At 41.1% G+C, this 69,768-nt stretch overlaps 7 protein-coding genes across 31 annotated transcripts in view; 2 read left to right on the top strand and 5 right to left on the bottom strand.

Moving 5' to 3' along the window:
- Window positions 1–17,197: 17,197 nt before the first annotated feature.
- On the bottom strand, window positions 17,198–19,465 carry LOC144085766 (C-X-C chemokine receptor type 4-like). Its single transcript, XM_077615380.1, has 4 exons — window positions 18,790–19,465; window positions 18,500–18,708; window positions 18,154–18,437; window positions 17,198–18,060 (listed from the first exon to the last, which is right to left on the bottom strand). The coding sequence occupies exons 1-4, from the start codon at window positions 18,802–18,804 to the stop codon at window positions 17,465–17,467; spliced, it is 1,104 nt and encodes a 367-aa protein (XP_077471506.1). The 5' UTR covers window positions 18,805–19,465; the 3' UTR covers window positions 17,198–17,464.
- Window positions 19,466–22,184: 2,719 nt separating this feature from the next.
- On the bottom strand, window positions 22,185–43,299 carry LOC144085767 (uncharacterized). 19 transcript variants are annotated; one of them, XM_077615388.1, is made up of 10 exons: window positions 37,354–37,649; window positions 36,869–36,941; window positions 33,247–33,316; window positions 32,956–33,034; window positions 32,436–32,878; window positions 27,823–27,898; window positions 26,146–26,268; window positions 25,723–26,066; window positions 22,695–22,824; window positions 22,189–22,625 (listed from the first exon to the last, which is right to left on the bottom strand). In XM_077615388.1, exons 4-10 carry the CDS (start codon window positions 33,012–33,014, stop codon window positions 22,367–22,369), a joined length of 1,434 nt encoding a protein of 477 aa, XP_077471514.1. In that variant the 5' UTR covers window positions 33,015–33,034; window positions 33,247–33,316; window positions 36,869–36,941; window positions 37,354–37,649; the 3' UTR covers window positions 22,189–22,366. The 19 variants fall into 19 exon arrangements, with proteins under 19 accessions (XP_077471519.1, XP_077471522.1, XP_077471523.1 ...); XM_077615387.1 differs by lacking the exon at window positions 33,247–33,316 and having other exon boundaries at window positions 36,864–36,941; XM_077615389.1 differs by lacking the exon at window positions 33,247–33,316 and having other exon boundaries at window positions 36,883–36,941.
- A 4,659-nt stretch (window positions 43,300–47,958) lies between these two features.
- On the top strand, window positions 47,959–56,007 carry LOC144085272 (UDP-glucuronosyltransferase 1A1-like). 3 transcript variants are annotated; one of them, XM_077614345.1, is made up of 9 exons: window positions 47,959–48,522; window positions 48,846–48,909; window positions 49,721–49,869; window positions 50,726–50,853; window positions 51,535–51,628; window positions 51,712–51,837; window positions 53,604–53,691; window positions 53,775–53,994; window positions 54,078–56,007. In XM_077614345.1, exons 1-9 carry the CDS (start codon window positions 48,040–48,042, stop codon window positions 54,346–54,348), a joined length of 1,623 nt encoding a protein of 540 aa, XP_077470471.1. In that variant the 5' UTR covers window positions 47,959–48,039; the 3' UTR covers window positions 54,349–56,007. The 3 variants fall into 3 exon arrangements, with proteins under 3 accessions (XP_077470471.1, XP_077470472.1, XP_077470473.1); XM_077614346.1 differs by lacking the exons at window positions 49,721–49,869; window positions 50,726–50,853 and having other exon boundaries at window positions 48,846–48,979; XM_077614347.1 differs by lacking the exons at window positions 49,721–49,869; window positions 50,726–50,853 and having other exon boundaries at window positions 48,459–48,522.
- Window positions 54,401–56,427, bottom strand: ndufb3 (NADH:ubiquinone oxidoreductase subunit B3). Of its 5 annotated transcripts, none has more exons than XM_077614351.1 (4): window positions 56,355–56,427; window positions 55,599–55,651; window positions 54,721–54,849; window positions 54,401–54,642 (listed from the first exon to the last, which is right to left on the bottom strand). In XM_077614351.1, the coding sequence occupies exons 3-4, from the start codon at window positions 54,846–54,848 to the stop codon at window positions 54,492–54,494; spliced, it is 279 nt and encodes a 92-aa protein (XP_077470477.1). In that variant the 5' UTR covers window position 54,849; window positions 55,599–55,651; window positions 56,355–56,427; the 3' UTR covers window positions 54,401–54,491. The 5 variants fall into 5 exon arrangements, with proteins under 5 accessions (XP_077470477.1, XP_077470476.1, XP_077470475.1 ...); XM_077614350.1 differs by lacking the exon at window positions 56,355–56,427 and adding an exon at window positions 55,747–56,348; XM_077614349.1 differs by lacking the exon at window positions 56,355–56,427 and adding an exon at window positions 56,003–56,348.
- Window positions 56,428–56,559: 132 nt separating this feature from the next.
- On the bottom strand, window positions 56,560–64,661 carry pecr (peroxisomal trans-2-enoyl-CoA reductase). Its single transcript, XM_077614341.1, has 8 exons — window positions 64,501–64,661; window positions 62,642–62,775; window positions 62,388–62,553; window positions 62,231–62,312; window positions 60,325–60,421; window positions 60,130–60,240; window positions 57,070–57,181; window positions 56,560–56,997 (listed from the first exon to the last, which is right to left on the bottom strand). The coding sequence occupies exons 1-8, from the start codon at window positions 64,631–64,633 to the stop codon at window positions 56,915–56,917; spliced, it is 918 nt and encodes a 305-aa protein (XP_077470467.1). The 5' UTR covers window positions 64,634–64,661; the 3' UTR covers window positions 56,560–56,914.
- Window positions 64,662–65,622: 961 nt separating this feature from the next.
- On the bottom strand, window positions 65,623–69,515 carry rpl37a (ribosomal protein L37a). Its single transcript, XM_077614344.1, has 4 exons — window positions 69,452–69,515; window positions 69,007–69,135; window positions 68,804–68,886; window positions 65,623–65,783 (listed from the first exon to the last, which is right to left on the bottom strand). The coding sequence occupies exons 1-4, from the start codon at window positions 69,452–69,454 to the stop codon at window positions 65,720–65,722; spliced, it is 279 nt and encodes a 92-aa protein (XP_077470470.1). The 5' UTR covers window positions 69,455–69,515; the 3' UTR covers window positions 65,623–65,719.
- Window positions 69,516–69,553: 38 nt separating this feature from the next.
- cfap410 (cilia and flagella associated protein 410) overlaps window positions 69,554–69,768 on the top strand; it is a 1,807-nt gene continuing 1,592 nt past the window's right edge. The window contains exon 1 of the mRNA XM_077614343.1: window positions 69,554–69,768. This exon is cut by the window's right edge and continues 143 nt beyond it. The gene's annotated coding sequence lies outside the window, so the exon portion shown is untranslated.

Raw genomic sequence — 69,768 nt, 5'->3', positions numbered from 1 at the left:
GCCCATGCCGGTGCTGCGTACTCCGCAAGACTTCTCTGGGTGGCAATATACACCGTTCTAAGGTCGTTTGGTTGCCAACCCCAGGATGTGCCACTGAGTTTGCGGAGGAGGTTCGTTCTTTTGGACATGGTTTGGCGGACTTTTTTCGCTTGCTCTGCAAACGTGAGTTGTCGGTCAAAAGATACGCCAAGAAAAGTGGGGGTGGGGTTATGCTTGAGGGTGGCGCCATTTATTAAGATCTTTGGTTGCCATTTGGCCTCAGCTGAGTCCAGGCTAAAAAATGACGCCTCACACTTGGTGGTGTTAAGGTTTAGGTGTGCCTCGGAACTCCACCTCCAGACTTTTTCAACCTCCGCTTGAAGTCTGCTTTCCACCTCCTCTTTGTTCCTACCCCGACAAGCAAGAGCCAGATCGTCTGCATAGGCGCTGACCAGGGTGGAGTCGTTGAACTTGTCGAGGAGGTCATTAATGTAGATGATGAATAAGAGGGGTGACAGGACCGAGCCTTGGGGGAGCCCTTCTTTGAAGGTTCTGCTCCTGCCCATGGTATTGTTGATCCTGACCCTGGCTGTGCGATTTGTGAGCCAGTTGGCGATCCATCTGATGAAGCGGTAGGGGACCCCCAGGTCTGCCATTTTTTGTAAGAGACCTGTTCTCCATACCTGGTCGAATGCCTTGCTGAAGTCAAAGAATGTTGCAAGCGTGCGTTGCCGTTGAGTCGACTGGAAGCCATCAGAGATGAACTGCGACAGTCGCAGGGCCTGGTCCGTCGTGCTTCTTCCCTTTCGAAAACCGGCTTGCCAGTGGCTGAGAAGCTGTTTATCTTCCAACCACCAGGCGAGACGGTTCACGATGAGCCTTTCCATTGTTTTGCTAAGCGTAGAGGTGAGGGCATAGGGTCTGTAGTTCCCAACGTCCTTTGGTGACTTCCCTTTTTTGAGGAAAGGGATGATGGTGGCCACTCGCCAAGCTTGTGGACACCAGCCCTCTAGCCAGCTGGTGTTGACGATATGGAGTAGTTCGGGAAGGATGTTTGCCGGAAGATTTTTTAGAAGGTCCGGGGCTATGTCGTCGGGTCCAGCTGCCTTACCCGCTTTAAGTTGGGACAGCGCTGTCTGCAGTTCAGCATCGGTGAACGGGAGCTCGAGGACTTGTCGCGGTGAGCCGAGCAGTCTGCGGGTAGCTGTACGTAGAGAACGCACTGCTCGTCTGCTCCGCTTGTCACTCTTGCGTCCGCTGACCGAGGCATATTCCCTGATAAATGCTGTTGCCTTGGCTCGGTCACTCACGTACTCCTTGTTCTTGTAGACCAGGGACTCGCCAGATTGTTGTGTTTTGGTGCCTGAGAGGGATTTTACTAAGGACCAGGCTTGTCCCGTAGATCTTGTCTCGGCGATCTTGGCGAGGTGTAAGCGCCATGCATTCCTTTTCGCTTCAGTGGTTTTTTGTTTGATCTGTTGACAGAGTGCTATCCATTCTTTCCTATTTTGTTGGAGGTCTCGACGTAGTCGATTCCTTTCGCGGATGAGGTCCTTCAGGTCCTGTGTCAACCATGGGAGCTACTTCTGGCGGATAACTTTGACCGGTATTGTAAGTGCTGCTGCCTCTTTCATGTGTTGCACTAAGAGGGAGAGTTTTTCCGGGGCTGTGGCTGCTGCGGAGATTACGGGTAGGCGATCCATGAGGATGGTACGATACCTCTTCCAGTCAGCTTTCGAGAAGTTGGGTCGTACTCTTCTTTGTTGGCATTCGACACGGAGAGCACGGTTCCACCTAATCAGAATCGGTCTGTGGTCGGAGGTCATCTCGTCGATGGGTTCCCATTGCAGATGTTCGGCCGTGGTGGGGTCAGTGAACGTTAGGTCGGGGGCACTCATGCCTGCTCCTTGTTGGTATCTGGCAGTCCGTGTCCACACGCCGTCATTAAGGAGAGTTAGGTCATGGTCATCGACCCATTGATGGATTGCGTTACCCCTGGGATCTGTCTTGGCAAGTATATCCCAGGTCGGGTGGTGCGCGTTGAAATCCCCGCAGATCAGGCCATGCTCCGTGGGGAGCGAGTTTAACCAGGAGAAATCTTGGGGGGCAGGACAATAATCCGATGTCGCCGGGGGGATGTAGGCGTTGACCAGTGCGAGGTGCCGCCTGCGGGCGATGGGAATGTGGATATGCTGGAGTTCGAGGGGGCCTGATGGGGACGCTGGAAGGATGGAGTAGGGGATGCCGCATCTCAGGTAGACAAGGAGACCCCCGCCTCGTCGCTGTTTTGTGCCTGAGCCCTCACGGTCTTGGCGAATCACGTTATAACCGTCGAGCTGAGGCGTCGGGTCTTCGAGTCCCAGTTTTGTTTCCTGGAGGAGGAGGATGTCAATTTTTAGACGTGCCGTCACCTCTTTCAGTTCGGTAGTCTTGGTCGCCAGGTAGTCACAGTTCCATTGAAGGATGGTGAGACCGGCTTTCCGTGCCTCCGGTAGATCGGCAATCCTATCTGTGGGTTGTTGAGGGTGGGAGGGTTTCAGGTTCAGACAGCTCTGGCAGCACCAGTTATTGTTTCTGCGAAGTATGGTTAAAGCGTGTCTGGTTTCAGGGGCACATTTGAGGTGGAATCCACGTTTGCAGGATCTACATGTCAGGGGGGAGCGTGAAACGATTAATTTGTTATTACAGGTGGGGCAGTTTGCGTTTATAGGTTGGTGTGTTGTTATGGCTGTTTGGTGTGTGGAGGATTGTTGTGTCGGGGGTGGTGAGCAGGTCGGGCATAGCCAGTTTGCATTAGTTTGGGAGCGAGGTAGTCCAGAGCAAGAGCGGTGGGATTTGTTGGGGCAGTTCGAGCAGGGGATGGGGGAGATGGTAGGGGAGAAGGAGATTTTGCAGACACAGCATTTTTCTTTCGGTCCCACGTAGGCTGTGCGCGGAAGTGACGGCACGACGGCATTTCCGGAACAGGATCCGCAGAGAAAGCTTTGATGACTCTTTATCTGGGTTCGGGTCAGGCCGCTACAGGTCCTGTGGAAATTTCGTCGGCAAGCGTTGCAGACCAGTGGGGTGAAGTCACGACGGATCGTCTTAGAGCATCCCGGGCAGGAAGGTCCCGGGTTCTCCTCGACGTCGCCTGCCCTTAGGAGGAGTAACCGGAGGTGTGGGGCAGGGCGGACATCTCCGGCTGGATGAAAAACATAGGGCGCCATGTTCCTGGGTGGCAGCTCTGGGTGGTTGTGTTGGATTCGCAGGCCGCGGCGGGCGGCCTCTCGGGAGACACCTCGTGAAGGTTCCAACTGTTGTCTCCCACCGCTGTGACTGAACCTGAGGTGTCAACTTACGAGGGACCAAGAAGGGAGAGACACCCACCACAACGCATGACCTATGATTAGCTTGGTGTCCCCTCCTGTTACAGCATCCAGTCACCACATCAGCTGCTACCTGCGTACCCTGCACCAGGAGTGGTCCCTTGTTTAGTACGCCTGCAGCCATATTACATTCTACCACCCTTTATGTATGGACTCCAACAGACTTGAGCCTACAAGGGTGACATGTCCTTTGCTGGCATGGACTGTTATGGACTGTGATTACAGTTTCCATCCAGTAAACGTGTACCGTATGAGTTGTTGATTGTATTTGAACTGTGGCCCTTGCCGTCTGGAGTCTTCATGAGTATCAGCTCACAGAAGAGGATGTGAAGTGACAAGTTCAGAAGACTGTTCAGAATAACAACCAACAAGTGGAGAGATACTTGGAATGTACTGATGTCGAGACGACATTTGTTTTGTGGGGGAGAGTGTGACATGTTGAAGTGTTTAATTTACACCCCATTAACGATCGCATGTTGGGGATGTGCAACTAGTTTTGACTTGATGTATATCAATATTCGATTATTGATGCCGTGACGCGCGTATTTTGACCAGCACGGGAGATCTTCCTCAGATCAGTAAAGTTGGATTGAGGAAGCAACAACGAATCACTATTGTGATTATTTCTCCCTGTGTTTCAAACGTAAATACAGGGTGCAACAATGACACAAAAAAGAAAAATCATAACCATTTATGGCGGCGCGGTGGAGCGAGTGGTTAGCGCAACCGAAAATGAGATTATGGGAGATAATCATCCATTCATTTGCTGAACCGGTTTATCCTTACTGGGGTTGCAGGGAGTGGCGGAGCCTATCCCAGCTGACTTAAGGCACAAGATGGGGGACATCCTGAATTGGTGGCCAGCCGATCGCAGGTCACAAGGAGACCGACAACCATGCACACTCACACCCATACCTAGGGGCAATTTAGAATGTCCAATCAGCCTACCATGCATGTTTTTGGAATGTGAGAGGCAACCAGAGTACCCGGAGAAAACCCACACAGGCCCAGGGAGAACATGCAAACTCCACCCAGGTGGACCGACCTGGACTTGAACCCAGGACCCAAGAGCTGTGAGGCCGACGTGCTAACCACTCGCGCCACTTAGCATGTTAACATTCTTAATCTACGTTTGTCCAAACCGTGCATTGTAGAGAGTTAATTTTTTATGGTGGCCAGAAACGGCTATTGGATCCTAATAGATGAGTGATTGAATTTCTTCACCTTTTCTAAGTGTGTAAACTCAAGCTTTTATTTGTTAAAGCTGAAAGCAGAGTTGATGTATGAATCCTTGTTTTTACATGATGTCCCTAAACACACCGCGTTTCTGATTGGTCGGCGAGTTTCCAGGTTCTCCCTGAAACACTTTTTTTTCTGTCGTGACGGGAAGACTCGGCGAGACACGGTAGTAAGAGACACATGGTGCTTGCCGCGCGGTGCCCATCAGAGAAGGGAAAGGTTATGTGGCCCTCACAGGAAAAAGTTTGGGGACCCCTGGATTAGATGGTCATTTTCATCAAACAAATAAAAGTATTAGTATACTTATAGTTAGACAGTATTTAGATCGTTTCAACAGTATTTAGACTCTAAATACTGTTGAAACGATCTAAATACTGTTGAAACGATCTAAATATCTAATATCAAAATATCAATAAGAGCACTCATTTAACACATCGGCTGCTGCCATCGACTGTCATAGGCGTCCAATGAACCTTCATTCTCTCTGGGAGAAATAAGAGCACTCATTTAACACATCAGCTTCTGCCATCGACTGTCATTTTAGCTCCAGTACTTTTATTTCATCACTAAGTGCTGATTTTACCGCATTTTAGTGCATTTTTGGCACTTTTGCGAATGGTCGCATATCGTCGCATTTGGTCGCGCCGACGTTTATAGCTGTCTTTCCCCCGGGAAAATCACCCCCAATTAATGTCTGAAACGCTCCAGTATTTGTATTTAATCATTAAATGCTGTTTTAAAAACTATTACTCCGCTTTTGGAACACTTTTCTGGGCATTCTTAACCATTTTTCTACCTTAAGAGAGATTCTCCCATTCATTCTCCCAGAGAGAATGAAGGTTCATTGGACGCCTATGACAGTCAATGGCAGCAGCCGATGTGTTAAATGAGTGCTCTTATTGATGTGTTAAATGAGTGCTCTTATTGATATTTTGATATTAGATATTTAGATCGTTTCAACAGTATTTAGATCGTTTAAACAGTATTTAGATCGTTTCAACAGTATTTAGATCGTTTAAACAGTATATTTAGATCGTTTCAACAGTATTTAGATCGTTTCTACAGTATTTAGACTCTAAATACTGTTGAAACGATCTAAATACTGTCTAACTAAAAGTATAGTAATACTTTTATTTGTTTGATAAAACTGACCATCTAATCTAAAGTATTTCAACATTGCAAGTTCTCCCAGAGAGAATAGGTTCATTGGACTGCTTCAATAAAAACACCATCTGTGAATTTGCTTTTTATTAAATTGACAGTAGGTGGCAGCAGCCGATCAGGCGACCAAAAGGCCGGCGACAAAAAAGACCGGCGTCAAAAAAGACCGGCGACCCAAAGACCGACGACCAAACTTCCGGGCGACCAAAAGACCGGCGACCGGAAGACCGGCGACCAATCGACCGTGTACCTGTCGATGGTATGTCGATTTACCCGTATCTCAAATCAACATTTCCCATAGAAATGAACTAAAAACAAATTAATTCGTTCCAACCCTCTGAAAAAACACCAAAAACAGGATATTGGATTGAAAAAACATTTTTATTTGTTCTAATTCGCCATCTATTAACAGAGTAACAAATAACTAGTGGTTATGATGTTTAATGGTATTAAAATTAGATATATTTTGCGGAGGGTAGAGAGAGAGGGACAGAGAGAGAGAGAGACTTTGCACGGCAACATGTTCGTAACATAACGTAAACCAATTTAAATGAACTTGGATTACGATAAAAATAAATTTAATCCAACTTTACACTAAACTTAATTCTAATTTTGTTTTAAATTTTTATACCTTTCTTCTCCCTAGTTGGCTCCATTTGCCCCGCCTCCACCCTGACCTTCAGCGATAATTTTTTAAAGGAACCTATCGAGGGTTGTTGGCTTTTGTTTTCCCTTCAAAATATTCTGAAAATGATGCACACAAATGTCCTAAGAATAGGATATCGCACGACCCCTTTCCAACGGGAAGTAGTATAGTCCTCTTGTATTGGCGAGTAAGTTGCGCCACGCGTACACCATTCTGCATTGACTAACGGGGGAAAAAATACTGAAAAATGCAACACTCCACCCAGTGCTCGTTGAGACATTTACACGAGGGAGTTGCGGCGAGATGATGTTCTTATAAGCAGCCTCTCGGGGCTGTCTCAAATGCTCGTATATCAAAATAGGTAAATATTTGCTCGAAATTTTACTCGTATCTTAAATTGCTCGCATGTCGGGGCACTCGTATGTTAAGGTATTATTGTACACTTTTTTTTCTTTTTCCTTTTATTTATTTATTATTAATAGATTATATTTAGATATTAATACATCACAGTCTTTTCATATGCCTGCAACTGTTATATTTAATAAATTACATTGATAATTGTACTTGTGTTTATTCAGGACTCGGCTCTGTCACCAGTGATTTAATTACATATTTTACCTCAAAGAGCCACATGCACCCATCAAAAGAGCCACATATGGCTCCCAAGCCATAGGTTCCCTACCCCTGGATTTGTGTATACTTAAGCTCCGAGTGTGTGCCTGTGTTGCGTGTTTAATGACAACCTAAGGAAATCAATAGGACGGGGAAATTGCTGCCCTGATCCAATACAAAGTCGGTATAGATAGAACACATTGACTCCAAAATGGGTTGACCAACAGTAAAGCCGCTAATGATAATGACCCTGAACAAAGTGTCATGTGTAAGGATTGAAAATTTGTTGAGATCCAGTCCACGTCGAGAATTATCACACCTAAATTTATAGATGACTAAATATTACATCGCTGGCGATCTTAATAAAAAATAAAACAAGTGTACCTGCAGGTTAAAGTAAATTCAATGCGGAACAGATAAAAAAGAAAATAAATAAAGTTAGTTATTCAGAGACCAAATTTGGGGTGTTGATAGTGTTAGATGTTAAGTTTTAGCATCTGACTCCAACGCCAAAAACGTTGTCTTATCTTGTCTAACAATGGCGCATATTCAGCATCGGCGGAGACAGACCAGGGTTTAACGGGTTAATCCACAGATGATTTATTCTTGACAAATTGATCTATACAGAGCTCCGGGTCCCCCCCAAACATAAGCCAGCTGAGCGTCTCTGTACCCAGTGGAGGGTGAGAGAGACAACGCCCAAACCCGAGTTTGCCCAGTTATAATAATACAAATATGAATATTCATTAGCTGATTAACAATAAGATGATGACTGGTCCATGACTGTCTTGAAGGGTGTCTTTCTCCTTGGGATTTTTCCACTGTCCGTTGTCTCTGTATCTGCCTTGGAGCTCCACTCCGCTCGCCTCCTTATCAGTTTGGCCTTGTATGAAGCCTGTCTGTAATCAACCTCAAAAGAATATCTCATACAAAGAGCCTTTATTCATTGTACAAGCATTATTAAAAGGGAACATTCTGTTCGCGTAGTCATCGAGCTGAAAACAAGTGTTTAATCATACAGTAGTAATATATAAAAATAAAGCCTTGTGTAGTATTGTAATGATTCAGCTGTAATAAAATATATGATTAAAATATGTCATAGTCCTCAATAGCAAAAACGAAAAGAGTAAGACATAACTTAATTCAGTTGTCTTGGTTATAAGTGCACTCAAACAGTCTTAGTGTTTTTTTTCTGTCTCCAAGTGTTCTCACAGCTGTAATGTAATGTCTACGTGGTGTTTTTTTTGTTGCTATCACAACTGGGCTTTGAGTCTTTCCCCCTATTGTTATTGTTCTCTTTTTCTCATGCTCAAGTCTGTGTGTTATGGGAAGAATGCGGAATATTACTGAGGGAGCAAGTGAAATGTATGACGGAAAATCATTCTTTACAAATTTATCTGGTTGAGCAAACAATCTTTTTAGTTGTGATTATTATTTATATTGACATTACTGCAGACAAACCGACGCAATGTGTTGTTTCAGTTGGGTTAGACTTTTAAGACTATGGAGTTTGTCCAAGCATTGTTTGGCGTTTAGTGGAAGTGTGTTGTGAATTTTTTAATTTTAGATGTTGGTTCGGTGGTTGATTGTTTGATTTGAATTCGATTTGGAAAGATTTCGACACAGGTTTTAGTAAGGATGGTCTGTGGAGGTGCTCATGTGGGTGTAGGGTAGTAGGAAGCAATCTTTAACACTTCTCAAAGGAGAGCATTGGCGGATCCCTTCCCTAAAAACATTACAACAATTGACTCTAGATATTGCTGAAAAAAACTGTGTGCAGGAAAAATTGGATAATTTTGTTATGTGATAAATTTGTGCTTGCAGCATTTTAAAGATAATACAAAGTACTGTCATCCTTCGCCACTTTGCCGCTTCGGTACATTGCGGTTATTTATATAAGTATAAAAAACAAAAAAGTTCATAAAAATGTCTAAATTCACACTGAAACTTGCAAGCAAAAGACGGAATAAAAAATGACAGAAGTCAGGGCTCTTCCTCTTCTTCGGAGAGAGGGGGAGAGAGTCACTTGACGGATACACTTGTAACGTAACATAAACTTTAAATTTAACTTAAATGAACTTAGATTCCTATACACACACACACACTTTAAAATTTTTAATCTTACGTTACACTAAATTGAAACCTTCTTGTGCAATAACTAAGGCAAAGAGGTTCATGTATTCCACCGAAGCTTTCGTGGCGAACTTCCTGCTTCTCCGTATGTATTGATGAGCCAGCTCAGTCACGCATATACTACTCATGTTTTTCGATTATTATGTGCTTAATATCGATTGTCATCATACGCCTTTTATTCGCACTACCCTTCATTGCACCGGCTTGCTTTGGATCCATTGTGTTTCCCTTAATTCTGCAGTGACTAATGCAAAAAAACACGGAAAAATGCAACGCTCCGCTCAGTGCTCGTAGAGATCTTTGCACGAGGGTGATGCGGCGAGAGAGACAGTGCGGTGAAATCATAAAGCAGCCTTTCCGCGGCCTGGCCAACTGGCTGTCTCAAATGCTCCTTTCTGAAAATTTGTCTCGTATCTCAAGGTAAATATTTGCTCGGAATTTTACTCGTATCTCAAATTGCTCCTATGTCGAAACACTCGTATGTAAGGTATTACTGTAAAACAAAATTCTGCTTTGATTTTTTTTCTTTTTATTTCTTGTTCGAAAGTGACAACTAGTGCAGTAATATGAACCATCAAAAGAATTGAGATATTTCGACATTAGAAGCAATATGGCCACCACAATATCTTAAACTTCTGGTAGGAAAATTGTCGTTTCTGTCGTTAAAAAGCATCAGGTTCTCGTCAAGATAGACTGATTTTTTTTCTCCAAATTGAATAATTTGATATTTTGCATTTACAAAGACACGGTTATTAACTTCCTTATGATATTGACCCAAATCATGTGCATTCCAGCAGATGATCCTTTCGATTCATGCAGTTTCTTAGAAATACCATGTGCGACAATTTTTCTTAAGATTTTCCCCAACACATTTGCACTCCCTATTAAAACCATGAATATGGAAGTGAAAATTGTGAATCAAGGAGCTTATTCGAGAGAAATTGTAAAATCCACCAATTTTAACGCAATATTAAGGGTACAGCTTATACGCGGAGGCGGCTTATATGCGAGAAAATACGGTAAATCAAGCGGAGAGGAACTATTTTCACTGTAAGTACTGCACTTAAAGTATTTACATTGTTTTTATGACGCAGTGCTGGTTGACGGACATTTTGAAAAAATACTATCCAAAGAGGATTTTCTTTGATGACTTTTAATAATGTTCCTATAGTGAAACAAACAAACGTCGTCTAAATGGGCGATTGCACGACCCGGGAAGACTTTTTCGGGATGTTTTTTTTTATAAAGACAGAAAGTTCCTGAAATTTCTCCAGCATTTCTTTTATTTTCGCTGTTAGAATGCTTGCTGCTCCCTCCTCATCTGCCTTCTTGTTATATTGCTCCTGGATTGCTGAGTGTTGCATTAACTCTAGTTCCTTCAGATCCTCCTTTGGGAGTTAGATTTTATGCACCTCGATCAACACGTCATTGTCTCCTTACTGTCCACTTTTCATTCGCACAGGTAATTTTCTTAGGAGGCATGGTGATAGAAATAGAAGCAGCTGCTTTATCTACGCTTGGAAAAACGCAACAAAAAACACCGTCAGAACTCCGTGACGATGAACGGTAGTCAAAAGTACAGAAGAGAATCTTGAAACATGCATAGTGGTTGTTGTGAGACAGCCAATGAGAGAGCAGTAGAGTATAGCGAGGTTATAAAGTGAGAAACAATGCATCCGCCACAAAATCTAATAAAATAACAAATACAGCAAATGCATTTAATTTTGGGGGAATTTTGTAACATGGATCTTTTTCATATCTCGAGGCACTCATTTGCTTTCGCAACCTGAAACAGATGCAGCTGCTTTATCTACGCTTGGAAAAACTCAACAAAAAAACACAATCAGAACTCCGTGACGACGAACGTTAGTCAAAAGTACAGAAGAGAATCTTGAAACATGCATAGTGGTTGTTGTGAGACAGCCAATGAGAGAGCAGTAGAGTGTAGCGAGGTGGTAAAGTGAGAAACAATGCATCCGCCACAAAATCTAATAAAATAACGGATACAGGAAATGCATTTAATTTGGGGGGAATTTTGTAACATTGATTTTTTTCGTATCTCAAGGCACTCATTTGCTTTCATAACCTGAAAATGTCATACCTAGAGACATTCGTAAGTTGAGGTATGACTGGTAGTATGGTGCTAATAATAGGGGTGATCCTACTTCATGGTTTCTCGATTAGCGAAGCTATGGTCTACATTTTCTGCGATATTCAAGGGATAACTGTATGAAAATAATCTAAATAAGCAATAGACCCGTACGAAGGCATGAAGACTCGAAGGAAACGCCGGGCACTCATGGCGGCAAGCAAGGTTGTCTTTCAATACTGCACACTCCTGATATGTCACAGGTGCATTGTTGCATTCTCTAGGTTACAGTTCCTTGCTGGATTTTGTGTTTTGAACATCAAAAACACCCAATTTAAAATGTATTATAATATGTTTGTGTGTATGTATTATTATTTATCTTTGCACACAATTAATGTTATTACAATACTACATTAAAATAATATAATTATTAAAGAGCTTCTTTGTAATACTTATGAAGTAACCTTCCAAGCCAATTGTCAAACTAATTTGAAACAGAAATTGTCCTCAAATACCCTCAATAATGGTAATATACTTCCTATACAGTTGATTTCATCTCACTACACATTTCCACACAAAAACACTAAAACCACAGAGGAATAACGGAACCCTGCATAAGAAAGCTAATATGTATTGGCAGGGTTATTTCTCGGCACCATCTGCAAACTTAAACACTTTATTATGTCATTCACGTCTCCTCGTTCCCATATCTTTTGTTTCCATCCGTGCACGGTGGTCATTATAAACACTGTCAGGAGGCAATTGATTTCACCTGTCACATTGTATTAATCCACTAGGAACTTAGTAGGAAGTTGATGCACAGCTTTTGGGTCGAGCTTCGTCTCTTTCAACCTCTTTATTTCTCTTTTCGTCTTGACCCCTGGCTTTCCCACAATTGTTCAGTAACAGGAAACTCAAGACAAACTGTCTCTGACAATGAGGGAACCTGACCACCTGTCTGCAAACACTTTGAATCAAAACACACTCACAATTTACATGCCCACACAAGCATCCGGTATGGGCCTGAATGTCAACGTGAAGAGTTCTTTGGATCCTGAGATCAATACAATTGTTCAAAGCAACTAGTGCAATACGTGTTACATTAAAGCAGTATAGTTCAAGTCTTTAAGATAATTTAGGCACACAAATTGGTGTCAAAGTGTATTGAATCACAATAACATTTTTTTTACGATGCGGTGTGTAGTTTGGAGGACCTTGCAAAACATTCATGACAGACAGAATAAAAACAGGGCAGGAAAAGAGACCGTTCCATAACAACAACACAATACAGTAGAAAAACACATACAGTATATGATTTTTTAGGTGTTGGACCATGTGTAATAATTATTTAAGTAAAGCAAGTGAAAGAAGTGAAAGTTTCGTTTTTTTTTCCAGAAAAAAAGACCCTCTTTGCTTTTTCATTTTGCATGTCAACAAAACACAGGGAATATATCACGTTTTGTTTCCTAATTCATAGTTATTAATTGAAAAATTACCCTTCATCTGATGTTCCAATATGAATTTATCGAGCGCAAGTTGCGAAATAAAGTACAACCAATAATTGTTTGCCCCAATTATGCATTTACATACATACATGCTTTCTCAGCTGCAGAGAGGGGGAAAGTAAAAATTATGAAGGCCAAAAAAACTGTAGTTAATTTTACAAATGAGGATGTGTTTGGAAGTAATCAATCACATTCATACTTCAAAATTGGAGTCAGTACACCTTGAATTTATTCAAAATATAGTTCAGTTCAAGGTCTTTTTTTGCCTTCTAATTAATTTTTTTCTTGAAAAGATTCTTTTCTGTATGGAGTTAAACAGGTTTTAGGTCATATTAATATTGGAAGTTTAAAAAAATATTTTTCTCAGTTTAATTTTCACACACACACACACACACACACACACACACACGCAAACGCACGCACATTAAAAACAGTACATTAAAGTAATGTTAGTGTACCCTCACTCCCCTCACACCTGCTTCCCTTCATTTGGATCCTACCATGCTCGCCCCACTGCATATGTACCAGAATGATCCGACCCCTATAGATCCAGCGGGAAGCCTCCGCCTCACCTTTATGAAGTTTGTAAGAAGTACGCCCTGGTGTCAGGCCCTCTTGGACTATCTGCCCACAGAGCCTTCTTGGGACACTTTTTCCGTGGCCCCCTACGTGGGTTTCCGTTTGGCCATCTATCGTGGACCTCTGCGTGGTGGCCTGCGGGGGAGCCCAGGTAGGAGTTTTAACCAGAGCCTCACTATTACCCATAACCTCCGGCAGCCGTGGCGGAGTGGGGCTTCCCGATCAGTTTTTTTTTTATTCTTTGGTTGTTCAGTCGTTGTTATTTTGAGAACTTGCATGTTTGTGCAACCTCACTCCCTGTGTCCACCTGCACCCTGCATTTGGGTCCTACCACGCTCCCCCACTGCTTACGTAGCAATAATTGTAGCGTCAGAATAATTCTAATAGTTTTGTTTAACATTTAAAAATATACTACAATAGGTGATAAAAAAGGTGTCCAGGTTTAGTATAAAAAGCCAAACTTTGGACCAAAATTCCTGAGAAGAGAAACAAAAAGCCGCCTCATGACTTCGTTGTGGGCAGACACGGGCTCAATTCCCGCAGGTGGGGGTATGATTGGGAGTGCGTATGGTCGTTTGTATCACTGTGTGCCCTACGACTGACTGGCGACCAGTCTAGGGCGTCGTCTGCCTTTCGCTCGAAGTCAGCTAGATTAGGCTCCAGCAGCCCGAAACCCTTACGAGGATGAGCGGTATGGAAGATGAATGAATGATGAAAAAAAAAGAAAAACAATATACATGATAACTACAGATGGAGGTGGCCCAGCGGATGAGCTAGCATGTTGGCCTCACAGTTCTGAGGTCAAGGTTTCGATCCTCACTGTGTGGAGTTTGCATGTCCTCCCCGGGCTTGTGTGGTTTTTCTCTGAATACTCTGGTTTCCTCCCACATTGCAAAAACATCCATGTAGGCTGGTTGAACGCTCTAATTGCCCCCTATGTATGAGTGAGCGTGAATGGTTGTCCGTCTCCTTGTGCCCTGCGATTGGCTGGCCACCAATTCAGTGTCCCTTGCCTAGAGCCCAAAGTCAGCTGGGATAGACTTCAGCACCCCCGTGACCCTTGTGAGGAGAAACGGTAAAGAAAATGAATGAATGAACTACACATAGCTTGCTATTGGGATCACAGACTTCCTACACAAAGTTAAGTTTTGCAATTCATTAATATAATATATAATGATTTCGTAGACCATTATTATAAATACTACAAACAATCTCTGTTGCAACACAGTATGGCAGCCAGAGGTGGGGGAGACCATGAATGGGTGGCCAGCCGATCGCAGAAAATTTTTCTTTCATTCATCTTCCATAGCACACATCCTGGAAAGGGTTGCGGGAGTTGCTGGAGCGTAACCCATCTGACATCAGGTGAAAGGCAGACTAAACCCTAGTCTGGTCACCAGTCCACCATAGGGCACACAGAAAGACAAACGACCATACACACTCACAATCACACCGCCACCAGCGGGAATCGAGCCCCCACCTGCCCGCACTGAAGTCAAATTAGTGAACCTCTCCACCACGAGGCAGCTGATCCAATATTTATCTTGAAATTTACTTGTCCATTTATATTCATAATCACATATTTTTCTAACAAAAGGAAGGCAATATTGAGATATTCATAACCGGGACAGAGTTTATGCGTTTACTGTAGACTTGCACATTGCTGTGATGGAATCATTCTTTAACGGAGCTGCTTGCCTGTTTGACTCTTTCAGCTGCTTGTTTTTCCTAAAATGAGTTGCAGGAAGTCTTTCCTGTTTTGAATGCCCTATGAATAGAAAGAGCTGATGTGTGGTTGTGTATGAGAAAGAGACCCAGGTTTAAATGAGATTTTTCACAAAGTCTAGACCAAAGTTTAACACAGTGGTTACTGAAGAAAGGAGAGAAAATCCTTAATTTTATCAGTGTAGCCCTCACCCAAACTTCATCATCAGTTGCCATCTTCCTCCTTCTCTTTGATCCAGGAAATGGGGCCCAGTAAACTTCCAGCTTCTGTTTAGTTCACTTCCTAGTGGAAGCGATGCAATGGGGAGGACATAAGTGTGTGTCTGCATGCTCATGTGATAATATATTCCCACGGGCACTAAGTAGAATACCAGATGAAGCCAATATTTGCCAGCAATTGAGTTACACGTTTAAGTGGTAATCTTTACAGTCATGTGCAAATGCTAGAAAGTTGCATCTTCAAGGTCCAACACCATCCATTGCCAGATAACAAGCCAATATCAGATTTGGATGATTCGTGATCAGCACCTTCTCAATGTGTAACATTATGAACAATCAAACAAAAGTTTAAAAAATCGGGTGCCACAAAAGCAACAATTGAAAGGTACTATTTAAAGTCCCACTATCACAAGTTTTTACAAATTAATTAAATGATAGAATCGTGTCAAAGAGTATTAAAAAAATAAATGACTCCACATCCAAAACTGTTGAAATTGTGAGTAAAACTCATTTATATAACGGTTTGCCTCTGCATAGTTGAAATCGATGGTTTAATCACAGGTAAGGATTCCAGCAGGGGGAATAGGATTCAATTGAAAACAGTAGTTTTAGGGGCCAATCAGGTATTGATTGGGTCATATTCCTTATTAGTGTGATGTTTTGCTTGACTATCTCAAGTGACAAATTCAGCAGAAAAGTAATTTGAATAAGTGTGGACAGATGTGAAAAATAAGGTAAAATTTAATTCAGGTTTGTGCATATTCAAGTGACATTTATAAAGATGTTTTATTCATAGATTTGAATTCATTTTTTTGTCATTTCATTTTCTGCACCGCTTTATCCTCACTAGGGTTGCGGGGGATGCTGGAGCCCATCCCAGCTGACTTTGGGCCAGAGGCAGGGGACACCCTGAATGGTGGCCAGCCGATCGCCCGGCACGAGGAGACAGACAACCATTCACTCTGACATTCATAACTAGGGCCAATTTAGAGTATCCAATCAGCCTACCATCCATGTTTTTGGAATGTGGGAGGAAACCAAACTACCCGGAGAAAACCATCGCAGGCCTGGGGAGAACACACAAACTCCACACAGGTAGACCGACCTAGATATTTTCCACATTTATTTTATTCTATCCATTCTTGGGATCAGTTGGTTGATCATGAAGTAATACTATACAAGGGTTTTTAGATTAAGCACATGATACACTGCACCATCTTCCCATCAAATTCAGTGTAAAATCAAATATTTCCTAGTACAAACTGTTGAATGTTTTTATATTGTATTTTATCATATTAATCTGTCGTGCTATAGTAGGTGGTCACAGCTGTAACTTTGGGATTCCAAACATTAACTTAGCGTTTTCTAACTTTTAACGAGTCAGGACACTTATTTTACCATAGAAAATCCCATGACAGGCATACAAATAAATGTAATAAAAAAGTATGAATAGTTAAATAATGACAATCTCATTTCACGTTATTTACTTACTCAATTTGAAATGTAGGCCTGCAAAATTGAACATTATTCAATTAATGATGTACTTCCATGACTTCTATCGTTGGCAACATTGCTTCACAGTTTTACATTCTACCATTCAATTGTTGAGTATTGAATGGTTCTTCTTATCATTATATATTTCTGGTATGAATAGATTAATAAATACTGTATGTGTTCAAACAAATTAATGACTAGTTTTGAAACGCAAAAGTGGGACGATTGCAGTCCTTCAGCTTACCTAACGACCTCCCATTGTGTTCTGATTGAGAATATTTGCATGTATGTATAGATACTCAGAAAATTATCTTAAAATATTTCAAAGGTCAATTGTTTTGCTTCAGCTCCAATTAAGTTGTCACTCAGGAAGAATAAGACACAAGAGACTCACTTTTTTTTGGTCATATTTATTACGTACTATTATCATACAGTGAACTCACGGCAATACTGTAGAGTGTAGATGAATCCAAAAAGAGAGTATTTACAAAAGAAGTCAGAAAAGCCTGCCAGCAGACTGCCCAGGTGTAATTTTGTTAGATAATTCCGAAAAAAACAGAAGCGCACGCATACACATGCACACACACACACGCACACACACACACACACACACACACACACACACACAAACACACACACACACACACATACATGCACGCACACACACACACACACACACACACACACACACACACACACACACACACACACAACACTAACTAGAGTGCAAACTGGATGATTCTGACTCAGTGGTTGTTGAGGCCCCATTGCGTCTTCTGGGCAAAACCTTCAAACTAGATGCCCGGCTCAGAGTCAAGGCTCTGCGGGCGGAATTCTTGAAACCTGCACCCAGGAAGGCGTAGAGCAACGGGTTTAAGCAACAGTGAGCAAATGCCATGGGCTCAGCCACCGCCAGCCATACGCCGAGGACTGCCTCCAAGTTGCAGCTGCGGGGCAGAACCTCCAAACGCAGCATGGCGTCCACAGAAATGCCCGCTCCGTAGGGCAGCCAGCACACAAAAAAGCAGAGCACCAGTGCAATGGTGGTCCTCACAGCTCGTCGCTTCTGCCTTTGTCCCCCGAGAGAGCCTTGGGTCAGCCTGGAGACGATGATGCAGTAACACACCAAGAGCACCAGACCCGGAATCACAAGGCCCACTAGGACCAGCTGTAGATGAAAGACCGCCACCCAGAGAGGAGCATTTTCCGCCGGATAAAATCTTTGGCAGAGGGTGCTTCCCTCACCTCCTTCTTGTGTCCGGGCAAATATCAAGTCAGGAACGGCCAATAGACCAGCTGGCAACCAAGCACCTGCAACCAGAAATGACCAAAACACAAGTGGATACTGGTAAAAAACTGAGATAATATAGAGGACCTGGCGCACAAATGAATAGCGAGACTCACCAACATAGACCAATCTATGTGCCAACATCTGCCGCAAGCCTCCCGTGTTGGTGTCTGTTGCTCGGACCACTGCTAAATAGCGATCCAAACTGATGAAGGCCAAGATGAGCACACTGCCGTACAGGTTAACCGTGTAGATCACATGCACACCAACGCAGCTCGCCGCGCCAAAGTTCCAGTCTGCCAGTGCTGCATCCACAGCCCAGAAGGGAAGCGCCAGAACAAAGAGGAGATCGGCAGCGGAGAGGTGCAGTCGGTACCGGTCAGTGAGGCTCGATTTGGACCTAATAACAAGCAGTTAGCAAACTGTATTTGACATTAAACAAAAGATAATAAGTCATCTCACCTATGGTGACAGCCTAACACAAAGACAACTAGACCGTTTCCAGTGATGCCCAGGAGGAAAATAAGAGAATAGACTACAGGCAAAAAGACCTGTTGAAAATCAGACGTCATCACGTGCTCCACTTCACAAGGCTCCTCCAAATCCATGCCAATTTCGCCAGAACCACACCCAGAACTTGTGTCATTGTACTCATAATCAAATAGGATATGCTGCAGACGACAACAGTAATGATTAAATACACATTAAAATTAAGGAATGCCTTTTCCTGAATTTCTCTATCGAACACTTACCTCATAGTATGACATGATGAACTCTCCTTTCTCAGCAGAGTGCGGTTGGGACTCAAGACATTTTATATACCGTAGCTCTGGTGATGATCCTCCCTCAAAGACGCTGACCCATCTGTGTTCCTGCCGAAATGCGTTTCCTGTTTTTGAGGTGTCAGCTGCTGATACTGCTTCTATCACAGGATGCTGTCTGTTGTGTACACGCCGCTTGAATTGTTTTGGCCCGGAGACCCCGGGTTTGCAATGACCAAGCTCTATTGGCAATCGGAAAGAATGTTGAAGAAGTACAGACAATGTGTGTATACTGTGGGTAGTGCTCTCAGTGGAGCGAGGCCTTTCTGCGTCACAGATGGTCGTCCAAGAGATGATCGTTGATAAAATAAGACGTTACAAAGATTCCATATTTTGCAGTTTTTCTGAGAATAATTTTTAAAATACAAATTTAAAAGACATAACATCCTTACACATTTGTTGACTGATTGAAACCATTCCAACTCCATAAAAGGGTAGACAAACAATTTTAAAGCCTGTCTACAAAATAATGGCCTTAGACGAAAATACATTCTTGATATGCTCGACCTTTGCGAAGCATCACGACCCCCTAGGTCAGTGTTTCTCATTTATTTTCTGTTGCACGCCCACCCAGGAAGAATCAAACGTTTTGCACGTTTCTGCTGCCACTGAAATAGTATAATTTATAACAATTGCAAGTACCCGTCTGCACAAGATTGTCATCGTTAAAATGAAAGAAAAGAAAGAGTATTGAAAAACAATTAAGAATAAATTAATCATTTAACATTTTTTGTCTGTAACAAAATAGACCCAATGTGCATCAATTCTTTTTTTTGCTTATGTTTGTCAATGATGTTGATATTGTTTTTTTAGTAAGCGCGCCACTGCCATGCACTGAGTCAATGTGCTATTAGACTATATTCTAGTGAAAAAAGTATGTTTTTCCTAAGTCAGATGCTCCCAGGCATTGGTTTGCACCCCACTATTTGAGAAGCACTGCCCTAGGTCAAGGGTGTCAAACTAATTTTTGTTGTTCATGTTGTAGTTACGGATTTATTCAGAGGTCCGTTATGTCTGCTAATTAGGCTGCCGTAATTAGTCGACTAATGAATTGACAGCTATTGTGATAGTGGTGGGGATAGGGTTAGAGGGGAATGAGACGCCCTACAGAGGTCCTCAGACTCAACAAGTGGTGCACTCAACAACTTGGTGCTGAACGTTTCCAAAACCAGAGAACTCATCCTGGACTTCCGACGGAACAAGGCCGCTCCTGCCCCCCTGTAAATCAACGGTGAATGTGTGGAGCGAGTGGAAACATTAAAATTCCGGGAGGTCCATATCTCTGCTGATTTCACTTGGGCAGCAAACACCACAGCATTCATCAAGAAGGTGCAGCAGAGGCCACATTTTCTGAGTGCTTGGGAAGAAGCAACTAATAAACACCAACCTGCAGAGGGTGATCTACACAGCCCAAAAGATCATCAACTGCCCCTACCTTCTCTGTCCACCATCTACAAATCCCAGTGTCTAGGAAAGGCAAAGAGCATCATAAAAGAAAATAAACATCCACATTCAATGTCTTAAACCTGCTTCCCTCTGGCAGTCACTACAGGACCATAAGAGCCAAAACAGACAGTTTCTTTCCAAGAGCCATCACCATACTCAACTCAAATTCTGCACCTAGGAGGACCTAATCAAGACTAATATCCAAATCTTGTATACATGCACTAAAACTCCATAGGCTGCTAACCACTTTAGTCACTTTTTGTACCTAGTACGTACTTATTTATGTGACCACTTATCCAAATTATTTATATTACAACTAGTATTCCTTATTTTATTATCCACACATTGTTTTAGTATACATTTTTATAAACATATATATATTTTTTTTAAAGTCAGCGAGAGAGACCACACATCGTTCTACTATACATTTTTTTTCCAGCGAGAGAGAAGCCCGACCTGACCCGAACCAGAAGTACTGATTGGGGTCGGGCTAAAGATCTCACCTCTAGCTCAGCTGCCGAGCCGCTGAACACGAAATTGAAAGTGGAAAAAGTGGTTCACGATTGTGTTGACAGAAGATACTAAACGCATAAGGATCAACACTAGCAATTATGATTGACAGCCGGCTCAGACACACTTACAGAATCCTAGCACTGACAGGACAAAACCATTTTAACCCAGGGGATACTGTCCCATTAACAGGAATAAAATACCAGTCTAACACTGCACATAGGAGGACCTAGGGTGCACTTCTTCTGCATGAAGCTACAAAACTAACTTTGTAAAATGCTCACTCGCTGCAGATGGCTTTAGTCGATGGTAGTGTGGTGGTCCTCCTTTGTTATCAGAACTGTTTTGTTTCAACATCCCATCCTCATTGGAATTGGTTTGTAATATAGTGAATTTCATTTAAATCAAACATTAGATGGAACCAAAAAGCCCACAGCTTTCAGCATCCTGCATTCTATAGTAGTACATTAAAACGGTAAACATGGGCCTTAATATAAAATCATAGCCGATCATTACTATCTTTCATGCAGGAGGTTGACCTACAAGTAACTGCATTGGCTCAAAGACTATGTGAAATAGCTCTAATGATGTGGTTGATTAGTGTGCTATTGTAACAAAAAGTCAGATCTTTTCCCCCCAATGCAGTACACTGCATACCCTTTTGCGCAATGTGGAGTTGGTCTCCATCTCTTGTCTCGGCTATCAATGCTCATCCTCTCTTTATACACTAATCCCATAAACAAACAGTAAACACATTTCCACATTCAAATTCTTACACTTTCCAAGGTGTGCCAGCCCCTTATCTCGACTTCTTTTCCTTTCCTCTACGTGCACCGGTATCAGCTTTTGAAATCTCAGAAACAACAAAGCTCAGTAAACCACAGAGGCTGACGGACACCTTCCAATGATTTTTTACAGGGCAACATTGGGACTATTTGTTGTCCCTATTGGCAAAAAAAAATCATGAAAAATGCTGAAAATGTGCAATTTATCGTATTTTCAGGCATATTGACCGCCTCCGCGTGTAAACCATACCATTAAAATAGTTGAATTTTACGATTTTTCTCATATAAGAGGCCCAGATTCACAATTTTCACCTCAATATTCATGGTTTTAATAGGGAGTACTAACATGTTACTTTGAAGGGAAAATCTTAAGAAAAATCATCGCACGTGGTGTTTCTGAGATACTGTATGAATCAAAGAATCGTCTGCTGGATTTCGAAAGGGTGTTGCCTGCACGTGGACAAATTCAAAAAGGGAGTCACGTGAGTCAAAGTCAAAAGACTTTATTGTCATTATACAACAACTGCGTATAACAAAATTAGTGGTGCTACTCCACAAAGTGCATGTTTCCCAATAAAAACATAAATGAGTAATGTAAAAAAAGTCATAATAGAATTTTTTTTTGAATATTCTGAAATATTCCACATTCTAAAATATTGCACATTGTTATTGCACACCCCGAAGTTATTACACAGAAGGGATTGTGTGTCATGCCAATAATGTAAGTTCAGAGCCCTGATGGCTGTGGGAAAAAACTGTCCCTAAGTCTATGTGTCCGTGTTTTGTGAGACCTGTAGCATCTGCCAGAGGGCAGCAGGTGGAACAGGTTGTGACCAAGGGTCCCTGGCAATGTTCACGGCTCTGCTGAGGTAGCGATGGCTGGCAATGTCATCCAGTGATGGCAGAGAGCAGCCGATGATCTTCTGGGCGGTGTTGATCACTCTCTGCATGGCTTTTCTGTCTGCGTCCGTGCTTCCAGCGTAACACGCTGTAATGCGGTCTGCCAGGGTGCTCTCCACAGCAGCTCTGGAGAAGGTTACCAGAAGCTTAGTGTCCAAGTTGTTCCTCCTGAGTACTCTCAGGAAATGGAGTCACTTCTGGGCCTTCTTCACCACTGCCATGGTGTTGGTAGACCAGGAGAGCTTGTCCGTGACGTGGACCCCCAGGAATTTGAAGGACTGGACCCTCTCTACGCATACTCCATTTATGAAGAATGGGGCCAGATCTGTGCTGCGTTTGTGAAAGTCCACGATTAGTATTTCTTTTGTTTTCGTGGTGTTTAGTGTGAGGTTGTTCACCAAACACCACAAAGACAGTTTGTTGACCTCATCTCTGTAGGCAGAGATGAGGTCAATAGTACAACCAGGAAATGTGTCTGTAGCGGTCTAGTTTTCAACAACTCTCTCGGTGCAATAATAGCATGAGATACACATTACACAGGTATCAAGGCCTTAACAACTATTAAGATGTGCTGACATGGTTAACACTACAGCAGTGTTTCCCAACCTTTTTTGAGCTGCAGCACATTTATTGCATTGAAAAATTCTCAAGGGACACCACCATCTGAAAATCTTTTCATTTAAAACTATGTTGCCTATATTAACAATAGTTATTCTCATCAAAGTTTTATCAGCAGGAATCACATAAACCTCCAAAATTATTCCAAAATCAAATTTTTCACACTGAGCTAATGTCACCAAAAGTCAGCGGACCCTGAACAGCTTCCGGTCCGAGTGATGCAAACATAAGTAAGGAAAATAATGTTTTTAATCGCATAATCTTATGACTTTTCTCCAAATATTACTTAAATCTCCTAATATTACGCAAAAAAATGTTGTGCTCACACAGACTTTATGTCGCCAAAAGTTGATGCCCTAGAGACCAAACAGCTTCCGGTTCATGTTAGAGAAAAAGAGCAACAAAATGACTGTTTCACAATTTGAATCTTGTAATAGTATAATCTATAATTTAACATTCATTATATTTTGATTTTAACATTGTAATAGTTCAATTTTAATCTTGTTACATTCGTATTAATTTTTCTCTCTGAATATTACGTTCTATGACTTCTTGCAGTTTCCAGCGGCACACCTGACCATTGCTCACGGCACACCTGACCATTGCTCACGGCACACCAGTGTGCACTGCTCTAAATTGCCCCTGGGTATGAGTGTAACCCTGAATTGTTGATTTTTTCCTCGTGCCCTGCGATTGGCTGGCCACTGGTTCAGGGTGTCATCAACAAGCGGTACAGAAAATGAATATATTACAACACTTGGTATTTTTGAATTAGGATGTTCAAAGCTATTTTATTTCTGTCTGTCTGCCCATTTTGCTCTATATTAAAAGTAAGCAGGCAGCTCAGTGGTCCTCCGGTTTCCTCCCACATTCCAAAAACAGGCTGGCAGGTAGACTGACTGGACACTCTAAATTGGTCCTGGGTATGGGTGTGAGTGTGCAAGTATGTCCGTCTCCTTGTGCCCTGCGATCGGCTGGCCATCGATTCAGGCCCCGCTCCTGGGCCGGAAACAGCTGGGATTGGATCCAGCACCCCCCGCGACCCTAATGAGGATAAAACGGTTCAGAAAATGAGATGGAATTAAAAGTAAGCATATTTTTGCAATATTTAAGTTTGGCTTACTTTTGCAGTGTGATGCACTTGCTATGAGCTATAAATTCACCCAAAAAATTACAACAACAAAAAAACATTTACCGTATTTTCTAGCAGTATTTGTAACTCACAAAAACGCTGACTGAATCAAGGGTACGGCCTATATGCCCACAAATTAGACTTGACATGCACAAAACTGCAAGGTGGCAAAGACGAAACGCCATAACCCAAGACAATGCGGCCGATATGGTCATTTATTTGAAAATGGAGAAAATTTAAACAGATAAAACGCAAAACAAACTTTATTTTGACGTCTATGAATGAAATTCTAGAAAACAAAAAACAAATCTTGCATAAAACGTGAAAAAACTCACTTGTGCCTGCCATTGCTCCCTCAGGGCACCGCAATTTTATCGTAGTTAAATGTGCTCTTACTGGCCAGACGCGAGTAGCCTTGATACGTGTCCGTAGTGCAGTGTTTCCTAACCAGTGTGCCGCGGCATGCTGGTGTGCCGTGAGCGATACTCAAGTGTGCCGCGGGAAATTACAAGTCATACATCGTAAGAATCCAAGAGCGAAATCTCAATATTATGAGATTAAAATCGAACTATTACGAGGTTAAAATTGAAATATGAAATCATAGATTGTACTATAACAAGATTCAAATCATATTATTATATTAAAATTATTTTGTTGCTTATTTTTATGTAAAGTAAACCGGAGGCTCTTTGATTTTCCAGGCTTCAACTTATGTCGACGTTAAGTCTGTGAGCACAAAACGTCTCTTCTCGTAATGTTAGGAGAGAAAAAGTCGTAATATTACGAGATTTAAGTCAGTTTCCTTTTTTTACGGTACATGAATGGGAAGTTGTTTGGTTTCAGGGGCATCAACTTTTGGCGACGTAAAGTCTCCGTGAGCACATTACTTTTTTGCATAATATTGGGAGAAAAAGTAAAAAATTAATATAAGGTTAAAAAACGTTGCATTAATTATTTTAACATCAGTCGAACTGAAAGCTGTTCGCGGTCTGCAGACATCAACTTTGATGACGTAAAATCAGTGTGAAAAAAATAGATTTTGGAATAATTTTTGGGGATTTTTTTAATTCCTGTTAATAAAACTTTGATGAGAACGACTTTATAATGTAAATATGGTATTAAATCAGAAGATTTTCAGATAGTGGTGTGCCTTGAGATTTTTTCAATGCAAAAACTGTGCTACATCTAAAAAAAAAAAGGTAAACACTGCCTTAAGTCCATACACCGAAAAGAAATAAAAACATTGAAGTCTTTTTCCGAAAAACATTTATTCTGAAGTTGTGGGAAGTAAACGTTAAATACACTCAAAAAAACAACAACATAAATACACAAATCGCTGGATTAGAAACACTTCCTTTGAAAATTAAGCAGAACTTTAACAATGTGACAAATGAGCTCCATGTATCTAGTGTGTTTCTTTGACAATAATGCTGCTGTTGCCACGTAACTGGGTGATCATATTTTGAAATTTACCCTTTTCTGCTGGTGTTTTCTTCTTGGGTCCTTTGAGCTTGGGTGCCTTACCACCACACTCTGAATTCTGCGGGAACAACTTAGGTTTAATTTTTGTGGTGAAATTTTTGTCGTTTTCAGCTATGCTTTTTTCAACATTAAATCCTTCAACGGCCAGATCCCCGCAAGTAGAATGAAAACTGCTCTGAGATGACCAGTTTTCACTCTCGTCCTGAGGGGGGCTGCTGCCAAGGTGACGCTTCTTCCTGGTGATGCGAGAACCACGAGAATCCTTTCTTGGCCTCTTTTTCTGGTTTCTCTTGGTTTCCTTTTCCGCCAACACTTTGCCACACTGTCTGAGGTTCCTGAACAAACACATTTATCACAATTCACAGTTAACCTGTCACTTATGGAAAATTAGTCTCGCAAGATTTTGAGCATTACCTCTGAAGGAAAATACGGGGTCTTGAGCATAAGCCTTTATTGCTCTTTTTCAGAACTTTTTGCTTTGCTTTTTTGCTTCGCTTCACGTGTGTGTGAAGACGCTGCAAAGTGTGAGAAAGATTCCTAAAAGACAAAATCTGTATGAGTCTAGATTTAGAGACTATTCACAGGCCACATTGTTTTGGTCATTTCACAATAGCTTTTATGAACCTTGAGACGCTACCCAAATTGTGCATAAAATCTGACCCCTTTGATATGAAAGTGCCAAATTAAAATCAAAAGTTAAAACTCGAGCTGGACGATAAAACGATAACGATATTTATCCAAAACTAATTTTTGTCAACAATAATATTAAAAACCTTCGATAAATATACGATAATTATAAACTGTAATTACACCTGACAATCACAGAAAATGGGGGCACTGTTGCGAGATTCACGCTAGTTCCAGACGAACGCTCAGGAGAAGAGGAGGAAACGTGTTTTTAGCATGTTACCAGTAGAGGCTAACACAGAGCATGAATGCAAAAGGACAATAACACGGCCAAAATAAACGATTATAAGATGCAGGACAACACCGAGCCGACACACTAAAAGATCCAAGTGAACTCTCCCTGGCGTTTTCTTTCTTCTTTTTTTTCAGAATGCCTCATAAATACCTCTGCGCAAAGAGCAGGGTGGCTAGTTGACGGATGGACAACGCGGAAGAGCGAAGTGGAAGTTTAACTTCCTGGCCAGTCGGCCGGGGCTTCGGCGGCCCCTGCCCGCGGCGTCGCCCGGGGCTTCGGCGGCCCCTGCACGCGGCGCCCCCTGCCCGCGGCGTCGCCCGGGGCTTCGGCGCCCCCTGCCCGCGGCGTCGCCCGGGGCTTCGGCGCCCCCTGCCCGCGGCGTCGCCCGGGGCTTCGGCGCCCCCTGCCCGCGGCGTCGACCGGGGCTTCGGCGCCCCCTGCCCGCGGCGTCGACCGGGGCTTCGGCGCCCCCTGCCCGCGGCGTCGACCGGGGCTTCGGCGCCCCCTGCCCGCGGCGTCGACCGGGGCTTCGGCGCCCCCTGCCCGCGGCGTCGACCGGGGCTTTGGCGGCCCTGCCCGCGGCGTCGACCGGGGCTTTGGCGGCCCTGCCCGCGGCGTCGACCGGGGCTTCGGCGCCCCCTGGCCGCGGCGTCGACCGGGGCTTCGGCGCCCCCTGCCCGCGGCGTCGACCGGGGCTTCGGCGCCCCCTGCCCGCGGCGTCGATCAGGGCTTTTGCATTTTGTAACTTGTTCATATCTAAAGAAGAAATATTCCCGTTAGAACTTTTGTAACCGGAGTATGCCGAATGTAGAGATATTTGTACCACTGTATTTTGTCTCTTTTTCAAATTTTGCTCCAAATCTGTGTGTTGTCTATGCTCAGTCCCCTCTAATCAACCCAACTCAGGTTTGGGTCAGTACTCTGTGGCTGGGCAATTACCAATCCTTTATCCTACCCTTGTAAGCCAATGGTTTTTTTAAATCAGATGTTGCTTTTTGAGTCATTGACCTACTGAAAAATAAAGTTCCTCTTCATATGCTTATTGTTTCAATTCAATATTATAATTTAAAGATTGTATTGGAAATGGAATGTGTGGATGAATGTGTTACGGCAGAGAGAAAAAAATTGTGATTTTGTAAAATTGTTTTTGAAATCCAGTTTGGACTTACCCTCTCAAATAAGGTAGCCTCCTTGGCATCCACTTTTTAAGCAATACCCAATGATCGCAGGTTAATGAGGTGGGATCTGAAATAGAAATCACAAGAACCTTTTTAAGAAAGCGTTGTTTTTTGAACCTATTTTCTCGCATACAAGCCGAATTTGTAACTAAAAAAAAATGTCTGAATCAAGGGTATGGCTTATATCCGCACAACACTTACAGCATTGCTATACTCTTTCACCAGTAGATGTCAGCAAATTAACATTTACTATTTGTTGGTTATTTTCTTTCGCAGTAAGAAAACAACCATTACTGGATGAAATACCACATGCAATGATTTTTCTTAAGATTTTCCCTTCAAAGTAACATCTGTACTCCCTATTAGAACCATGAACATGGAGGTGAAAATTGCGAATCAGGGGCGGCTTATACGCGAGAAATTGTAAAATTCAACGATTGTAGGGCAATTTCAAGGGTGCAGCTTGTATGCGAGAAAATGCGGTATATGCATGGAGTTTGAATGTTTTCCCCGGGCCTGTATGGGTTTTCTCCAGAAACTCCGGTTTTATCCCAAAAACATGCTTGGTAGGCTGGTTGAACACTCTAAATTGCCTCTAGGTATGAGCGTAAGAGTGTCCATCTCCTTATGCCATGCAATTGGCTGCCCACCAATCCAGGTTGTCTCTCGCCTGGTGCCCATAGTTGGCTGGGATCTGCTAACCCTAACACAATACCCCCCGCGACCTTTGTGAGGATAAGCGGTCTGGAAAATGAATGTATGAATAATGTACACCAGTGGTCCCCAACCACCGGGTTTGCCACTAGCTACCTAGTATCGGTCCATCAGAGTAAAAAATATTAACGTTTTTAATCTCGCCCTCCTACTTGAGATGAGAAAAGTTGTTATAATAATAATAATAAATAATTGCTATTATGCTTAGGACTTTTCTTTTTGCCATCATGGGTGTCGTTCGTGCAAATAATTTTGCCGGTCCGCGAGAAAATAGAAAGAGCTTTACCGGTCCGCGGTACTAGGTAGAGGGCTCCACGACAAGCGTGTTGGATATCATCCAGGCACCAGAGGCTTTAAATTGCTAAAAATTGAAGGATGTATTGGGGATTGGCTGTCAACCTATTCAGGGAATCTAGCACCCCCCGTGAACCTTCTGTGGATAAGTGGTTCAGAAAAGGAATAAATGAAATAGATACCATTAGAGCTAGGCGATAAAATGATAACGATAAATACCGTGAAATAATTTTTGTCAACGATAATGCAGTTGTACCCCAACTTACGAAAATAATTGGTTCCAGAACTATTTTCGTAACTTGAAAATTTCGTAAGTAGAGGTGTACTTTATAGTCATAACTCTACTTACGAATGCCTCTAGGTACGAAAGTTTCAGGTTACGACTTTTTTATATGCAAATTGGGTTACGAAAAAGATCTAATTTACAAAATCCCCCAAAAAGTAAATGTATTTCCTTATCCATTATGTTATTTTGTATTTCCCTAATTAAGTGATTAAATTTTATACAAATGCAACATGGCACATATTTTCACACACACGCACGCATGCGCACACACAGGGCACATGTAAAAGTCTAAAATGTACTATAAAGTGGACGGCTTTCGGCCCTGGCAGAACGAGCTCTTGCCGCTATCTGGCGAACAAACATGGGTATTACATCTATAAAGGCCACGGAGGAAGATATTTCAGTGGCGCAGGGCACATTTTCATATGCTTTATTTATTTCAAGAAATTAATAAATCATTTCCTTAGAATTTTCTCTCATTTTTGTGTGTTCCCTCAAATCTTTCATAGAAAATTAGGACACTTTGACCAATTTTAAAGGGCTTAGGTGGTAGTTGTGTGAGGACCAAGGAACGAATTTGAGAATTTATATATAAAGTACACCTCAACATACGAAATTTTCAAGTCACGAAAAGTCTTGGAACCAATTAATTTCGTAAGTACCAACTAAACCCAAAATTGGAAGATGTGAGAAAACACAAAAATTGGAAAAAATTAGCCGAGGTGGACAGGTATGTAAGAGAATCTTGAAACATGGATAGTGGTTGTTGTGAGACAGCCAATTGAATTGAATTGAATGCTTTCATTTTCATTATATGAGATAGAATGAGACTGATGAAATGAGAGCCCAGTAGAGGTTAGCGATGTTCTACAGTGAGAATCAATGCATCTGCGACAATATTTTCAAAATAAAATAACGGATAAGGAAATGCATTTACTGTTTGGGGAATTTCATAACTTGGATCTTTCTCGTATTGAGTCATTCCTTGGCATATAAAAAATTGTAACCTAGAAGCATTTGTAAGTAGAGGTATGACTGTATTAAAAACTTTCAATAAAAATTTGAGAATTGTATACTGTAATTACACCACCCGACCACCACCAGAGATCGGGGGTGCTGTTGCAAGATGAACACTAGTTCCAGATCAACGCTCAGGAGAAGAGGATGACGAGGAAACGTGTTTTTAGCATGTTGGCAATAGAGGCTAACATGGTGCATGAACGCAAAAGGACAATAACACAGCTAAAATAAGCGATTATGAAATGCAAGCCGACCCACTAAAAGATCCAAATGAATTCTTCCCGGCGTTTGCTTTCTTTTTATTAAATGCCTTGTACCTGTGCAAAGAGCAGCATTATTGAAATTGTCCTCAACCCTGTAATTTTTTCATCTTCATTTCATCTTCCATACCGTGCATCCTTGAAAGGGTTGCAGGGGTTATTGGAGCCTAACCCAGCTGACTTGGGGCGAAAGACAGACTATAGTAATCCCTCGATTATCGCATGTTCACTTATCGCGAATTCACTACGATATTTTTTTCAGCTATTAATTACCGTATTTTCACACCTATAGGGCGCACTTAAGTCTAAAATTTTCTCTAAAATGGTCGATGCGCCCAATCGGTCGGTGCGCCTTGTTTGTGTACTAAATTCAATTTTTGCATGGCCCTGACCGCTTGAGTGACTGGTTTTATTTCTTGCCGACACGCTACTCAGCGGACGTTCACCCTAAAAATAGCCCCCTCCGTACATTCCAAGCATTACGATAAATCCATTCAAAACATCCCAGGCGAGTGGCAAGGCATTTGACTTCCGTGTGCTCGCATCGCAGCACTTTTAACCCTAAAAAACACTCTCAATACTCAAGGAAAAAGCACATTAGAGCTAAACAGAGGGAATGTGGGTGTGAGCGCTTGGAAAATGGACTGAAGCCATGGATTGAATACAATTTAACAGCAAGGAGAAACAGCTTCGCGAACGACTTGGGAGTGATGAATGCCGGATGGCCAACTGCCAGCGTCGCACGAGTTACGTGAAGATTTGGAATGGATTGTCGATGCCGATATAACAGCGAGGAGAATCAAAGGCTTGGGAGTGATGCGTGTGGCGAGTTACAATGGATTGTGGATGACTGGGCTCAAGTGTCGGCCAGCACAAATCTGGAATCAAGGTCCCGGAATTCACAACTCTGACTGACAGTGAGATGGAGCTTAGCATGTTGAACGTTGTGTTTAACTGCTTTAACTTCTATTAACTTGTGTACCTTTTACCTCAATAAAGCACTATCAAACTTAGTTTTGCTCGTGCTGTCTTAAAAAAACACACGCTAGCAGCTAGCTTAACATACGCTAGCCTAGTGTCAGGCTAGCGCCATATCCAACGAGACGCCGTATGTATTGACAAAAAACAGAAAATATACCTGTAATGAGACTGCACCCTTTCAGATGGTGGGTTTTATAGGTGTGAAAATACGGTATTAATTTTTTTTTAAGTTTATAAAAATGTGAAAATTCACGCCAAAACTCTTGCTACTAGGACTCGGCACTGAATGAAAAAAAAAGTTATAATAGGGGTGACCCTACTTCGCGATTTTTCGATTATCGCGGTCATGTCTGGTCTACATTAATTGTGATATTCGAGGGATTACTGTACACCCTAGACTGGTCGCCAGTCAGCCGAAGGGCACACAGAGAGACAAACGACCATACGCACTCGCAATCATACCGCCACCAGCGGGAATCGGACCTGCACCGAAGTCAGCCAAGTGAACCTCTACACTACGAGGCGGCCCTGTAATACTTTTTTTACTTGATATAAAGATGTTTTCCCATTTTATGTAAATGTTCTGAAAATGTTGTTCATCCAACTTTTTATTTTTTTTGTAAATGGCCATATGTGAGGTAAATTTACAGTTTCTTTTAGTGAGGCTGAAAATGGTGATGTTTTCAGTTGATTATTCTATTTATTCAATATTGCATAGCAACTTTTGGTTTGAAGGCAAATTTATAAAAATAAAGACGCCTGTCAAAATTTCTGCAGATTTTATTGTTTACTTTTCATAGTGTAAAAAAAACTTTTTAAAATCACCATATTTCATATTCTCTTTTCTTACAGAGTGAGTTAACATAGTTACTTTCATATTTGAATAAGGAGGAAAGTAATTTATTTACTTATTCAAAGAAGTTTGAAGTTTCATCATTTGAATAAAAAAATATAGTTATAATAAGATATAATAATAAGTTAGATAATTATCGACAGACATTTTTTTTATCGTGATAACAGTTTTTGCCATATCGCACACCTCTACTTACCATTATCCAAGAGTTTATCTTTGATGGGGGTTTTAAGCCTCTTTGCCTTCTGGTACAACCTACGGCATGAAAGGCATAGGCACTTTCTTCTTTGGTTTTTGTAGGGTGCTGTGACTTTTGAAGGGTTAGCAATAGTGCTCGAGCTACATGGCTCTACTGAAACATCTAATCTTCTATCAAGGAGCTGTACATCACTAGCCTCCTCCTCAGGCTGTTCAACCACATGGCTGTTGATGATGTCAATGAGGTCACAGACATTTCCATCTTTCTGATTTTTGTTGGTGTCAACAAATCTTCTCTGTCTCTTGGCCCGTATCTGCCGTGTAATTGTGCCTTCATTGGTACTGGGACTTTGGTCAATCTGCTTCTTTGACACTTTTTCCACTCTGGAACATTGTCTAGTTTTCATCTTGTATCTCAAATTCAGACTGTAAACAAATGAGCTGTAACCCAATAAACAGGCTGTTTAATGTAACTGAAGCCAGAATATGGATATTAAACGTTTAAGGTTACACTTCACCTTTGAGAGACAGACTTTATTTGTGTTGATTTGTTGTATGATTCAAAGCAAGGATTCATAATGAGTACCACCTGGAGTCCTGTTGAATCGACAACAACAAATATAACAAATTTGACACATTGAGGGTGAAATTATTACTTGTTCTGACAGTTAAGACATAATCCAATTGTACGGTAATTGAAAACGACGTCAGTAATTTTGCTATCTACCACCTCGTGAGTGTTTGCATGTTTAAAACTCTGGCTTCCTTGCGACGCAACACGCTGTGACACGAGGCACCTGAGTATTTACATTTGAGATTTGGGTTTCCAAAGAGTCTTCATGTCAATTAGTCATTGGGAAAAGGCTGGGCTGAGGCCACCTGCATAGATGTTACACAGCAATGATAGATCAGAGTCGAGTATTCTGGTTTCAAACCAAACAAAACGAACAAAACTACTTGCTCATCCATCCACGTCAAAGGTTATTAAGACTGGCTGCTTTCGCATACAACTGCAGAGTTGGCGCCCCATCAGATGTAAATTTATGTTAATCATTTGTGCTGCTTTTGTTTTTGAGATTTTGATTTTCATTTCTTTTTCTGAACCGCTTTATCCTCACTAGGGTCGGGGGGGGGGGGGGGGGCACGGTGTTTCAGGCCTATTCCAGCTGCCTCAGGCACGAGGCAGGAGACACCCTGAATTGGGGGCAATCCAATTGCAGGGCACAAGGACACAGACAAGCATTCACGCTCACACTCACACCTACGGGCAATTTAGAGTGTCCAATAAGCCTTCCATGCATGTCTTTGGAATATGGGAGGAAACCAGGGTACCAAGAGAAAACCCATGCAGGCCCGGGGAGAACATGCAAACTCTACACAGGTGGACCGACCTGGATTTGAACCCAGGACCCCCACTGTGAGGCCGACGCGCGAACCGCTCATCCGCCGGGCCGCCCTTTTGAGATATTACATTTCTTTTTTTTAGGTAAATCTCAGGTTACCTAGTCTCCCCCATTCTAATTGAAAATTGTCAAAACTGTCATTCACTTCCCTACTAAATAAAATATTGTAATATGGTTATTACAACTGGCTTTATTTGTATCTTCTGCATGATACAATTACCGTCTGTTACTGTGCCTGCTTTGAAATGAGACAGTTTATGAAAAATCTTTAAAACAACACTTCACGTTTCTCGGTGACAATCACTGTGGACCAATATCATCAATATTCATAGGCTCTAATTGTTCAAAATAAATACACATGACATTGGATCTCTCAACCTATTTCATACACTACAAGCTAGTGTTCAAATAAACCTTGTATGCATTGATTCTTTTAACAAATCTAGTTTGTGTGTTATATTTAAGAATATGCATTTATTGCGTTTGAATGAGAGGTGAGATCTTTAGCCCGAGGCCAAACCCGACCCGAAATTCGGAAATGGGTTTGGCGGAAATTATCAAGTTAATGCAACGCTCGGCAATACGCGAATAATTCAACGGGAAGGCGGCTGTGGAGGAAGCAGCCACCATTCCAACAGCACAAATCCGGAAAAAAATCACAGGAGAAGCAAACTTTCCAATTTTGTGGAAAAAAACATCCTGAAAAAGTGTTCACGAGACGTGCGATCGCCCACTTTAACGACGTTTGTCTTGTGCATTTTAGAAACATTATTAAAAGTAGTCAAAGGCAATTGTCTTTGGATCGATTTTTCTCAAAATATCTGTCAACACGCACCGCCGAAGGGGAACTTAAATCGAAACAGGTACGAAGCAGTGGCGATAATATAACGGGTGAAAAATTAGATGCCAAAGAAATCATAAAACGTTAATGAAAAGGATTAAAATTTCAAAGTATAATATTGTTTTGAATTCTTAATTTTATGTTTATTGGATGTGTGTTCGTTTGCTCTCTGCCTCTGTTGTTGTTGTTGTTAGGTCACCTCAGGCGCCTGAGGATTACCCTCAGCAGCACTAGAGCTGCCACTGGAACGCGGATTAGTTCATCCAGGGAGTAGCCGGAGGTGTGGGGCAGTGCAAATATCTCTGGCTGGATGAAAAACGTAGGGCGCCACGTTCCTGGGTGGCAGCTCTGGGTGGTTTTGTTGGATTCGCAGGCCTCGACGGGCGGCCTCACAGGAGACACCTCGTGAAGGTTCCAACTGTTGTCTCCCCTCTGCCTCTGTTGCCTAACGTTAGCTTCCTGACATGAATAGATTTTGCATGTTTATTCATTAATGGCTTATTAAATAACAGTATGATAATTTTCTCTCAATTTTGTGTCTTCGCACTTTTCCTACAAAACTGACATACTTTGATGAATTTTTAAGGGTTTAGTTAATAGCTTTGTCGGGACTGTGGAGCAAATTAGAGTATTTACATATAAAATACTGCTCTACTTACGAAATGTTCAACTTATGAAAAAAGTTCTGGAACCAATTAATTTTGTAAGTAGAGGTACGACTGTACTTGATTTATTAGGCTATACATAGATATACAAATACAAATATTACGATATATTGCCAGTTTTGTTTATGTAAATTATTGACAATAACAGGACAATTACATTGTTACATTTACTTGAGTCTCTTTGAGGAAAATGTAGTTCTAAGAGTAGTTATTTGACACAATACTTTATACTTCAACTTGAGTAGATGTGTGAAGAAACGCTACTCTTACTCCATTCTGTTACGACAAGGAATGAGTATCGGATTGGGACATTACTAGTTACTACCCACCTCTGGAAAAACAATATCAAGCAAGATCCCCCGGGCATGGTAAACATCTTTACATGGTATTAACCAGAGGTAGGGAACCTATAGCTCAAGAGCCATATGTGGCTCTTTCCATGGGTGCATATGGCTCTCCAATAACCTGTGAGATAAAATATGGAAATCACTGGTGAGAGAGCTGAGTCCCGAACGCACTAATAGGTGTTGGAGCTACCTTTAGCGCCACTTTAACCATAATTGTTTTTCATTACTATTCCTAATCTCATTGATACTGATTGATTCGCAACAGCATAACAATGTTGTCAAAAGAATTCAGAAACGTTTTGTACTTTTAAAGTAGTGAAATGACAAAAAAATACATTTTCATATATTTTTACTTTTCAATTCTGAGAATGGCTCTCAAGAAATAACATTTGAAAATATGAAGTGTTTATGGCTCTCTCTGTCAAAAAGATTCCCAACCCCTGGACTATAAACAATGCATTAAAAAGTAAAAATAATTTAGGAAACACCTGCGGCAACTGTCTCCGACTTTGACACCAAGGACCCAAATACCCGGTTTTGCTTACACCATGAAAAAGCAGCTACATAATGTGGGGTTAGTGTGTCAGCCTTACAGCTCTGGGGTCATGGGTTCAAATCCAGGTCATGTCCACCTGTGTGGAGTTTGCATGTTCTCCCCGGTCCTGCGTTGGTTTCCTCCGGGTACTCCGGTTTCCTCCCACATTCCAAAAACATGCATGGTAGCCTGATTTGACACTCTAAAAATGCCCCTAGGTCTGGGTGCAAGTGTGCATGGTTATCCTTTGTCTCCTTGTGCCCTGCGATCCGCTGGCCACCGATTCAGGGTGTCCCCCGCCTCTAGCCCTGACTCAGGTGGGATAGGCTCCAGCACGCCCCGCGACCCTAATGAGGATAATGCGGTTCAGAAAATGAGATGAGATGGGTCCTAGGGGTGCCTATCTCCATAGACGGCAGGTTGCAACCTAATTTATGGTACATTATCGGCCACTAAAGTAAGTAATCGCGACAGGCCTACTGATTATTATCATGTATTGCATGTCAAAGGTTACATTCAGGGAGCTCATCTAGAAAGATGCTGAATAAATATATAAATAAAATGTGGGTAAGGGCAAAAAGAAACGGTCCTTGCGCACTTCAGCAAAGATAAGAAGGAACCAAGTAGCAACTTACTTTACCTCAGAGGGCTCACCGTCTGTGTGTTGACACTTTCATAGCTGGACTCGACACCAAACTGTAAACATGTAGCTTCTACGGATGTAAATTGAGATTATGCCTATTAAAAATGTTGATTTCTCTTGTCTCCCCTTTGGGACGTAATTCTTCCTGCTTTCTTCTTCTGCTTCACATTAAACCATCTTTAAGAAACACCGCCCCTTCGCGGTACGTCTATCGATTTACTGATTGACTTTCAATGCATGAATGTTATTAAAAGTTAGTGAAAAGTATCTGGTCACAAAAGCAAATAAATAAAATAACTTATATGACTTTAAGCGTTTTAAATGTCTCAAAATGCAAAACACTACTTTTCCGCGTTGAACAACGGCGGTCATGCACCGAGGCGCCCAATTTGTAAAGCACAAAAAAGGTGGAGGTGGCTACAGTAATGGCCGTCACGTAACTGTCGTCATTAAAAAAAAGAACTCAAAGACTCAGTTTATACCTTACGTTTCTTACTGCACGCTTAAAGTCGCTATGGCCGTCTGGACTGTAGAAGGGGAAGTGTTTTTTTATCAGTATAGTTGATGAGGTCGCAGTACCACAGCAATCAAAGCCATACGCATGCGTGGATTGAGTGGCGAAAACGAAACTGTGGCGCTCAAGCCAGGCGGAATAAGGGTTTGGTAGTCCCAATTTTTCTTTCATTAACATTTTCCGAACACAGCTTAGAACAGTTATTACTATAACACAGGGCCGCATCATAGCTTGAGTTTATTTTTTTCATCTGTTTTTTACATTTATTTTTTTACAGTAATTCACCATTAGATAACGTCATGTAGACACGTGACAACCATGCCCATAACTGGGTTGGTTGTCGTTTTAAAAAAAAATAAACATACAAATAATTACCTTGAGTTTTTCAGGCATCGTGGTCACTACGGAGGACGCCTTTTCAAATGTGTGTGTGTATATATATATATATATATATATATATATATATATATATATATATATATATATATATATATATATATATATATATATATATATATATATATATATATATATATATATATATATATATATATCTCAGTGGCAGGCCGTCAGGGTCTTCAAGGCCTTCTCTGCTGGCCTAACAAATATCTGAATCATATTATATTTTGTCCATCAATACGTACTTATTATTCCAAATGGTCTGTTAGCTTCCTTTCATTGCTTTTCCCCCTGGTTGCACTGCTTCCAGATGTGTGTTTTCATATTGAAGCATTTAACCAATCACATTTCAGCCATTATTTGTTGCCAGATCAGATCTGCCTCAAAGCCTTCACAATCAGTTCTGCGGGGTCTGCTGCATTAAACAAGACTGTTGCTTTTAACCAATCAGATTTCGAGTTGGCAACCCCACAATGATTTTTCATAGGCGTTAGCATTTTGCTGGCTGGGACATGTCATTGCTTTCACAAACTATGATTGGCTAGTAGGCGGGCCAAAGCAGTACCGAGGCAGCCGAGATCGCAAACTCCACCCACTATGGCCGACAGAAGCAAAAACAAATATATTCTGTTTGCTCACAAAGCTATTTTCCAGACGGAAACCAGGAAAAAAATGGACATAATTAAGAAAGGGCGGTCAACTCCGAAGCTAGCAAGCCTGTTACAGCCGGGAAAATGGTGTGTGGGGCACTTTCAGCGCGCTAACTTAGCTACACAAGCAAATAGTATATTGTTGTTTTGATTTAAAGCCATTTTCAAAACGGACTATGCCAGAAATATGACAGGACAGGCTCGACTTTCTTCATTAGCTTCGATGGCGATAGGAAAGAAGGAAGAAAGAAAGGAGGATGGATATTGTGTAAAAAGGATTTTGGGTGAGTAAAATATGGCTATATTCCTAAATAATATTTCAATTGTGGGCCAAGTTCTGATATCTGAAAAGCTTCAGTGTTTGTATTTAAGCTCCAGTGTTTGTATTTAATCACAAAATGCTGCTAGGAAGTGGCAGAAGTTTAATTTTTGGCGCTTCACCATTGACGTCCATCGCTGTCTTTTCCCGGGAAAAATCACCCCCCTGGCCTGGTTTAATGTCTCAAAAGCTCCAGTATTTGTATTCAATCAACAAATGATGCTAGGAAGTGGATTTTACCTAATTTTAGTGCATTTTTTGTCATTTCACGTATGGACGTATCGACGTTCATCGCTGTCTTTTTACCGGGGAAATGATACTCCGGGCTCGGTTCTGATGTCTAAAAAGCTCCAGTATTTGTATTTAATCAATAAATGCTGTTTTTGGCTGGATTTTACCCCATTTTCGGGCAATGTTTGCCCGTACGCCATTGACGTTCATCGCTGTCTTTTTCCGGGAAAATCACCCCCTGGCCTGGTTTTAATGTCTGAAAAGCTCCAGTATTTGTATTTAATCATGAAATGCTGCTAGGAAGTGGATTTTACCCCATTTTTGTGCATTAAATTATTGATTATTTTTTATGTGGCGCAGCTATAGCTGCAGTAGAGGTTTTTTAGCCATAAAATAGTTTTTGAGGGTTGGATTGATACGTTGAAGGCGCTACCAGAAAATGCACCGCCCGCCACTGCTTTGGAGTGATGCTAACATTCGTTAGTAGGTCAAGCATATCCTACGTTGTATATTTGCATTAGGATAATAGTTTTCATGAACAAAAATAATGACAAGTGCGTTTGGAATTGACACAAATTGTCATTTTCTCATGTTTGTTTGCTGGAGTCGAATAAACAGCTTGAAAATATTTTACATTGGATCCTTTTTGAGGGACTGTCATGAATTCGTTATCAGCCATATACAGCAATAACTTCGATACGATCTTAATGCGTTCCGGGACCGAGCTCGTATGTCGAGTTACTCGTATTTCAAATCAACGTTTCTCATAGAAATGAAATAAATACAAATTAATTCGTTCTCACCCTCTGAAAAAAACACACCAAAAAACAGAATATTACAATGGAAAAACATATTTTTGTTGGTTGTAATTCACCTTCTACTAACAGAGTAACAAATAACTAGTTATGATGTTTAATACTAAAATGAGACATTATTCAGTACAACGTGGAGTGCGTGGAGGGGAGAGGGAGAGCGAGAGAGATAGAGAGAGGGGGAGAGAGAATGCCCTCGTAACATAACATAAACAAATTTAACTTAGGTAAATGAACTTAGATCACGATAAAAACACTTAAAAATAAGTTTTAATCTTACTTTACACTAAACTTATAATTCTAATTTAGTTTGAAATTTTTTACTTTTCTTCTTCGGCCTTGGCTATTTCTGCCTCGCTTCCACCTTCCCTTTTAGCCGGAGTCTTTTTAAAGGGAATTTTTCTAGGATTGTTTGCTTTTGTCTCCCCTTCAAAATATTACAAAAATGACGCACACAAATGTCCTCACAATAGGATAACGACCACTTGCCAACTTGTCCGGGAGCTCTTCTCGTATTGGCAAGCCAGCTCCGTCACGCGTACACCACTCTAATTTTTTTATTATTTCATGCTTAATATCGATTATCATCATACGCCTTTTCTTTGCACTACTTCATTGCACCTGCTGGCTTTGGACCCATTGTTTTTCCCTTAATTCTGCAATGACTAACGCAAAAAAACACGGGTGGGCGGCCCGGTGGCGCGAGTGGTTAGCGCGTCGGCCTCACAGCTCTGGGGTCCTGGGTTTCCTCCCACATTCCAAAAACAGAAAGTGAGATGAGATTTAAAAAAATGGAAAAAATGCAAGGCTGTGCCCAGTGCTCGTAGATATCTTTGCACGAGGGAGATGCGGCGAGAAAGACAATAATAAGCAGCCTCTCGCGTCTCATATGCTCGTACCTCAAAATTTGTTTCGTATCTCAAGGTAAATATTTGCTTGGAATTTTACTCGTATATCAAATTGCTCGTATGTTGGGGCACTCATATGTCAAGGTATTACTGTATTCACGCTGTATTTTCACCACATATCATTAAATATGTCATGGCTGATCACTGAGATCAACCTGAAATTCTTCTCAATAGCAATTTTGATTGTAAAATTGTTCAGACATTGTATCTAATGAAAATTAATGTTTAACTCTCAAATGAATGAAAATTCATCACAACCACATTCTGGAATTGCGTGAAGGAGCTGCACCCAATGGTGAAAAGGTTGTTTTCAACCAAAACAGTGTCAGCATCAATAAAGTCCTGGGATATACAGTTGTGGTCAAAAGTTTACATACACTTGTGAAGAACATAATGTCATGGCTCTCTTGAGTTTCCAGTTATTTCTACAACTCTGATTTTTCTCTGATAGAGTGATTGGAACAGATACTTGTTTGCAGTGGCGGGCGGTGCATTTTCTGGTAGCGCCTTCAACGTATCAATCCAACCCTCAAAAACTATTTTATGGCTATAAAACCTCTACTGCAGCTAGAGCTGCGACACATAAAAAATAATCAATAAATCAATGCACAAAAATGGGGTAAAATCCACTTCCTAGCAGCATTTCATGATTAAATACAAATACTGGAGCTTTTCAGACATTAAAACCAGGCCAGGGGGTGATTTTCCCGGGAAAAGACAGCGATGAACGTCAATGGCGTACGGGCAAACATTGCCCGAAAATGGGGTAAAATCCAGCCGAAAACAGCATTTATTGATTAAATACAAATACTGGAGCTTTTTAGACATCAGAACCGGGCACGGAGTATCATTTCCCCGGTAAAAAGACAGCAATGAACGTCGATACGTCCATACGTGAAATGACAAAAAATGCACTAAAATACTAAAATTAGGTAAAATCCACTTCCTAGCATCATTTATTGATTGAATACAAATACTGGAGCTTTTGAGACATTACAACCAGGCCAGGGGGGTGATTTTTCCCGGGAAAAGACAGCGATGGAAGTCAATGGTGAAACGCCAAAAATTAAACTGGGGTAAAATCCACTTCCTAGCAGCATTTTGTGATTAAATACAAACACTGGAGCTTAAATACAAACACTGGAGCTTTTCAGATATCAGAACTTGGCCCACAATTGAAATATTATTTAGGAATATAGCCATATTTGTAATTTTACTCACCAAAAATCCTTTTTACACAATATCCATCCTCCTTTCTTTCTTCCTTCTTTCCTATCGCCATCGAAGCTAATGATGAAAGTCGAGCCTGTCCTGTATATTTCCAGCATAGTCTGTTTTGAAAATGGCATTAAATCAACACAACAATATACTATTTGCTTGTGGAGCTAAGTTAGCGCGCTGAAAGTGCCCCACACACCATTTTCCCGGCTGTAACAGGCTTGCTAGCTTCGGAGTTGACCGCCCTTTCTTAATGATGTCCATTTTTTTCCTGAAAAAGTCCGTCTAGAAAATAGCTTTGTGAGCAAACAGAATCTATTTGTTTTTGCTTCTGTAGGCCATAGTGGGTGGAGTTTGCGATCTCGGCTGCCTCGGTACTGCTTTGGCCCGCCTACTAGCCAATCATAGTTTGTGAAAGCAATGGCATGTCCCAGCCAGCAAAATGCTAACGCCTATGAAAAATCATTGTGGGGTTGCCAACTCGAAATCTGATTGGTTAAAAGCAACAGTCAACAGGCTTTGAGGCAGTTCTGATCTGGCAACAAATAATGGCTGAAATGTGATTGGTTAAATGCTTCAATATGAAAACACACATCTGGAAGCAGTGCAACCAGGGGGAAAAGCAATGAAAGGAAGCTAACAGACCATTTGGAATAATAAGTACGTATTGATGGACAAAATATAAAATGATTCAGATATTTGTTAGGCCAGCAGAGAAGGCCTTGAAGGCCCTGACGGCCCGCCACTGCTTGTTTGTCACAAAAACATTCTTGAAGTTTGGTTCTTTTATGACTTTATTATGGGTTAATAGAAAAAGTGATCAAATCTGCTGCTGAGTCAAAAATATACATAGAGCAACACGAATTAGCAATTTTGGTGACTTAGAAAGTTGTGTCAGTGAAATGAGCTTCATAGCATGGCCTCTTAACGACTTGTGAGTGATCATGAGTGACTACAGCTGGTGACTTCTCTGAGGCCATTTAAATAGGGCTCATTGGATGCAAACGCCCACAAACGCTACAATGGGAAAGTCAAAGGAGCTCAGCATGGATCTGAAAAAACGAATCCTTGACTTGAACAAGTCAGGAAAGTCACTTGGAGCCATTTCAAAGCAGCTGCAGGTCCCAAGAGTGTTACAATCGCGCCGAGACGTCGTGGCGCGATCGGAGGGAGTTAGACCCAGTAACGGGGAAGCAGGAGGGAACGAGACGTACTGTGTTCATCATAGTAACTTTAATGACTCAAAACGCTTTCCAAAATAACAAGGACTTGTACATCCCAAAACAAAACAAAACCGGAGCATGGAGAACAGTACCTTTGCAGCGATGTATGCTGTATTACGCAGGACGATCCGACAATGACTAACCACTTCCGTGGTACACACATGAGGAAGTAATCAAGGATCACTCGCAGCTGCTCTAACCTAACGGCAAGCCAGGAGGGACAAACAAGCCGCTCCTGACAGTACCTCCCCTCTAAGGGACGGATTCTAGACGTCCTAATGCCGAATGTCCATGTGAAGCGAAAGGCAGGTTGGGAGGGGGGGTAAACCGTTAACATCGTCCGGGGGGCGTCTGCGCCAGCCCGTGATGGGACGAGGGAGTGGCCGGTCCGGCGGGCGTCCGCGCCGGCCCAAGACGAGGCGAGGGAGTGGCCGTTCCGGCGGGCGTCCGTGCCGGCCAGTGACGTGGCCAGGCCCTCCTTCCGCTTCTCCCTGTGGCGCGGCACTCGCCGCCTCCCCCGGGAGGACGGCACAGCACGCCGGAAAATCGCCCCCGGCCTGGTTTTAATGTCTGAAAAGCTCCAGTATTTGTATTTAATCATGAACTGCTGCTAGGAAGTGGATTTTACCCCATTTTTGTACATTGATTTATTGATTATTTTTTATGTGTCGCAGCTCTAGCTGCAGTAGAGGTTTTATAGCCATAAACTAGTTTTTGAGGGTTGGATTGATACATTGAAGGCGCTACGAGAAAATGCACCGCCCGCACTGTTTTTAAGTATTAAGTGCATGGCACTGTTTTGTCACTGCCACAATCAGAAAGAAAACGCAAGCTATCACCTGCTGCTGAGAGAAAATTGGTCAGGAGGGTGAAGATTCAACCGAGAATCACCAAAAAGCAGATCTGCCAAGAATTAGAAGCTGCTGGAACACAGGTGTCAGTGTCCACAGTCAAGCATGTTTTGCATCTCCATGGACTGAGAGGCTGCCGTGCAAGAAAGAAGCCCTTGCTCCAAAAGCGGCACCTTAAGGCTCGACTGAAGTTTGCTGCTGATCACATGGACAAAGATAAGACCTTCTGGAGGAAAGTTATGTGGTCAGACGAAACAAAAATCGAGCTGTTTGGCCACAATGCCCAGCAATATGTTTGGAGGAGAAAAGGTGAGGCCTTTAACCCCAAGTACACCATGCCTACCGTCAACCACGGTGGTGGTAGTATTATGATGTGGGGCTGTTTTGTTGCCAATGGAACTGGTGCTTTACAGAGAGTAAATGGGATAATGAAGAAGGAGGATTACCTTCAATTTATTCAAGATAACCTAAAGTCATCAGCCCGAAGATTGGGTCTTGGGCGCAGTTGGGTGTTCCAACAGGACAATGACCCCAAACACACATCAAAAGTGGTAATGGAATGGCTAAATCAGGCTAGAATTAAGGTTTTCGAATGGCCTTCCCAAAGTCCTGACTTAAACCCCAACGAGAACTTGTGGACAATGCTGAAGAAACAAGTCCATGTCAGAAAGCCATCAAATTTAACTGAACTGCACCAATTCTGTCAAGAGGAGTGGATGCAACCAGAAGCTTGCCAGAAGCTTGTGGATGGCTACCAAAAGCACCTAATTGAAGTGAAAATGGCCAAGGGACATATTACCAAATATTAGCGCTGCTGTATGTATATTTTTGACCCAGCAGATTTGATCACTTTTTTTCTGTTCACCTATAATAAAGTCATAAAAGAAGCAAACTTCATGATTTTTTTTTGTGACAAAGAAGTATCTGTTCCAATCACTCCATCAGAGAAAAATCAGAGTGGTAGAAATAACTGGAAACTCAAGAGAGCCATGACATTATGTTCTTCACAAGTGTATGTAAACTTTTGACCACGACTATATGTGCATGGCACAGGAGTGTTCCAACCCATAGGTTGTGGAGCATAGCCCGACCCACTTCACTACCAACATAGAGACGCTCCCCTACTTACGAACATTTGAGTTACGAACAACGGTACATACGAACATGTCTGCAAATTGCGTTTATGTCAAAAAATGTTCGTAAGTTCGATTTTGTATTGCGCGCCTTTTTCCGAGTAGTACTTCTTTCCGCTGCTAATACCGACGCCTGGCGCTGTGAGAGCTCAGCTCACCCAGCATCTACCTTCTTCTGCCCACTTCGTTGCAATGCGGAAGTGTGTGAACGTATCTCCAGTGCACAAAGAACCTTTTTCATTTTTATCATTAAATATCTCGTGCATCCATTATTCAATATGGTTGGTGAAAAGCCAAAGGCTTCTATTGAGGGAGGTGCAAGGAAGAGGCAAACCATTTCATTTGAAATGAGTGGCAATAATAACGAAGCTTGATGCGCGTTGCACGGGAATACAACTTGAATCGTTCGACCGTCAGTACCATTTATAAACATAAAGATCAGGCTGCAGTACCCAAATATTGAACGTTGCACAAAGTTTGCAAATCAATTGAATGATGCCATACAGTGCTACCGCATCATTTATGATGAAAAAAAGAAAACTGCAATCGTCATTAGATAGCTTCTTTCGGCCAGTTTCTAGTAAATCTCTCTCTCTCTAATGCATGTATACAGTACTGTGTGTATTCTTTCCATTTTATTAAATGTTTTTTTTCAGTACAAACCAATGCGTGTTACTTATACAAGCCTTAAACATACAGATGCACTTATATAAACCTTCAATATACTTATATAGGCCTTAAATATAAATTATAATACAAAATATAGCACTAAGCAACTTACAAACAAATTCAACTTATGAACAATCGCTCAGAACCTAACTCGTTCGTAAGTAGGGGAGCGTCTGTACTAAAAAAGCAGGGGCGGAGTTTAGGGGGGGAGCTAGGGGTGCATCCGCATCCTGGCACCAGCCTCTTGGAGGCCTGGTCTGAAGGCGCAAAGGAGGCGTGTTTGGGTGATAGGAGAGTATATAAAACTTATGTAAGATGATGTGAAAAGCAATACTTAATTGTTACAGTGTTAAAATATTTCTGCTAGCCGGTCTTCTTTTAGGGGCCGTTTTATTCAAGGAGCCTGTTGGCACTCATTGCATTAAGATCTCCCTCATCTCATCTCATTTTCTGAACCACTTTATCCTCATTAGGGTCGCAGGGGGTGCTGGAGCCTATCCCAGCTGTCTCCGGGCCACAGGCGGGGGACACCCTGAATCGGTGGCCAGCCGCTCGCAGGGCACAAGGAGACGGACAACCATGCACTCTCACACCCATACCTAGGGGCAATTTAGAGTGTCCAATCAGCCTACCATGCATGTTTTTGGAATGTGGGAGGAAATCAGAGTACCCGGAGGAAACCAACGCATGACCGGGGAGAGCATGCAAACTCCACACAGATGGACATGACACGCTGACCACTCGCCACACCTGCATTAAGATATCAAGGACAGTGGCGGGCGGTGGATTTTCTGGTAGCGCCTTCAACGTATCAATCCAACCCTCAAAAACTATTTTATGGCTATAAAACCTCTACTGCAGCTAGAGCTGCGACACATAAAAAATAATCAAAAAATCAATGCACAAAAATGGGGTAAAATCCACTTCCTAGCAGCATTTCATGATTAAATACAAATACTGGAGCTTTTGAGACATTACAACCAGGCCAGGGGGGTGATTTCCTTGGGAAAAGACAGCGATGGACGTCAATGGCGAAATGGCAAAAATTAAACTGGGATAAAATCCACATCCTAGCAGCATTTAGTGATTAAATACAAACACTGGAGCTTAAATACAAACACTGGAGCTTTTCAGATATATTATTTAGGAATATAGCCATATTTTACTCACCAAAAATCCTTTTAACTGTACACAATATCCATCCTCCTTTCTTTCTTCCTTCTTTCCTATCGCCATCGAAGCTAATGATGAAAGTCGAGCCTGTCCTGTCATATTTCTGGCATAGTCTGTTTTGAAAATGGCTTTAAAACAAAACAACAATATACTATTTGCTTGTGGAGCTAAGTTAGCACACTGAAAGTGCCGCACACACCATTTTCCCGGCTGTAACAGGCTTGCTAGCTTCGGAGTTGACCGCCCTTTCTTAATGATGTCCATTTTTTTCTGGAAAAGTCCGTCTGGAAAATAGCTTTGTGAGAGAAATTTGCAACAGAATCCATTTGTTTTTGCCACTGTCGGCCATGTGGGTGGAGTTTTTTTTTGAATCTCTGGCTGCTTTGGCCCGCCTACTAGCCAATCATAGTTGCTGAAAGCAATGACATGTCCCAGCCAGCAAAATGCCAACGCCTATGAAAAATCATTGTGGGGTTGCCAATTCGAAATCTGATTGGTTAAAAGCAACAGTCTTGTTTAATGCAGCAGACCTCGCAGAACTGATTTTGAAGGCTTTGAGGCAGATCTGATCTGGCAACAAATAATGGCTGAAATGTGATTGGTTAAATGCTTCAATATGAAAACACATCTGGAAGCAGTGCAACCAGGGGGGGAAGCAATGAAAGGAAGCTAACAGACCATTTGGAATAATAAGTATTGACGGACAATATATAATAAGATTCAGATATTTCTTAGGCCAGCAGAGAAGGCCTTGAAGGCCCTGACGGCCCGCCACTGATCAAGGATAATGAAAAATGTGTCAAACAGTTATATAAAACTTGGATGTGTATCAAAGAAATACCTCTCAATTTTAGACAGCAAAAACTCGAACAGTTTTGCATGCACCGAGTCCTGTTTATGCCTTGATTCAAATGGTAAAGCAAATATCTGAACTCACAGGGAGGACTTTGGACACAACACATGAACAGAGACATTTCAGCAGGCCAGATAGACAAAGGAAGGCGTAGGAGTGTCCTCAGGGTGAACATTTTCTTCAAGCTAATACTTGTGCGTGCTGCCCTACAGGAAATGACAACCATGAGGACTGTAATGGTGTGTACGCTGTGGCTGCTAAACATGGCTCTTGCTGTTGCCTTGGATAAGACCAGCCGATCTGAGGCAAAAGACAATATCGCTGTGAGTAACACCACTTCTTATGTGGGTAAATTGCTGGTGATACCAATGGATGGAAGTCACTGGGTGGGAATGAAAGCCATTGCTCAAGAAATGGGTCGGCGTGGACACAGTGTTACTGTTGTGATGCCTGAGATCACCATACTGATTAGTCCAGGGGAGCACTATGAGACGCTGAGGTACCCTCTTCCATTTGACAAGGCATTTGTTGACTTTGTGATGTCCAAAAATGAAGACGTGCTTGAAAAATCTGCACTGTCTTTCTTTGAGAGAATCCAGGAAAAAATCTCCCAAATTCAAAGAATTGCAGGATTACTTCACACAACTGCAGAGAGTCTTCTGTTTAATGCCAGTGTTATAACACATTTGGCTCAACAAGTAAGTCCCTTTCACTAAATTCTCAGTGCAATTTTGTGTCCATAAGGTTTATGCTAAATATACACAAGTTTATATACTATTTTAAAAAAAATTGGAAGGCTTTCAATTGTATGCATATCCTTACCGACTTGTCTTTCAAAACAGCAAGTCGCTCACGTGATTTGCTTTAACCAATTATGTTTTTAGTTCAGTTAAAATATTAAAAATAAATTAAAATTAAAAATGGTATTTAAACTATTTGTGTTCTAAAGTTTATAGACTTCAGACTTAAATTTTTGTAGAAGTATCTGCATTATGTCTAATTATTTACTCCTGTTTCACAGGGATTTGACGCTGTCCTTACCGACCCGATGGTGCCTACGGGCGCCATAATAGCTCGTAAATTAGGTGAATACTTCAGCATTGCAATATGTTCCCTGCATCCATTTAATACTGCTTGTTCTTATTTGGGTTGCAGGTGAGCTGCATTATTATTAGTTACACACTTGAATGACCTCCAGGCAATTGCAGTTCACATTGTAATTCTATTAAATGATGTGATAGCACCTTGTGATAAAGAATTTTGTTTTTTAAGGGGTTGTCTCAGATACAAGACAGGTAAATGGAAAGACATCTCATAAAGCACAAGCATACAAAACATTAGAAGAAACGTACGCATGGACATTACAGAAAAATAAAACTACAATAAAAACACTGAGGTGGCCCGGTGGGTGAGTGGTTAGCACGTCAGCCTCACAGCCTCAAATCCAGGTCGGTCCACCTGTGTGGAGTTTGCATGTTCTCCCCGGGCCTGTGTAGGTTTCCTCCGGGTACTCCGGTTTCCTCCCACATTCCAAAAACATGCATGGTAACCTGATTGGACACTCTAAAAATGTCTCCATGTATGGGTGCGAGTGTGTATGGTTGTCTGTCTCCTTGTGCCCTGCGATCGGCTGGCCGCCGATTCAGGGTGTCCCCCGCCTCTGGCCCGGAGCCAGCTGGGATAGACTCCAGCACCCCCGCGATCCTAATGAGGATAAAGTGGTTCCGAAAATGAATGAAATAATTAAAACATGGAGAACAAGACATGATGTCATGATGAATGTTGATTCTTAATATAATGAGAATACTAGGCCATGTTACAGCCTCCATTCTTCCTCTCCACTCCCAGTAATTCTACGGCAATGTTTTCTCATAACCTTATTTGAACCACTTTCAGGTATTCCCTCAGTTAATTTACTGAGGGGAATTCCTTGTTTTTTGGACATGAAATCTGCTGGGTGTCCATCGCCACCTTCCTATGTTCCACGCTTCTTCACTCGCCTTACAGATAAAATGGACTTCAAGCAAAGAGTTCTCAACACAATGGTGAAAAATGACTCGGCAGAGATCTTAAAGAGAAAGACAACACCTTAATCATATGCATTCCAGGAAAAAGAATGCTGCTTGCGGAATGCTAAGAGTATAGTTAACATGTGCCTGAAAGCACAATTTTAATGATAGCAATTTAATTCCTCAGTACATACTAACAAAGATATTGTAATACAAGGTCAGGAAAGTAGAGCTAGTTGTCAGAGTAAGAGAAATTCAATGGGTTTCTAATTGTGTGACCCAATATGCCATTACGATGGTGCGCGATAAAAGCCTTTAACGCTGATATTTTCTCACTCCAAGAAAATATTTATTAGTTCAAGCTACTGTTGAGTTGACTGTGCATTTTCCCCTTCTCCTCTATTTTAATGTGAGTATCCCAGATTGCCCGACCTTTCTAATACCCGTTAATACCCGTGACTATAACTGTCGTCAGAAAATGGCAGCAATGCTAAGCAGTGTCATACTTGTGTCTGAGGCATACATTTTTCCATTTTCAGAGGTCTAAAAAAATCTATTTACATAATTAATTATTTTGAACCACTGCCTTTTACTTAAGGGTCATTATCATACTAGGTGTTGTCTTTCCCTTTAAAATAATAAAATGTTCTGGTCAATTTCAGTCATTGTTCATGTGTAATTCATTTTTTCCTTTAAATGTGTTTTTTGTTTTTGTTTTTAACTCATTGACTGCTATTGACGGCATCCAATTCATTTGAAAAGGGAAGGGCTGGTATTACGACTAAGGTCGTCCTTCCACTTCAAATGGATTAGGACGTCTATCGCAGGTAATGAGCTAAACTGAACCAAATTAAATCTAACAATTAAACCTTTCCCATCCTGTGTCTCACAGGTGAGCGCACTAGAACCAATCCTTTGTCAAATCTTTTATTGGCGTTTCGATCGAATGGCTTCTGAGTTCCTGGAAGAGGATGTGGGTGTAGCTGAAGTGCTGTCAGACTCTGCAATCTGGCTGCACAGGTGAAAAATTAAGATGTTTAAGCAGAAGTAGAATTATCTCATCTCATTTTCCGAACCGCTTCATCCTCATTAGCGTTGGGGGGGGAACCTGTCCCAGCTGTCTCCGGGACAGAAACAGGGGACACCCTGAATCGGTGGGCAGCTGATCGCAGGGCACAAGGAGACGGACAACCATGCACACTCGCACCCATACCTAGGGGCAATTTAGAGTGTCCAATCAGCCTACCATGCATGTTTTCGGAATGTGGGAGAAAACCAGAGTACCCAGAGAAAACCCATACAGGCCTTGAGAGAACATGTAAACTCCACACAGGTGGACGTGACCTGGATTTGAACCCAGGCCCCCAGAGCTGTGAGGCCGATGCGCTAACCACTCGCAACACAAGGCCACCCCAGAAGTAGAATTAGATCTTTTTGAATTAAAAGAAAAAAAACTGTCTGTTTTATAATCCAGTATTCCTCAAAAAGTGTATCATAAAGCCATTCAAAGAGTAGTAATTCACATAACTATCTTTTGAAGAGCTGGTGTGGGTATGCTTGTTTTGTGTGGCTGAACCAGTGGTTCATTTTTTTAAATCTCTTTTTTATACTAAATTACATATAATTGTGAGTTGACACAATTGCTAAATATTCATAAATGATTAGCATAGCTCTCCTCTAAACAGATATCTGTTTCTACAGGATTGACTTCACACTGGAGTACCCACGCCCGTTAATGCCAAACATGGTGCCAGTTGGGGGCATCAACTGCAATGTTAGGAATCCTCTTCCAAAAGTAAGACCTGATTTTTCTTATATACAACTGCAACAGCATAAAATAAAATGTCAAAATAATGCATAATTGTGTCTCTATAAAAGGATTTGGAACCATGGGTGTCAGGGAAGCATGGATTTGTCATCTTCACACTGGGCACAGCATTGAAAAAAATCCCAATTGAGATGACCCAAATCTTCTTTGATGCATTCAAACAGATTCCACAGAAGGTATAGTCATATTGGAAATGCTTAGTTTGAATTAATATAAAGGAATATAGAGACTAAATATATGTATTTAACATTTAGAAATGAAGTCTTTCAATTTAAAGTAATGCTCAAAAATGGACTCCAATATTAATTGGCATTGCATTTATATAAATTAATGAAATTCATATGTTGCGCAACTAGAATGAGCACTTGAGCCCAACATACTGAATTTCATGGGTGCTCACACTTTTTCAGCATGTGAGTTGCATAAGAAATAATAATAATAATAATAATAATAATAATAATAATAATAATAATAATAGTAATAATAATCGGACATAGGCTTTGTCATCATCGTTGACTCAGTGATCACATCAATGATCAGGTCAAAAGCATCTACCCACATATTAATTTATTGTTACAACTTATTTTGTTGTATTTCTCATCACCACATTTATACAATTAAATTTATTTATATAGCGTCTCTTGGCATGGAAGGAAGGGCAGCTGGAACAGCTCCCATCCAATCACCACCAAAGGGCACTGAATTGAAGCATATAATCGTGGCACACGTTTGAAGTGTCAAAAATCAATGCATCACTTAATGAGCAGCTGGCAAAGATGTTAGGCAAGCCTGTCGGCTTCACACAGTAGAGTCAGATGCGCTTGTTAAAAGGTCCAGATGTTTATTTATTTTTTTAATAAATACAACTATCGCACGTCCTGTGATGTCAGTATTGTGCATCCGCACATTGCAATGTCACGGTACATACAATACATTGTGCAGGGCTAAAGGTAACCAACAGACAAGATGAAATCTTACTCTCATACAATCTACCAAAAGAACCTTGGCAATCGACTGGTAGATTGCAATTGACCAGTTTTTGTTTTCCAGACTTCAGGTCGATAGTGATATAATTGTTTTTGTCATCAAAGTATGACCAATTACGACAAATAAGGCACTGGCATAATTGTTTTTGATAGGTTTATTATTAATACGCTTTAATCAAAACAGGGAGACATCATTAACATACTCTGCCTACAACTTGCAAGGAAAATCACTCCCAACTCGTCCTCGTCCAGGATGATTCTGAAGAGCGGCATCCTCCTCTGTCCATTTAGTCGCGCATAATTCAAAACATCTAAGGTAATCTGATTCAAACAATTGCATAAGCTAACCGAATAACACCAACGAGGTCAAAAACAACTGCAACAATAATCGCAGATCAGGTATTCCTTAATAACAATTAAGGTCGGAACTCAATTATCACCATCTGCTCTGGAATCCAAGTCCAAGCAATTTAAGAGTCCTTCGCAGATCTTCATTGTGAACTTGCATCTGGGTAAAGGGTCGAGGTGTATCTCCCAGTAAACAGTCCTTGGAGCCGAGGATACGGTGAGGTGTTACGTCAACAAGCTGGAGCCAGCTGCCCTGGAGAGTCACCTTGAGCTCGCTCGGTGATTACTTAAAATATAGCCCAAATTAAATTATAACTTCATTACCTATAAAATGCTTAATGAACATATAGTAACATCCCAGAATAAACCCAACAGTTTTCTTCCCCAAATGTAAATTATAATTTTTTTCTAAATCGGTTAAGAGTTAAAGTCTACACACCTGTATGACGGTTAAGATTTTTTTTTATCTTTTTAGGTGGCACCATACTTACGGAAATTCATTATCGCTCTTATTCTTGTGCAAATATCTTTGAGCTTTACTTAGACAATACAATAACTGTGTCTATTGAGTTGCTACAGTACTTGAGCAAATTGCCTTTCTTTGATAGGTTATATGGAGATATTCTGGAATTGTTCCTGATAATACACCAGAAAATATAAAGATGATGAGCTGGGTGCCACAGAACGACTTACTCGGTAAAATGACTGCTATGATTAAAATACCATGTTTAATATTCCATATTTTTATGAGTCTTTTGTCATTGTTTAACCAACTTTAGCTCATCCTGGAGCTCGAGCCTTCATCACTCATGCTGGCTCACATGGTCTATTTGAGGCAATTTGTCATGCTATTCCCATGGTGATGCTACCACTTGGTGGAGACCAGCCTGACAATGCAGCAAGACTAGAAGATAGAGGAGGGGGAGTGGTGTTGGATATTTTATCCGTCACTGCCGAAGACCTTCTGCAAAGACTGAGTGAAGTCATTAATGATATTAGGTAGGTTTTTTTTATAATGTGAACATCTTGAATTAAAGCTGTAAAGCTTTAAAAACAGATCCAAATAAAGACAATTGTTTTAGGTATAAAGAGAACATGAAGAGGCTGTCGGCGTTACACAAAGATCGTCCTGTTGATCCACTGGACCTGTCAGTATATTGGACCGAATTTGTAATGCGGCATAAAGGGGCCGGGCATCTTAAAGCAGCTGCCCACGAACTGTATTGGTTCCAGTACTTTTGTCTGGATGTTATCGCTCTGCTTGCTACCACTGCACTGATTTTGACGCTCTTGATACTTAAATGTTTAAGGTTCTTTTGGAAGAAACTGAGCAGAAAGAGGAAGCAACATTAGTTTCACCATCAATAATATGTTGTTTATGAAGAAAACAAACAAACAAAAGGGCTGATGATGGAAACATTTAATAAATGTAAATTCAGAATAACATTAGAATCCAAGAACATTTTGACTGAGACAATAGTGGAAATCACACTGCATTAATGGGAACCCTTCTTTGGTGGGAAAAGGGCATATTCAACAGCCAAAGCAACAGTAAAGGCAGCAAAGCCCCACTTGAATCCCCTTAGTAGGACATCAGAGAGAGTCACGGCACGTGCAAAGCCACCAGAGTACCGCCATGCTTCATTACTAAAGAATGAGAGACAAAGTTGTGTAAGCAATTACAGCACAAACAAAAATGCTACAAGTACTCTTATAAATGCTTACCGGGCCCATGGATCTTTGAGACCCCTGGCTGCCAATCTCTGCTGTGTAAACTCCAAGGGAGTTCCCTCAGTCTTCCACTGCCGCCAGTCAGGCATGGACAGCTTGCTGTGGCCGTGGTCACCTCCCATACTGATGAGTGCATGTTTACATTGAAAGTCCAGTCTCAACACAAATTCCTCAAAGTATGGAGACCAAATTATCTTGCCTCGGAAATACAAAATACATTTTAATGCAAAAAGTATACTATTAAGGCGGCTCAGCGGATGAGTGGTTAGCATGTCGGCCTCACAGTGGTTGTCCTGGGTTCAACTCTAGGTCGGTCCACCTGTGTGAAGTTTGCATGTCCTCCCCTGCGTGGGTTTTCTCCCACATTCCAAAGACATGCATGGTAGGCTGATTGGACACTCTAAATTGCCCCTAGGTATGAGTGTGAGTGTGAATGGTTATCCATCTTGTGTCCTGCGATCAGCTGGCCACCGATACAAGGTGTCACCTGCCTCTAGCCCCAAGTCAGCTGGGATAGGCTCCAGCACCTCCTGCTACCCCAATGAGGATAAAGCAGTTGAGAAAATGAAAAAAAAAGTATACTATTATTGTAACTGTCCTAAAGATGACTTCTACTGCACAGAGTTGGGATATTTGGGTAGAATTTGTGGGTGAACCTCTAGCCCACCAGACCGCTTTCATCAAAGATTAGAGGAGAGAAATTAGGATCACTTGCAAAGAATATGGTATATTTTCACAAGTATAAGCAGTACTACCCATTGAATTGGCATATCAAGTAAAAGTGGCTACATTGTAGTAATTTAACATAAAATATGAACCCAGTTAACTTTATTTTGTGTGTGTGTGTGTGTGAATATTATCATATTACTCACCTTTTAAGGATAAAGTACTATATTGTAGGTTAGAATAGTGATGAAGAGAACACCTAAGCATACATGGAAGGATAGGTTAGATTAAAATAGTTCTTTCGATTTGGCCGCTGGGTAACTTTCAACACGAAAGCAACTACTAGTTACAAACCAGAACAGGTCGTCCTAAAACCTTCGCTTGTTTTGAAAATGTTATACATATGTTGTACTGAGATTATCGCTGTTCTCGTTTTACAAACCACTGGGTCATAATATAGGTTCGAACTATCATTGAATATTTGTGGCTAGCCGTTAGCAGCTTTTCTGTGGCACTAAACAATAATCGCCCAGGAAGATGTAGCTACTATCACGTCATATAAGAAACACAATTGAGCAAGTGTACTAGAATTTGTATTAAAATACTTTACCCCAGTCTAGTGTTGACCTCTGTTTCTGTGTTGTTACGACAATTTGTATTGCTTTACGGGAGATGTATGGTAAATCGTGTGGGTCAAAAACAATCAAAAACGACGTCGTAATCCTTCGTTTTTCGCAGATAATATAGACCAGACATGGCCGCGGTATTTGGAAGACCGCAAAGTAGGATAACCCCTATTATATTACTACATACCAAAATACATATTTTCTCGCCTATACGAATCTATAAGTACACAAGTACAATAATCAAGAAGTCTATTAAATATCACATTTACAAGCATATCGAAGGACTATAATGTATTAACATCTAAATAGAATCTATAAATAAAGAAATGTAAATACTTTTAAGTACGCTACTCGCAGTGAAAATAGTTCCTTCGGCGCTGAGAGATGAAGCGGTGGCCTGACTTCCGCCATTTTTCATCTGTCTTCCGGTTGCGAGTTTCAGCGTGGATTTAGACGTTTTTATTAACTTTTTTTTATATACCTCAGGAAAAAATCAGCGATGTAGTGAAGCCGTGAAGTGAAGAATGATGACAGTATATACTTGTTGCTGGACTTTTTTTTTATTTCCAGGAAATTAGTACACAAATTCGTGTACGATAAGCGACTCTATTCAAGTGAATCAAAATGAACTAGAAGTCATCAATTGTTTAATTGTGCTAACTTTTCATTTGATATGCTTTAGTAGCTTTCTTGGCACAATGGTGGAATAACAAAATCATTACTTTGAATTAACATGTACAACATGCATATTTTAATTCCCATTGTCACAAGCAATTGTAGTATTACAAGAAACCAAAACATTTGTTTTCACACCACATCTGTGTCTGTCTTGTCTAACTCAGTCACACAGTTACCTTTAAAAAACAAATGATATGTACCATCGTTGAGAAAATGAATCACAGCTTGCTTTGAGGTTGGAGTAGGTCCTTCAGCGCTTCCATGTTCTCCCCGTCTGGACCTTCGGGCCATGCCTTATGATCTAAACACAGGCAGACATCTCAGCAATGTAAAACACAGTTGTAGAAGTATGCAGTGACAAGATTCAACATACTGGGTATCTCCCACATGGAGTGGTACAAGCTCTGCCCTGCATCAACCCGCAATGTGGCTCCAGTGATGTAGGTGGCGGCAGGAGAGAGCAGGAAACAAACTGCAGAGGAGATCTAACCACACAAAGTTAGTGGAGAAAGGCAATACGGAATACTGTATCACTTACCGTATTTACTCGCATATAAGCCGCTTTTGTCGGACAAAAAAATGATGACTAAATCGAGGTTACGGCTTAAATGCGCATAAAAACACGACATGCACGAAACTGCAAGTTGACGACGTCATGATGCTATGATGTCATGCGGCCGATACGGTAATTTATTTCAAAATAGAGAAAAGATAAACAGATAAAACGCTAAACAAAATGTATTTTGACTTGTATGAATATAATTTAAGGAAAATAAATCAACCTTATCTTGCATAAAACATGAAAAAATTCACGTGAGCCAGTCACTACTCGCTCAGGATGTTGCCATCTTACCATAGTAAATGTGCGCTGACTGGCCAGACGCGAGTTCACTTTTTGTGCCTGCTTTGCTCGCTAAGGGCGCCGCCATCTTACCGTAGTTAAACGTGCTTTACTTGTGCCTGCTTTGCTCGCTAAGGGCACGCCATCTTACCGTAGTTAAACGTGCTCTGACCATAGTGTTTACCATGTCATCACATCCCAATAGTTAAGGCTGATCGAAGGTCTTGCGGTCGATCGTTAAAATATAAACCTTGATACCTGCGTAACGTGTATGCTATTATTGCACACAGAGATTTGGTGAACACTATGTATACCGCTATGGCCATATTTTCTGGTTGTGCTTACGTTACTTCCTTTTTGAATTTGTCTACGTGCAGACAACACCCTCCCTTTTGGAACACAGAAAGGAAATGATTGTACATTTGTGATTGTGAAATAAAATTCCGCTTTGACTTTTTTCTTTTTATTTCTTGTTCAAAAGTGAGAACTATTGCAGTAATATGAAGCACCGAAAACAATGTGGCCGCCACAACATCTTTAACTTCTGGTAAGAAAATTGTAATTTATGTCATTAAAAAGCATTGGGTTCTCATCAAGATACTTATTTCTTTTAAAATTGAATAATTTGATATTTTGCATTTACATAGACAGGCATATTAACTTATGATTTTGACCCCAATAATATCCTTTTGATTCATACAGTATCTCAGAGGTGTGTATACTCAAGCAGTGTTTCCCAACCAGTGTGCCGCGGCACACTTGTGTGCCGTGAGCGATGCTCAGGTGTGCCGCGGGAAATTACAAGGAGTCCAAGAGAGAAATCTCAATATTAAGAGATTAAAATTGAACTATTACGATAATAGAAATGAAATATGAATTCATAGATTGTACAATAGCAAGATTCAAATCGTAATATTATGAGATTAAAGTCATTTTGTTGCTTATTTTTATGTAAAGTAAACCGGAAACTTTGGTTTTCGGGGTTCAACTTTTGTCCACGTTAAGTTTGTGTAAGCACAAAACGGCTTTTCTCGTAATGTTAGGTGGTTGAAGTAATATTGGGAAGAAAAAAATGTCGTAATATTACGACATTTAAGTCAGTTTCCTATTTTTACGGTACGTAAATGTGCAAATAGAGAAGAAAGGTATCAAACTTTAATACAAAATTAGAATTAAGTTTAGTGTAAGGTTAGATTAAACTTATTTTTGAGTGTCTGCATCGTAATCCATGTTCATTTAAATTTGTTTATTTTATGAAACGAGCGTGTTGCCGTGCAAAAAGCCCCCCCCTCCACCCCCTGAATCTCTGTCCGTCTCTCTCTCTCCACCCTTCGAAATCCGTATAATTTTAGTACTATTAAACACATTTTAGTAAAATTAAACCACTAGTTATGTGTTACTTTATTAATAGATGGCGAATTAGAACAAATAAAACATTTTTTCAATCCAATATCCTGTTTTTGGTGTTTTTTCAGAGGGTTGGAACAAATTAATTTGTTCTTAGTTCATTTCAAAGGAAAACGTTTGTTTGAGTTACGAGAAAATCGACATACGAGCTCAGTCCCGGAACAAATTAAGCTCGTATTTCGAGGTACCACTGTACTAATGTATGGTGTCCAACAACAGCAAGCGTGCTTAGAGCTTGAACAAACAAACAAAAACATGAAGCTACAAAGTACAGACCGAAATATCTAAAAAATAAATTATTGCAATAGTTGTCACTTTCGAACAAGAAATAAAAAGAAAAAAATCAAAGCGGAATATAGTTTTATTTCCTAATCACAAATGTGCAATAATTTCCTATCTAAAAGGAAGTGACGTAAGTATAACCAGGGACTGTGTCCATAGCGGTATAGTGTTCACCAAGTCTGGGTGGAATAATAGCAAGAGATACACATTACGCAGGAATCAGGGCTGATATTTTAACGATTGACTGCAAGACCTTCGATCAGCGTTAAAAACTATTGGGATGTGCTGACATGGTAAAAGCTATGAACACATCAAGGCTACTCGCGTCTGGCCAGTCAGAGCACGTTTAACTAGGTAAAACGGCGGCGCCTTAGGTAAGATGGCGAGGCTCTGAGCGAGCAGTGACAGGCAGATTTATGCAAGATAGATCTTTTTTCTTCTTGAATTTCATTCATAGACGTCAAAATAAATTTTGTTTGGCGTTTTATCTGTTTATCTTTTCTCTATTTTGAAATAAATGACTGTATTGGTCGCAATGTCTTGCATTATGGCATCATGGTGTTATGGTGTTATGGAGTTTTGTAGTTGTTACCTTGCAGTTTTGTGCATGTCATCTTTTTATGCGCATATAAGCCTTACCCTCGAGTCAGTCATCATTTTTGTTTGTGCGACAAATGCGGCTTATATGCAAGTAAATACGGTATGTTAGTCAGTTCAGAAGCTTCAGGGAAACAAAGGTTTTCACTTTGTAGCTTTGTAGGCAACAAAAGTTTTTAGCTGGCACACCAAATTACTCGTGGATTTTTGCTAATTGCAGAGTGGTTCAATCCTGCTATTAGGAGGGAGGCACTGTATAGCAGTTTTCTGGGATTTATTGTATGTTCAAACTGTCAGAAAACACACCTCTTCTGGTAATCCGAGTCTCTTTGCTGGACTATTTGGAACAGACTTCTTAAAAAGGGTTGGTCCAAGATCCTTGTAATTCTCCATTGCCGTTTTAGAAAAAATAGTGCCCTGTGACCAAATGAACAACAACTTGAAACAACCCAATCATCAAAGATGCATGGATAACAATAGTGGAAGTGGAGTTGTACATACTGGAGCAACAGCGTTGATCCGTACACCTGAGGCGGCCCACTCGATGGCTAGGCTCTTTGTTAAGTTGTCCACTGCTGCCCTGGCTGCACCTGTGTGGCTGTCAGAGAGGCATGAGCAGGGTTCAGAATCAATCAGTTGCTCCCTACATAGTAGCAGTCAATCAATGTTTTATGTACAGAAAAAGTGAAATGAAGTTATCACATTAGTGCAAAGAAAAATAGTTTTGGGACACTATACAGTCGTACCTCTACTTAAAAAATGAATTGGTTCCAGAACTTTTTTCGTAACTTGAAAATTTTGTAAGTAGAGCAGTACTTTATATGTAAATTGTCTAATTTGTTACACGTTCCTTAGACAATTACAGACCAAACCCTTAAAAATTGATCAAAGTTTCACAAAAATGTGAGAACGTTATAAGAGAATGATTTATTAATGTCTTAAAATGAATATCAAGCATACAAAATCTATCCATTTTGAAGCGCAGGGGAACAAGAGGAAGCTAACAACACAAACACAAACATATTAACACATCTCATAAACAGAACATCTCATCTCATTTTCTGAACCGCTTTATCCTCACTAGGGTCGCGGGGGGTGCTGGAGCCTATCCCAGCTGACTTCGGGCAAGAGGCGGGGAACAGCCTGAACTGGTGGCCAGCCAATCGCATGGCACAAGGAAACAAACAATCATTCACGCTCACACTCATACCTAGGGGCAATTTAGAGTGTTCAATCAGCCTACCATGCATGTCTTTGGAACGTGGTAGGAAACCGGAGTACCCAGAGAAAACCCACGGAAAACATGCAAACTGCACACAGGTGGACCGAAACTGGATTTGAACCCAGGTCTGCCACTGTGAGGCCGAAGCGCTAACCACTCGCCCCACCGGACCGCCCTAAACAGAACATTAAGAATTCAAACAATTACATTAATCAACAACAAGCATTAAGGTTTTATGATTTCTTTGGACTTTTTTTGGGATCAGGCACCCCAGCGGCAGTTCTGGGGTCATGGGTTCGACCCCAGTTTGGTCCTCACTGTGTGGAGTTTGCATGTTCTCTCCGGGCCTGCGTGGGTTTTCTCTGGGTACTACGATTTCCTCCCACATCATAAAAACATACAGCGTAGACTGGTTGAATACTCTAAATTACACCTTCTTTATGAGTGTGAGCAGGAATGGTTTTCCATCTCCTTGTGCCCTGCGATAGGCTGGCCACCGATTCAGGTTCCCCGCTTCGTGCCTGTAGTTAGCTGGGATAGGAGCCAGCACCCCCAGTGACCGTTGTGAGAATAAGCGGCTAAGAAGATGAATGAATGATTGTATTGGATCAATGTCAGCTGTAGGAACTTTTGTAATAAATATTGAACAAATGAATACAATATACAGTAGTCATGGCAGGTTGTTTGAAGGTGAAGTTTTATAGTAAAAAAATAATACTAAAAGTATGTTATGCCCATCAGATGTGTAAAGTTTTTTTGTGCATTGCAATGCATCAAGGGATGTATTGATTGAATGTTTAGTGTCAATTGTATGATGCATACTTTTTAAGATGTAATGTGGAACTAGGGCCAACTTTTCCATTGTTCAACTTACATTTTTATATACAGTTTGAAAAACTGCCGCAACACATCTTTCTTTTAAATTAAGCAGCACAAATTGTTTAGGATTTTTCAGCCCCTGCAAGAGGCAGCAGAAACTTAAGTATTATCTCACCATGGTACCATGTAGAGAAATTATGATAATACTTATTAGTAAATATTTATGGTTTGGGGAATGAAAGCTCTTCATCACATTTAGTAGTAGTTGTAGGGGCAGTGCGTTCAAACAGGCCCAACGTTTGAACCCCCTACAATGTGTATAACCTTTACTTGATCACAGTACATTTAAAACGTTTTGCTACTCACGCCATGCCTGGAAAGCCTTTCCACATGTCTGCGATGATGTTAACGATCACACCTCCATGTTGTTTCATCCATGTGGTATAGACTGTCGATTGCAATAGTTTGATAGAGTCATATTTAATCCTCAAACACAGAGCTTAAACGAGAGTCAATGTCTCACCCTCCTTGCAACAGTGGAAAGTGCCATTCAAGTTTGTGTCGATCACAGCTTTCCACCCTTTGGAAGACATGTGCTCGGCTGGGCTGCTAAATTGTCCGCCACCATTGTTTACCAGAAAGTCTATGTGCCCGTATTGTTTCAGCACTGAAGACACAAGTGCCTTTACCTGGTTTAGAAGTCCACACAAAACCCATTTGCTTCAGTGATAACAACATTAATCTGATGGCTCCTACCAAGAAAGACGGAGTGCACACCTCGTCCTCGTTGCGGATGTTACAAGGGAGTGGAGTAACACATGCTGGGCTGGAAGCTGGAATTCTTTGTCTCATTTCCTGGGCAGCAGTCTCCAATCTCTCTACTTTTCTACTGGAAATCACTACATTACAACCTAAGAAAAGGTTTGGGATAAATGACTGATTACAATGCCATATTACTGAAGCTGAAATTCAACAAATGCGAAATCTCTCATATTTGCTGGTATCTTAAAATGAATCGATCTTAACAGGTGTGTTTTTGGTGGAAATTAACAATAGGTGGCTACACTTTCATTCGCGTAAATGAATCTACTGTATGTTACATCAAGAAAGAATAGGCGAACATTCGGAGAGGACACCAAGACAGTGGTCATCACTAGGAGTAAAAACATATTTAAGATTGAGAATGACCTATCGGTCAGGACCTCAAACTGTACATTTGTGGTCCCCCCCAAAAATCAACTAACAATATGAGGGATTTACACCATAGATAAGGCCGTGAAGCTGGCTCCATTGGTATCCGCTGAAGGCTTCTCAGACATGACAGCGCAGGACGTCAACACATTGCTCAAGGGCACAAGGAGATGGACAACCATGCACACTCACACCCATACCTAGGGGCAATTTAGAGTGTCCAATCAGCCTACCATGCATGTTTTTAGAATCTGGGAGGAAAGCCACGCAGGCCGGGGAGAACATGGAAACTCCACACAGGTGGACCGACCTGGATATGAACCCAGGACCCCAGGGCTGTGAGGTCGACGCGCTAACAACTCGCTCCACTGGGCCGCCCTTTACATTTTTATATATAGATTATATTTCGATATTAATACATTACAGTATTTTCATATGCCCCAAATATACTTTTGGTAATTGTACTTGTATTTTTGTAAAAGAGCGAATACATGTAGAATGGTAGTAATAAGGGTGATCCCACTTCGCGTTTTTTCGCGGCCAAGTCTGGTCTACATTATCGGCGAAATTCGAGAGATCACTGTACTTTTATGTCCATTTTGATTTTTTTTTTATTCAAAGTGATATACAAACATGGCAATAATTGTTTTGAAGTATAGTATGGGGCCGCCTCGTGGCGTAGAGCTTCACTCGCCTGACTTCGGAGCGGGCTCAATTCCCACTGGTGGCGGTAGGATTGGGAGTGCGGATGGTCGTTTGTCTCTCTGTGTGCCCTGCAACTGACTGGCGACCAGTCTAGAGTGCAGTCTGCATTTCGCCCGAAGACAGCTGGGTTAGGCTCCAGCAACCCCCTCGAGGATGGGCGGTAAGGAAGAGGAATGAGTATACTATTTGGATTAATCGGGATCCGAATCGAATCACCAAATATGAGGCAATACACACCCCACTATGTATTTAGTCATTTTAGTGATGCGTAATAGTAAGAGTGCTATCGGGGATAGCGGCTAGCTAGTGAAACTATAATGGTGACACCGTTGTCATTTTAGGGGATTTAGAACTGAACTTTTGCTTTTAATGTTCACTATGATTGGCTGGCGACCAGTCCTGGGGGCACCCTCCCATCTCCCAGAAATCAGCTGGGTCGGTTCCAAGCCTTCAACCCACAAGCGACGGCAAAAACCGTGATCGAGGAATAGTTCTAGTTTCTGATTGCATTATTGCAAATACGTGTGCTATAGCGCCTGATATTACTCAGGTCATTCACAATGTGAGTCAATGGCAGTCGGTTATAGTGAACATCTATATATATTCTGAAGACTAATGCTGTGGTCTTACTTAGCTACCTGAATTGTATTGAGTCGGCCAGATCAAGATGACTTTGTTTTTCAAAATTTCTCCTAAGGAGTTGGCTAAGTGAAAAAAAGATTAAATCCCAGAATACTTACCCAGTTCCAAAAGCTCATAAGATATTGCTTTCCCAATGCCAGTCGCTCCACCTGTGACTATTGCAACTTTGTGGTTAAACAAGCCTGGTCTGAAGACACTGTGTGCAGCCATGTTTTCTTTTCTTTTACCCATGGGTGTACCTACGCCATCTACTACAATTTAGCAGTACTACAAGATAGAAAGTGAACGAACCATCAGACTAACTTTGGAAAGTCCAATCGCTGTAGCGTTTATTCTTGAGCAGGATCACGGGAGGCTTTGAACAATTGCTCTCTAGAAAACCACAAGGCAATTTTTGATGCCATTCATTTATTTTCGAAACCACTTTATCATTACTAGGGTCGCGGGGGGTGCTGGAGCCTATCCAGCTAACTGCAGGCCAGAAACTGGGAAGACCCTGAATCGGTGGCCATCCGATCGCAGAGCACAAGGAGATGGAGAACCGTGCACACTCACACCCATACTTAGGGGCAATTTAGGGTCCAATCAGCCTACCATTCAATTTTTGGAATGTGGGAGGAAACCCACGCAGAACAAGCAAACTCCACACAGGTGGACCAACCTGGATTAGAACCCAGGATCCCAGCACTGAGAGGCCAACACGCTAACCACTCACTCCACCCTTTTTAATAGGGTAGATTATTGTAAATGAGTATCATGTGTTTTGGGAATGATAGAAAATCATGGTAACAGAGAAAGCAACTTCCACTGGACTACAGCGCCAATCAATCGGTTAGATTGGAGCTGGACTCCAATGGAAGTTGTTGTGGTTAGTAACCACTTGTACACCATGCAATCCTATAGAAGCTAATGCCCCATTAACAAGGTAAACTAATTAAATACTTAATACTAGAACAGAAAATGTGATGACCTAAACATTGAATAGCACAAACCGAAGGGGGATATCCAATTGTTTAAATTCCTGTTTTTGAGAAAACATTACAAGTGACAGTATGATTGGCAACTTTTCTTGAAACCCTGCTCAAAATTAACAGCATCAAATTCAATGACCCTCTCTACCAAAGCAAATTTATTCACAGAGCAAACCTTGCTGAACTTCCATCAGACATGTAGGAATTGCTCAAGCAAGCCTTTCGTTCATAAGGATAAAGAGACAGGAAGCCACTCCAGACAGCTTTATTTTTGGATGTTGAGGCCAAGTCCAGGTTGGTTCAATTATCAAAAAGTTCCAATTCCTCCAGAGATCATTTCGCTAGTTTACTGGTCCTTCAACTCCTTCAGCCTCCTGATCGCTGACTTTACGGTCACGGCAGAAGTTGTGCTGTGAATGAAATAACATTACATTAAACAAGGGGAATGCATTAAAACTTCTTAAATTGCAACATTCGTCCATTTATTTTTTACAATAAACGATGACTCATATTACAACACGGTGGATATTAAAACCCATTTCTGATCACTTCAAGATAGTACAGAAATGTGACATTTTCCAATACAGTCACACCTCTACTTACGAATGCCCCTAGGTACAAAAGGTTCAAGTTACGACATTTTTTTTAAATATGCAAATTGATTACAAAAAAAATCCAAGTTACAAAATCCCCCAAAACGTAGATGCATTTCCTTGTCTGTTATTTTATTTTGAATTCCCCTTATTAAGCAATTAAAATCTGTACAAATGCAACATGGCGCATATTTTCACACACCCATACAGAGCACACATAAAACTGGATGGCTTTCGGCCCTAGTGAACGAGTTCTTGCCGTCATCTAGCGGACAAACACGGATATTACATCTACAACAGCAAGGCAGGGAGACATTTCAGCGGCTCAGGGCACATTTTCATATCCTTTATTTATTTTAAGACATTAATAAATCATTTCCCTATAATTTTATCTTATTTTTGTGTCTTCTCACATCATTAATACAAATTGGCACACTGACCAATTTTAAAGGGTTTGTTGGTAGTTGTGTGAGGACCGTGGAACAAATGAGAATTTACATATAAAGTACACCTTCTTACAAAATTTTCAAGTTATGAAAAAAGTCTTAGAAACATAATTTCATAAGTAGAGGTACGACTGTATTTCACACCGCCAATGCACAGCTGCAAACTCGGTATACCGTAAACTAGAGATAGGCGATATGTAATCTATGTTATCAAATTATCAGTCGATATTGATGTTATCACGTCTATTTTATTTCAAATTTGAAACGACAAACTTCTGTGATTAAGTAAATAAATTACTTTCCTCCTCATTTAAATGATTAATGACTATGTTACCTTACTTTATAAGAGAATATGAAACATGATTTTAAGAAGTATTTTTGTTGTTCTATAGTGCAATAAATATAAGACAACGCCCTCACACTAGGAAAAATAAAACCAGCAGAAATTTTGACAGGTGTCGTTATTTGTTATAAATTAATATATATGTATGTATGTGTATATATATATATATATTACAGGCTGTCCTCAAACGAGGACAGTTGGTTAAGGACATTTTCAATAAGGCTGTCCTTTGCACAGGTACAAGGCATTTAAAAAAAAAAAAGCGAACGCCAGGGAGAAATCACTTGGATCTTTGAGTGGGCCGGCTCGGTGTTGTCCTGCATCTCATAATCGCTTATTTTTTGCATTAATGCTTCCTGTTAGCCTCTATTGCTATCATGCTAAAAACACGTTTCCTCATCACACTCTTCTCCTGAACAGCGCTCCCATTCTCTGTGGTGGTCGGGTTGTGTAATAGCAGTTTAAAATCATCAAATTTGCATCGAAAGTTTTTAATATTATTGACAATAACTATTTCACGATAATTATCGTTGTTTTATCGCCCAGCTCTACCGTAAACTTAATTCAACACAAGCGTAGCCTACACGTCTGTTTGCAGTTGCCATTTACATTTAGGGATTCCAACAAGCCGATAAGAGATTTTACTAAACATGGAGGATCTGATTACAGTAACAACCGCTCCTATAGTTTGGAACGCCTATGGTCAGGAGCATTGGACAACAGATTCGTATACAGGAAAAAAAATACACATTAAAAAACAAATGTATATAGAAATGTTGTTGTATAGCTATAATTTTTTTTCATTATACTTGGATCATTTTGTTGTTATCTTAACACATTAAATGCCATAAGAAGTTATCATATCTCACTCCTATTGACGGTGAGAGGCATCCAATCCAATTTGACCGGAGGGGCTCGCAGTCAAAATGGATTGGACATTTTTAGGTAAGTTAATACCTAAAAATGTAAACAAATGCATTAAAAAACAAACAAATGATCTGTACCCAAATCTGGTCCTCTGAAAATAATGCGATCGGGCCCAATTTTCAATAAATTCCGACCAGCTTTTTGATCAGGGTCATCCCTACTAATTACACAAGAAACTGTAGGTCTTAACCTAATTGATATCTGCAAATACACCCACGAGTCATGAAGCACTTTATCACTCTACCAAAGAGAGGCTGTGTACACCTGTGACAAATGATTTCATCCCACTGAATGGTGAAGTGTCTTAAAACTTTTGGCCGTGGGTGGACACCAATGTTTCCAAACCTTTTTTGAGCTGCGGCACACTTTTTGCATTGAAAAAAATCTCAAGGGACAAATTTGAAAATCTTTTTATTTAAAACTATGTCTCCTATATTAAGAATAGTCATTTTCATCAAAGTTTTATCAGCGGGAATCACATAAATCAAATTTTTCCACACTGACCTAATGCCACCAAAAGTCTGCGGACCCTGAACAACTTCCGGTTCGAATGATGCGAAAATAAGCAATGTATTTAAACGCAAAATTCTATGACTTTTCTCGAAATATTACTTAAATCTCCTAATATTACGCAAAAAAAAAAGTTGTGCTCAGACTTTATGTCACCAATAGTTGATGCCCTAGAAACCAAACAACTTCCGGTTCATGTTAGAGAAAAATAAGCAACAAAATCAGTTTCACTATTTGAATCATGTAATAGTGAATCTATAATTTAACATTCCTCACATTTTGATTTGAACCTTGTAATAGTTCAATTTTATTTTCGTTATATTCATATTAATTTTCTCTCTGAATATCACATTGTATGACTTCTTGCAATTTCCCCCGGCAACCTTGTAATAGTTCAATTTTATTCTCGTTATATTCATATTAATTTTCTCTCTGAATATCACATTGTATGACTTCTTGCAATTTCCCCGGCACACCTGACCATTGCTCATGGCACCCTGTGTGCCAAGGCACAGTGGTTGGGAAACACACACTACTTGTTGAGTACAAATAGTAGTAGTCAACAAAAGTACTTTGAACTAATGATCCTAAATATGTACAATTGAACCTACTTGTAAGTCCAGGCGCCACCAGCCACTGTTTTCATGCAAGATCCGCAGTGCCAGATACCCACAGCCCTCCTCTTCATTTTGGTCTTGAAAAGGAATATTGATGGGGAGGAGTTAACAAAGGGCCGCCAAAGGGCCAAATGATGCCAGTTCCTATGTTACTCTCCAATGATTCCATGTGCTACAACACACGTGCAAAGTCTTACCTTGCCACAGAATGAGCAGGTGTATTTAGCATGCTGGGAGATCTCAATTTTCTTCACCATCTTCCTCAGCGAGGCACCGTAACGCGTGCCATATTTACCAACAATTCCCACCTTCTTGGTGCGTTTGGCCTTTGAAAGAATACACGACACATTCATTAAATTAAGAGTAGGATTCCAAACGCAGTACAACGACATGTTAAATGAACCGTAGGGCCGACTTAGCCTTGTAGCTAGGTTCAGTAGAACTTTAGCAATAGGAGCAGCCATTTGTAAACTGGCTATGACAATATCACTTATAACAGCCAACGCTGATCTAAAGTAACAAAACGGAGGCTGGCACATTGCAGTTTGGTGTGTCTGTGTACTTTTGGAAACAACGTTTATTGATATGGACCATAGAAAACATAAGATTGACGCAGATTTATAAAAGGACGTTTCAGCTCACCATCGTTTCAGTCGAGACGTAGTTCCAAAAAGGAAGTGCTCACTGCGCATGGGCGATTTACCAGTTTTGACGCAATGATTTGTGGGAATGTGAGTTTTTTTAAATCGTGATTTACGGCAAAAACACTGGTCTCAATTTAAATGAATGCAATTGATGTTACGTTGGCGTATTTTTCCATCCATATTTTGTATTGAATTTTTAAAATTAACTCATAAAAATGCATTTCTGTAACTAAGGACGCTAAAAAATGCGCATGCGTATTCTGGTTTAGAGTACGTTAGCATCTCTTCTGCGGACTTACAATGTTTATTTTACAA

The sequence above is a fragment of the Stigmatopora argus genome, chromosome 12 (assembly GCF_051989625.1).
Source record: "Stigmatopora argus isolate UIUO_Sarg chromosome 12, RoL_Sarg_1.0, whole genome shotgun sequence".
In the NCBI taxonomy this organism is placed as follows: domain Eukaryota; kingdom Metazoa; phylum Chordata; class Actinopteri; order Syngnathiformes; family Syngnathidae; genus Stigmatopora; species Stigmatopora argus.
The sequence above is the reverse complement of the archived record's forward strand: the minus strand, read 5'-3'. Positions and strand labels throughout refer to the sequence as shown.

What these genes read in the sequence shown, in the direction of transcription:
- LOC144085766 (XM_077615380.1), bottom strand. An exon ending in GTGTTAGGCTGTCACCATAG is followed by an intron (nt 18,438 to 18,499) that starts GTGAGATGACTT and finishes GCTTGTTATTAG; the next exon opens with GTCCAAATCGAGCCTCACTG. An exon ending in ACATAGATTGGTCTATGTTG is followed by an intron (nt 18,061 to 18,153) that starts GTGAGTCTCGCT and finishes TTCTGGTTGCAG; the next exon opens with GTGCTTGGTTGCCAGCTGGT.
- LOC144085767 (XM_077615383.1), bottom strand. Translation starts at nt 33,014, where the DNA reads ATGAATCCTTGCTTTGAATCATACAACAAATCAACACAAATAAAGTCT. An exon ending in ATAAAGTCTGTCTCTCAAAG is followed by an intron (nt 32,879 to 32,955) that starts GTGAAGTGTAAC and finishes ATTGGGTTACAG; the next exon opens with CTCATTTGTTTACAGTCTGA. An exon ending in CCCCGTATTTTCCTTCAGAG is followed by an intron (nt 26,067 to 26,145) that starts GTAATGCTCAAA and finishes GTGTTTGTTCAG; the next exon opens with GAACCTCAGACAGTGTGGCA.
- LOC144085272 (XM_077614345.1), top strand. Translation starts at nt 48,040, where the DNA reads ATGACAACCATGAGGACTGTAATGGTGTGTACGCTGTGGCTGCTAAAC. An exon ending in TTAGGAATCCTCTTCCAAAA is followed by an intron (nt 51,629 to 51,711) that starts GTAAGACCTGAT and finishes TCTCTATAAAAG; the next exon opens with GATTTGGAACCATGGGTGTC. An exon ending in GCCACAGAACGACTTACTCG is followed by an intron (nt 53,692 to 53,774) that starts GTAAAATGACTG and finishes AACCAACTTTAG; the next exon opens with CTCATCCTGGAGCTCGAGCC.
- ndufb3 (XM_077614348.1), bottom strand. Translation starts at nt 54,998, where the DNA reads ATGCTAACCACTCATCCGCTGAGCCGCCTTAATAGTATACTTTTTGCA. An exon ending in CTCAAAGATCCATGGGCCCG is followed by an intron (nt 54,643 to 54,720) that starts GTAAGCATTTAT and finishes CTCATTCTTTAG; the next exon opens with TAATGAAGCATGGCGGTACT.
- pecr (XM_077614341.1), bottom strand. Translation starts at nt 64,633, where the DNA reads ATGGGTAAAAGAAAAGAAAACATGGCTGCACACAGTGTCTTCAGACCA. An exon ending in GGATCAACGCTGTTGCTCCA is followed by an intron (nt 60,241 to 60,324) that starts GTATGTACAACT and finishes ATTTGGTCACAG; the next exon opens with GGCACTATTTTTTCTAAAAC. An exon ending in GACTCGGATTACCAGAAGAG is followed by an intron (nt 57,182 to 60,129) that starts GTGTGTTTTCTG and finishes TTGTGTGGTTAG; the next exon opens with ATCTCCTCTGCAGTTTGTTT.
- rpl37a (XM_077614344.1), bottom strand. An exon ending in CCTGCTCATTCTGTGGCAAG is followed by an intron (nt 68,887 to 69,006) that starts GTAAGACTTTGC and finishes TTCCTTTTCAAG; the next exon opens with ACCAAAATGAAGAGGAGGGC. An exon ending in GGTGGCGCCTGGACTTACAA is followed by an intron (nt 65,784 to 68,803) that starts GTAGGTTCAATT and finishes TTTCATTCACAG; the next exon opens with CACAACTTCTGCCGTGACCG.